We start from the raw sequence: 71093 nt of genomic DNA, 5'->3' as shown, positions 1-71093 counted from the left end.
TCTAAGCAGTTTCCAAAAATAAAAAATAAAGTTTTCAGGATGAAGACTTGGGGTGTTCAGCTGCTGCCTTATCTCCCTGCATTCCGTTTCTCCATCTGTCTGGCCCGTGGCCAAGGGCTCCGTGTGAGGAGTGAAGGATGTGTCTGGTTTGGCATCTGCTGCCCCTCGTGAAGTGTGTGTGTGGGGGGGGGGGGGGGGGGGGGGGGGGGGGGGGGGGGGGGGGGGGGGGGGGGGGGGGGGGGGGGGGGGGGGGGGGGAAGTCATGCTGATAAACGAGTTACAGAGAGGAGGAAAAGGGGCAGAGAGAGGGAAAAATCCCTCTCCAGAGGATGAGTCAGTGCATCCCAAGATAGATGCCTGCAGAGGAGGCACCAACTTTGACTGGCTCTCTCCAAGCTCAGCTGAGCTGTGCTGATTCCCTGCTGCAGTGTGGAGGTGGGATGCCTTCTTGGCTGCTGGAAAGCTGGAAGGAACGGTGGTGTGTTGAATTTATGATGTTTTTCTCCCGTTTTATCTCAGGAGCAACCCCCTTTTCGTGATGAGGGTGAGTTGGAAGAGAGCTGGGCTGTGGGAGGAGAGCACAGCACCCCTAAAGAGAACAAAAGAGAAAAAAAAAAAAAATCTGTCCTGCTTCAGTCACTCAGAGCTCAACCTCAAGGAGCCAGGGCTGATTTCCCAGCAGCCAGATCTGCTGCAAAGTGGAATCAGAGGAGAAAAACAAATCCTCTGAGCACATGAGGCTGCGACCCAGGAAAAAAACAAGGAGATGCTTTCTCTCTTTAGTGAAGAAATTCAGGAAGAACTTCTGCACTGAAAGGGTGGTCAGGCATTGGAAGGGGCTGCCCAGGGGAGCTGGTGGAATCACTGTCCCTGGAGGTGTTTAAGGGGAAGCCTGGACGTGGCACTGAGTGCTCTGGGCTGGGTGACAAGGTGGGTGTCGGTCACAGGTTGGACTCGATGTTCTTGGAGGCCTTTTCCAACCTGAATGATTCTGTAATTCTGTGACTCCTGTGGCTTCTTAATCATGGGAGATCCAAGAAAAGCTGCTGTGCTGGTGGATCAGGGTTTCAAAGCTCCCTCTCCTGCTCTGTGCAGACGGTGTGACGACGGCGTCCGGTTTTGCCAAGCAGGGGATCCGTGTCAGGGCAATCCTGCCTCGCCCCTTCGCTCCTCTGCTTCCATCAGTCACCAGCAATCCAGCCTTTAAAATGAGGCTCATGTTCCAAAGACTCTAAATTTAGTGGTTGTTTACTAAGAGGTGCTTAAAATTAGCACCGAAGGCCACCCTGAACATGTGACAAGGGGAGGTGGTGTCACCACAAGGTTCTCTGACCGCCCCCACCTGCTCCCTCTTCTCCAAGATTCACTCCAGCCGTGTCCACCAAGAGCTCAGCAGCAGGATGAAGGTGGGTGGAAAGCAGGTGTGGGAAGGTTAAGAGGCATCTAATTGCTCAGGATTAATTAGAGAGAGCTCCCCTGCTTGGCTGGGTGGGGAAGGTGGTAGGTGGGTCTCTGAAGCTTCATGGGTGGTGGTGCCGCCGCCACAGGAGGGATGGGCACATCTCTCCCTGGCTGCCCCTTCCCTGAGAGGTCCAGGAAAAATGGGTAGGAAAGTTTTATTAGGAGAATTATTGGAAAAAAATTTCTTCGTGGAAAGGGCTGCCCAGCCCTGGCACAGCTGGCCAGGGCATTGGTGAAGTTGCCTTCCCTGGAGGGATTTAAAAGCCCTGTGGATGTGGCACTTGGGGACATGGGTTGGCAGTGCTGGGGGAACGGTTGGACTGGGTGATCTCAGGGTTTTCCAGCCTAAATTCTGTGATTCTGTGATCCCTGAACTCAGCAACAAGAAATGCTTTATAAGGAGGTTCTTTGAAAAGCTGATGTGAGAGCTCAAAGCTTCTCTTGCTCAAGGAGGGTGGTGGGACTGTGGGCCAGCTCCTGGCTTCTGCCTTTATCCCTCCTTGGCACAAATCGTGACCAACCTGGGGGGAGCAGAGAACCCTTCAGGGTAACACTGTGGTTAATCACAGAATCACGGAATTCAGGTTGGAAAAGAGCTCTGAGCTCATCCAGTCCAAGCAGTTAAGCCCGAGCTGGTGGCACTGAGTGGCCTGAAGATGTCTGTGCTGCCCCACGCAGCGAGTACCATACAGATTCATGTTCACCAGCATGTTTAAGCCTCCCAGCATGATCTTCTGTGATGTTTGCAGTGTTAATCCCTTCCCCCTTGCCCTGCAGGAGCTGTCCAGGGCCAATGCTGGGCTCCAAGCTGTGCAAATGGGCACAAGCCAGGCTGCACCAGGGGGTGCTGATTGTACAGCAGTGTACAGGATGGAGCTTGGTGCCCAGGAAATTTCCCTGGTGCTGATTTATTTGCTAGTAGGAAACATATACCCAAAGCAGAAAAGGAGACTGGGACCCCCTGGGAGATTCTGAGACACGTAGGAATGGCAGCAGGTTATGATGTGCCTCTGTGCCAGACATACCATTACCTTGACTTGTGCATATTCCTCTGATTTTGCTGCTGCTGAGGGCTCCCTGCAGCCTTCATCTCCTCTTTCTCAGCCCAAACATCCCCTTTTGTGAGGTGTTTTTTTTTTTTTTTTTCCCTCAGAGTCACCTTGGGGTTATTACACAAGTGCCTGAAAGATGGACAAGCTCAGGGAAAGAAAAGTGCCTGCAGTGAGTGGATGCTGAAGTTGCAGGTGGTTCAGTGATGAAAAACGAGGGTCCTGGCTCTGCACTTGGTGGGGTTGGATATTTCCTCCTGCTGGGGCCATCCCCGGGGTGAGACCGCAGGGTCTGGGGGACCTTGTGCAACCGGAACGCGCAGAGGGGAAAGGTGATTTTGTGCTGCCACCTCGTGGCATTAAAAACATTCCCTGGAACTATTAAAATAGGCACTGCGAGAAAGAAACGCGTGCCAACTCACACACGTGGATGTGAGTGAAGTAAGAGCAGTGGGAGCCCGGGGGGGGGTGACACAGACAGGCTGTTCATCACTGAGCTGTGTTTCCATTCCTGGGATGCCCTGGAATGTCTGAGGGGCTGGCAGGAGCTGTGGGAGGTGGAGGGAAGAAGCTGGCTGCTCTCCCATCTGTCAGAGCCCACGTGTGTGAGGTTTTGGCCGTGCTACAGACTCCCTTAGAGACCGAGTGCCCATTGCTTGGTGTCCAGGGGCGTTTGGGTGTCCCCTTGGAGAGATAACAGTGATTAATCAGGACCCGTGTGAGGGTCCAAGGGTGATGTGCTGGATGCAGAGGATTTCCACGAGTTGCAGGGACATAAAATCATGGGATGTTTTGGGTTGGAAAAGACCTTAAAGATCATCCAGTTCCAACGCCCTGGTGTGGGCAGGGACACTTTCCACTATCTCAGGTTGCTCCAAGCCCTGTCCAACCTGGCCTTGGACACTTCCAGGGATGGGGCAGCCACATGTGAGAGCTCAGCACCTTCCAGGACCTCTCTGCTCCCCTGCTCTTCCCTACTGCAGTCCCTCGCTGGTCTGCAAGGACAGTTGGTCACACGTGTCCGTGTGGACCATCCTCCCTTTCACAGACAAATACTGGTGACATCTCATGAGGGGGACAAACCACAGGGGACGAGCCACTGGTGTGGAGCAGCTCCAAGCCCAGGACTCTGATCCCAGCAACCTCAGCTTGATCCAGTGCAAAAGAAAAATCCCCAAATCCTTTAAGAAGCACGGGGAGAGATTTCCTAACCCTGGCTGGCCCAGCGGCTTCACAGCAGGAGTTTTGCTGTGGGTGTCTGTAAGACGAGGGACACGAGTGGGAGAGCAGCAATAAAACGAGGAATTATGTTGGGAGCAGCAGGAATTATGTTGGGAGGAGGAGGAACAGCGTCACTTTTCTCACGGGCAGTGTGGCCCCGGGCGAGGTGGCTGCCAGAGGGCAATTTGTCAGGCATTTGGCAACTGGGCATTGCCAAGTGGAGAGGCAGCAGCGCAGGCAGGGATTCAGGGCTTGGGGAAGTTGATTTATAAGGGGAGGGATTAAAAAAAAATAAATAATAAAAATAGCAGAGCTAAATATGTCACGTTTGGCTGGGCAGCAGGTGAGGGCGGAGCTAGTGGGATGCCAGGAACCAGGAGGAGTTTTGGGATGCCCAGGGGAGGATTTGTGGCTGCCATGGGTGGTGTGGGTGGGTGCAGATGACAGATTAGCCGGGAGAGAGGGCACACACCCATCCTGAGATGGGAATGTGGATGTGCCGATGTCTGCAGCAGGGCTGTGCCGAGAGTCACCAGCTGAGGGCTGTAAATCTCCAGGAAACTTCGGCACAGGGACATGAGAACAAACCTCTCCCTCCCTGCACTGCCTGCCTTCATTTACAACACAACTGGAAGCCCTAAATGTACCTGCTTACAGGTAAGAGGGCCTCAAAGTACAAATGGATGCTTTTTTCCTTACCTGGGGATGTTCAAACCATCTTGACAACAGCTGGATGTGCTTGTGCCCATAAACACAGGCACCAGTTTTGGCTTGTCATGCTGCTGCTTCCTCTGTGAATGGGTTGAATTTTTACCTGCTTTGTGATGACAATCCCTGTGCTCCTGCGTGGTAGGAAAAAAAGAGACTTGCACAAGGCAGGAATTACTGAATCATGGACTATCCTGAGCTGGAAGGGACCCACAAAGATCATCCAGTCCAACTCCTGGACCTGCACAGACACCCCAACAATCCCACCCTGTCCCTGAGAGTGTTGTCCAAACCCTCCTGGACCTCTGGCAACCTCAGGGCCGTGACCATTCCCTGGGGAGCCTGTTCAGTGCCAACCACCCTCTAGGGGAAGAACCTTTTTCTGAGATCCAACCTAAACCTCCCCTGGCACAGCTCCAGCTGTTCCCTGGCTCCTGTCACCGGTCACAGAGACTGGAGCTGCCTCTCCACTGCCCCTTGTGAGGAAGCTGCAATGAGATCTCCCCTCAGTGTCCTCTTCTCCAGGCTCCCGTCCTGTCCCACTCTGCCAGACTCTGTCATCTGGACCATACCTGTCACTTCCCTGTTTACCTGAGCCTATATGACCCTCCATCTCTCACAGTGGGACCTTGTGCCACCTTGCTCGTGTTCCTGGACACCGCAGGATTTGTCGATGTGCCCCAAGATGGTCCATGGACCAAGCAGAACCAGAGCCCAGACTGGACGTTTTAGGATAAGGGTAGGCTCCTGTTTTGAGTAAGTTCTGAGGTGGCCACCCCACCTTCATGCATATTAGTCCCTGTGCTTGGGGCTGGTGGCACTTGTCCTGCTCCTGCCTCAGACAGGGGGGTCTCAGTCAGACCCCGATACCTTCCTTCTATCCCCAGGCTTGGGGACAACCCAAGAGGTTTGATCCTCTAATTTCTGCTCCCCTTTCAAACAAAACACCAGTTTAATTCCCATGACGTTCTGGCAGGATGGCTGGGAAGGACTGGGGGATTCTCCATGTCCTTCTTTTGTGATGCTGAGCCCAAGGATCTGACATCACTTTTAAAGGACATAAAAACTTCCCTGTCCCTGAAGAACAGGAATATAAAGCTGCCTGCTGGCACAGTTGGCCCTAACCTGGCCAGGTTTTCAGGACAATCAGGGCAGAGCAATGACAGCTTTTTCCCCTAAAACCTTTTCAGGTGAGGATTAATTTTAGGCTGTCTCTGTTTCCTGAATCCTGTCTGGAGATGATGCAGTCGGTGTTCTGTGCATGGCTTAGCAAAAGATGGCCCTTCTGGCCAAACCCTCTTCTATCTCACCTCTTTGAACCACATTTTTAGGTGGAAAAGCTGTACTTGAAATACTCCATGAAAAAATGTGCTAAGACACCCCTACTTTCAGATAATGGGTTAGGTAGAGAGCCAGAGTAGATAATAAAATGTCAGAGGTGGGTGGGAAAGGGTGGATTTGGGATAAAATGCCCCTCAAATTACCTGGACTCAGTTGTTATTGCAGCTGGGTCATGTTTTATTTCCTTGAACTGAAAACATCTGGTAAATATATCTATATATCTACATAAACATACAGATATATAAACTCATATATTCTTCTTTGTATATTTATATAGAAATATTTTTTGATCTAAATATATATATATAAATATATTAATACCCACTAGAAGGATTACAAATAGAATTTAATGTAAAATTTATATATATAATTTAATGTTACTATAAAAATATTTAAAAAATATTTAAAAAATACATATTTATTGCTCTCCTAAGCAGGAGCTGCCCATGCAGTGGACTTTGTAAAGTGTCTACATGACCTTGAATTCCCAGATAAGCTCCGAAGTCGTTCTCCAGCAGGATCCCTTCCCACAGCTTGCTCCAGCCCTGCACTCTCCACCCTCCTTCCCCTTCCCCTCGGCCTGAGCACAGTGTCATGCCCTTGCTATGCAGCAGCGTCACTGCAGCCACGCCCGCTGCTCCAGGACAAATATTTCCACTGGGAAATGCAAGAGTGGGAGAGAAGGAGCTTTGCTGCACCAGGCAAGGCCCAGTGCCACACTCATCCCTGCTCTGAGGACCTCAGCTCAGCCTGGGAAGGGGTAGATCCCCTTTTCCTGGAGGATTTGGGTCAGGATGGATGTGCCAATCCACTGACTGGTCCTTCCAGGGAACACAGACAGGAGTTGTCCTGTGGGTAAGGAGGAAGAGAGAGCAAATAACGAGGTAATGCAGAGGAACGCTGTGATTTGGGAAGAGAGGTGTCCAGGCAGGTGCTCTGAGGACAATGCCCAGCGTGTGAGCTGCTGGATGGAAACAACATCAAGAAGAAACACAGTTTTTCATTGGGCAGATGTTTTTGCACCACATTTCAGTGAGAAATTTTCATGGAGTCGTGGAACGGTTTGGGTTGGGAGGGACCTTAAAGACCATCCAGTTCCACCCCCTGCCATGGGCAGGGACACCTTCCACTAGCACAGGTTGCTCCAAGCTCTGTCCAGCCTGGCCTTGGACACTTCCAGGGATCCAGGGGCAGCCACAGCTTCTCTGGGCAACCTGTGCCAGGGGCTCCCCACCTTCACAGGGAAGAATTTCTCCCCAATATCCCATCTATCCCTGCCCTCTGGCACTGGGAAGCCATTCCCCCTTGTCCTGTCCCTCCAGGCCCTTGTCCAAAGTCCCTATACAACTTTTTTGGAGCCCCTTTAGGGGCTGGAAGGGGCTCTAAGTTCTCCCCAGAGCCTTCTCTTCTCCAGAAGGAACAACCCCAGCTCTTTCCTGGGGCTTCAAACTGGGTGAGCATTTCTGAGCAATTCAGGTAGGATTTGATGGGAAGCAAGGACTGGGATTTTGGGAAGGTTCCATTTACATTCAAAAACCCTTCAAGTGAGATTGGGAGAATGACAGGCCATCCCTCCTTACACGTGTCCTGGGGAAATCAGTTCGAAATGATCTTTAAAACCAGGATAACGAAGTTTCAGGGAGGTAGCTCAGGACAGGAGCACATGGACCCAGCAGCTTGTGGAGGAGAAAGGTCCCACAGAGGGACTGCAACTCAATGGCTGCACCAGGAAAAGGGTGGATGAGGGAGACTTGGTGGACACGGTGCATTTGGATACCCAGAAGGTCTTTGACAAGGTCTAAAGAGCCTCCTGAGGGAGATAAGGGGTCTCAGGGTGAGCAGGAGAAAGCAAATGGAGAATTAAATGGTCAGTTGTGGCAGAAGGTCACGGTGCAGGGGTTAGCCCCAGGCGTGCTGTGCTGGTTAATGGGCTGATACATGGCTTGGAAATAGAGGCCAGTGAGGCTGCTGATGTCACAGGACTAATTTAGGTAGTCAAAAGCAAGGAGGGACTTCAGAGACACCTAAACAAGCCCAGGGAATCAGCACCACCACAGCAGAGAACATTAAGCACTGACAAAACACAAACTAACGCAGAAGAGGGAAAACCAAGCAAATCTCAAGCTGGACAGGGTTCCCTGATAACCTGTGCCTGGTGGAGAGTGACACCTCTGCATCAGGGCAGGCAGCTCAATACAAACCTCTCTTCACTCTGTAATTGCAGTCACGAAAACAAACAAACCAGAGTGGTTTATAAATCCTGGGGAGCTGACTAATGATGGTAGCACCTTCACGGAAAAAAATCAGTCTGTTGTCCTCAAAAAAGTAACAGCAAAGTCAGCCAGATTGTCGTCACTGGGGCCCAGGGCTCGAGGCAACTGAGTCACTGGGAGAGACTAAAAAAACACTTGCATTGTTTACAACACAAATAAGGGGGTTATTTTGGAGAAGCACATGAAATAATACAGGCTCTTTGATGACACAGGATGCAGCAGACCACAGGTGTGCTGGGACTTGCTGTCTTACAGATTCCAAAGGAAAACAGACTCTGGGATTAGGTTATCTGGCCAGCTCTCCTTCCAGAGGAGGCCAACAAGTGCAGGGGTGAGTCTGTGTTTCCTTCCTGCAGCACCATCAAAACAGGATCATTTAGGTTGGAAAGGCCCTCTAAGATCATCAAGTCCAGCCATCAACCCAGCCCTGCCAAATCTACCAGTAAACCACAGAATCACAGTCAAAGAATGGTTTGAAAGGGACCTTAAAGCCACCTTGTTCCACCCCCCTGCCCTGGGCAGGGACACCTTCCACTAGCCCAGGGTGCTCCAACCTGGCCTTGGACACTTCCAGGGATCCAGGGGCAGCCACATCTTCCCTGGGCAACCTGTGCCAGGGCCTCCCCATCCTCACAGGGAAGAATCTCTTCCCAACATCTACTCTAAACTTCTCCTCTTTTAGTTTGAGACTGTGCCCCTTGTCCTTTGAGGCTCTGCCTGTTGAAAAAGTCTCTCTCTTATTTTATAAGACTCTCATTAAGCACTTGCAGTAACACGGCAGCTCCCAGGTCGTGGAGTGGCAGGTTCTGTTCCCACTGTCAAAAGGTGGTGTGGTTTTTTTGTCTTACATCCCTTCCTCCCAGTGCCTGTCATGCAAAAATTCCAGATGGACATGGGAGGTGGCAGCTCCTCTGGAGCCCCCAGGTCTGCCTGGTACAGGCTGTTTTCCTTCCCAGAGCCACAAAACCGTGCAAGCGCTGCTGCTCTGACCAAACACAATTTTTAGATGCTTGATCATAAGCACTGGCCCTTTTCCAGAAAGCCAAAACCCCTGGTAGCATCAGCCATATGAAAAATCTGGCAGCTTCTCTGCACATTTTGAGTCGTTCACGGAGGGGCAAAGATACACTTTGCTGGATTTTTTGTGGTTTTTTTGTTTGTTTGTTTTGTTTTTGGGTTTTTGGTTTTTGGGCGCTTTTTTGTTTGTTTGTTTGTGGTTTTTTTGGTTTTGTTTTTGTTTTTCCCCTCATATAAGCAATTTCTGGTGGATCTGCTCTCAATTTTGTCCCATCAGATGTGATTATTGGACTTTTCTCACTGATGAGTTTGGGCAGGGAGTTGGACTCGATGATCCTGATGGATCCCTTCCAGATTGAGATATTCTGCGATTCCATGTGGATGCAATCAAAACATTGACCTCCCTCTCATGTACCTGGCAGGACACTCGACCCACTGGGGTGTTTCTGGTTTAATCTGATGAGATTTTGTGAAGGTCCCTGAACGCTCTGACCAACCCTGAAACATCTTCAGGTCTTGGCAGTGCTGTATCCTTGGGCATCATCCCACCTCCGTTCCAGGGCAAGAGTACAGGTTCTGGTGGATTTCTTGAGCTGTGCTGCAAGAAGAGCATAAATCATTCAAAGAATAATGATTTCCAGGTCATTAGTGTGGGTGTGGAGGAGGGAGGGTGGCCTGGAGCAGATGTCCTTGCCGTGGTGGAGGTGGGAGTTAAATTGCGTGCTGAGGAAAAGGGAGCAGGGAAGGTTTTCCCAATCCCTGCATGAATGGAGGATACTGACCACCATCAAGGTTTTGAAAGGAGCTAGAGGGAGGAGAAAAGATGCTGGTGTGGTTCATAACGCTCCTGTTTAGAGAGAGATCTGAGCCAGCCAGAACAAAGAGATGGAAAACACCGGGAGAGATCATCTACGGGATCAGTGGACTCTGATATGGGAATGCTCACAGGCAACAAACCCTTCCAGAGACAAGAACAACTGTCAGAGTTGTATTTATTTCCTTTGGAGCTGATTTCACCACCCCACATCAAGGTGCATTTTGGGCCTTTATTGAACTGCAACTCGTTTAGATCGGAGCAAGAGCCTTCCAGTAATTGCAACGATTTTCTTCTTAGCTCAGAGTCATTAAGGAGGAGAAAAAAGGGCAGGAGAAGGGCACGAAAAATGAAGTTGTGCACCTCAGCAGAGAGAGGCAATCGGTGTCAGAGCAGCCCCAGTGATCAGGGACAAGGGTGGTGGTGATGAGGTACCTACCTGAGCCAACCTCTGCTTTCACACCTCTGAGCAAGTATTGCTGCCTCACTTGAAAACCACACTTTCCAAAGAGAGAGAGAGAAAAAAAAGGTAGAAATTATGGAGAACAAAAAAGGGAGAGAAAAAATAAGGTTTGTGTTTTTTTCTTGAATAGATGTGTGTGTACACAGAGAATATGAAAGTGCTTTTATCATGAACTTCAATTACAGTAAATAGGACCATTTTTTTGTATCCACTGGGGAGGTCTGATGAGGGCACATTAGCATAAAAGTGACTCAGTCTCTGTGTCTAGATTCTTCTGAGTACACCCCATTTATTTTCCACTTCTAACGAAAAATTTTACTTCCAGCCATCAGCAGTTTTTTTTTTCACAGCTGATGATATTTACACACATTTTGTTTTGGAGTGAGTGAAGAAAAATCCAAATGACACTGGGATTTTTGGTCAACTTTCTCCACTATCTGGGTAAATGCTGTTTGTGCCCCCAGATGACTCCTGGGGTTGGAAACACGAGCTCTGGGAGATGCTGTCAGGCATGTGGAGTGTCCTGGAGGGATGGGTCACAACCAGCTCCTAAATCCTCTCCTCTCTTCTTGGTGAGACTCAAACAGTAAGTCCTGGGGTGTCAGGGCAAGAGGATCTTTCTTTTGGAAACACATCCCTTGACCTTGGAGCCCTTTCAGTTGCTGACCCTTTTGGTGATGGGGGAGATGCAATGAAGAGCTCCAGCCAGGCAGAACGAATTTGGATGGTGAAAACTGAGCTCACTCCTGATTTATGAGCGCTGTCGGGGTGCAGGGTGTGCCGACCTTCGGAGCACATCTGAAACGGAACAACGAGGGACTGTGGTTTCCCCTTGGTGCAAACAAATCAAAACCAGCAGGGAAGAAGAGCAGTTTTAATTTTTTTTTTTTTTTTAATTATCATTTTAGTATTCTGGATGGCAGCCAATGTTCCTGAATGAAGTGTCTTTGAAAAATGTGGCTGCTTAAAGGGCTGCTCTGTGGCCTGGTAGGAACTGTTGCTCCTGAGACTCTTTAGAGCCTCTAATCTGGCTGTTCCTCTCCAGAAAAAAAAAAAAAAATGTAAAGCTCCACACTCTGCCTGTCATGGAAAGAGGGATGATATTTCTCACTGGAGCCTCGGAGGAATTTAACCCCACACAAATGGTAGCCTACAAAAAAATGCACCTCCTAAAGGGCAGAGCTGGAACTCTTGCACAGATGTGATCTGTTTTCCAAAGGATCTTAGTTTTGAGGAATAAAGGAGGTTGGAAGTCTCTAATTCAGTCCTTTGCTGGAACATGGGGCCAACATCAAGGTTGTTATGGGTCTTGTTCCATCCAGTTTTGGGTTTCCCCAAGGTGAAGGCTGCACAACCTTCCGGACCCCCTGGTCAGGAAATACGGAAAAGTGGGAATTTCTCTTGTTGGATGTTGAGCCCATTGCCTCGAGGGGAGCCTGGCTCTGTCTCCTCTGCAGTCCCACTGGAGCAGTGCAACCAGATGCCCACCTCAGACCTTGTTTTCTCTGGAATGGGTGAGCCCAGCTGCCTTGGCATCTCCTTGTGTGCAGCCTCCAAACTCCTGAGCACTTCTGTGGCCTCTGGACTCACTTGCCCACCCTTGCAGGGCAGCCTGGCCTTCCAGCAAACTGACAACCCTTCCCAAACCTGTGGATCCCAGGGACATCTCCTGGAGATGCCCAGATGTCTCCCCTGGAGGGGGAAGCATAACACTGCTTTAACTTTTCTTTTCCTTGATTAATTAATTTTTTACGGCTTATGCAAATGATAAAGTTCCTTTCTTTTCCTTTTTCCTCTTTTATTTTTTCCCCCTTTTCAACTCATGATTATATTCTCTCTGCTCTGTTTGATCTGAGACTCTCAAAGCAAGAGGTTCATCCAGCTCCTCTTTCAACCTCCCTCATACTGAGCTGCAGAGCTGGAAGCCTTTTCCTCCTTTTGTTCTGCACTCTGCTGAGAGATTCCAATTTCATTTGAAGACATTTCCAAATCCTTCTTCAGTTATTTTGGTCCCTTATGCCTCCATTAGGTATTACCTCTTGAAGACACCTAGGATTTGGAACGGTTTTTTTTGGAATATTTTAATGCAATTCTGGATTATTTTTTTTCCTATTTACTTAAATTACTAAAATGAATAAACTAATTCATGTAAAGCCTGAGCTGTGTCTGTTCACTGCCCATGAGCTCTTTCTTTCTGTGTTGCTAACAGTATTTTTAGGAATACATTGGCAGAAGCACCATTTTCTTGTTTATTTTAAACACATGGCCCTTTTACTTTGCAGTTACCTGTCACATGGACTCTGCTGTTTGACTGCCCACTACCCCCATGGAAAAAAAGTGTTGGATCTAGTGCAGTTGGCATGTGAGAAATTCCTCTCCAGTGGTATCATCCATCCCTCTTCCCCTTTTCTTTCCCATATGGTCAACACTGTCTGCTTTTATAAAGGTTTCATGGTGATTACAGTCTTGTTTCTACATTCAGCAGTTTATCCTGAAAAAGTTCCAGTCTCTTTAAGCTGTCATGGGATAAGGTAAAAGGTCCTCTGGCTTAATAACAGAAGGAATAAACAAGAGAAGAAGCAAAAAAAAAAAAAGACCCAATCAAAATGATGAAGCAGTCATTTCTGACACTGGAAAAAGTTTATTAGGTCCCAAAAAGATCTGGGAAAAGGTGTAAATAGGTTGGTGAGAGTTTGGTGACAATTCCTCATTATTCAGGGCAGTCAAAGCGAATGCTAAATGTGAATATTCGTGCAAGAGATGTCTTGGTATCAGATTAGCAGGTGGTGAATTTAATGCTGATGAATGCAAAATCATGCAGATGAGGGAAAAGCTATGCAGAGGTGGCCATGCGCTCAGGAAGCAGGGAATTAGCGTTCAGGGAAGGGCTGCTGGATCATTGGGAATAGCTGAAACGGGAACCTCAGCTCTGCGGTCAGAAAGGCAAAAATACGGCAGGAATTGCTGGGGAAAGAATTGAGGATAAAGATAAATATCATTATTCTGTGTGCATGATGATGTTATGGCATGTGATGTTATTCCAGGTGAAACTGCAACCAGAATAGTCAGGTTAACTTTGGCCACAAGCCCTTAAAAAGGATGTAATAAACCTAGAAAAGGTCAAGGTTGGGATCCACAACCCTGAAAAGTGTTCAAGGTCAGGTGGGATGGGGCTTGGAGAAACCTGGGCTAGTTAAAGGTGTCCCTGCCCATGCCAGGGGGTGGAAGGAGATGGGCTTTAAGGTCCCTTCCAACCCAAACCATTCCATGATTCTGTGATAGGAATCCTCCCTCAGAAAAGGGATGGTGAGGATGGACACGGTGGTCTATAATTTGTGAATAAATTACACCCATTTATGCAGAACAGATGGGCAGAAGTTATTGCCACGGGGTAACTTGGAGGCTGAAAGCAGAGGGGGGCTGAAAAAGGAATTAGAAAAATCCAGTGATTTGAGGCCCATTGGTGACAACTTCTTTGCAGGCCCTGAGTGTCAAAATCCAATTCCTTGGCTTGCAGAGGGGATGGAGAGAGAGAGAGTCAGGTTCTTTCCTCTGCTAATAAATCCCTCCAACATAAATACCTAAATGAAAAGGGTGGTAAAATAAAAATAAAAATAAAAATAAAAATAAAAATAAAAATAAAAATAAAAATAAAAATAAAAATAAAAATAAAAATAAATAACTTGTCCGGTCAATTTCCAGCAGCAAAAATAGCTGAAGGGGCCCTCGGTAGAAAAATGTAATTCAAAGAAAATGGGTGCTAAAAATGAAGTTAGAAATAAATAAATTACAGGAGAGGAGAGGAGACTTTACCTTTCCATGCGTGTTCCTTTAGGTCAGCAGCAGATGCCTCAGCACAGGGTATTTTTTTCCTTTCAGCAGAGCAGGTACAATCTTGGGCCAATACTTTAAGCTCAGCAGGACTTGCCAAACCAGAGAGAAAACAGTTTATTTTTAGGGGCAGCCAGCATATTTTGGTAATTGAGCCTGACCTCCTGCATAAGCAGGGCAGGAGAGCAAACTTTCGCATCAAGCCCGTTCCTTTTCTCTCCTGTATTGCAAAACAATTCCCTCCTTTCTCCCAAGTTTTGCATTTCAAGAACTCCTCAAGTATTTAAGAAAAAATTGTTCCATTTGTTAATTACTCCCTGTGGCCACTTGGATTTAATTTTGATTTCCCTGACCTCATCTTCCTGCCAGTGGATTTACTGATCCTTTGCCTGTGGAATGACAGAGTCCTGCTTCCCAGATCCCAAGAGGTCAGTGCAGAGACAGGGGCTCAGCTAAAGCCTGTGTGACCCTCAGGAACAGCACCATGCCAGGGGAAAGACGATCATTTAGGGGCTGACAGGAGAAAGTGGAGACTGCACAAAATCATGTCTATATTAAATTAATCAGCAGGGGTGTGTTTAATTACATTTTACAGGCAGCTTGTTGGCACAGCCATTCGTCTTTGCTCAGTTTGAAAAGCTGGAGGTGGGATAAAAACCCACAGTGCAACCAGGAGTAGATGGGCAAGTCACAAAAAATTGAAAAAAACAGTTTTTAATTCCTCAGGGGTAGGTTGGGGAGAAGAATAATAAGAGCATGGAATGGTTTGGGTTGGAAGGGACCTTAAAGACAATCCTGTTCCACGGGAAGGGACACTTTCCACCAGCCCAGGTTGCTCCAAGCCCCATCCAGCCTGGCCTTGGACACTTCCAGGGATCCAGGGACAGCCACAGCTTCTCTGGGAAACCTGTGCCAGGGCCTGCCCACCCTCACAGGGAAGGATTTCTTCCTAATTAGTAGCTCTGATAAAGATTTAAATCAGATCTTTAGTCAAGTGCGCAGACAGGGGTGGGGCCAGAGAAGCTGAACACTTAAATGCCATTTAGACAATCAGATCAAACTGGTCATATGCAGCAGGACCCATCCTGTCGAAAATGCTACCCAAGGTAAATATTTACCTGGACTCCCGGTGAGGGAGAATCCACATCCTTCCTGGGCAGCTGATTCCAGTCACGGAATGTTAGAAAATATTGATCTCTGCGTCACCCACGTGATGATGCAGCAGCTGCACTCGACACGTGGACTTTTGGGCAGTCTGAGGAGGACGTGAGACACAGTCTGGGTATGATGGTGACCACAGACAGAAGAGCAAAGAGAGCACCAAAAAGTGATAGAAGGATAAATTCTATCTATATTTATGCCTGTATCTGTGTAGATACATCTATTAACACATATTCATATATATGTAGGTATACACAAATATATTTATGCTCTGTCATTCCCCCTCCCACATACCCTGAAGCTTTGAGAAGCATCATTTAAGCTTGCAAGCCTGAAACAGGTTAGAAATGGAAGTGCCACAGCAATCAGAGTTAAATTGGATTTGCACTGTGAATCATCTGCTGAGCACTGGGGTGATAAACAATGGCAATTTACTCACAGATTAACAACTGTGCTGTCGAGGTGGCAAACCTTTTTAAACCCATAAAACTACTACCCTGCTGTGAGGAAAAACAGAGTTACCCAAGGGCATTCCCTTTTTCCAAGAAAGCGCCAAGGGTTTTTGGGATAACTCAATGCAAATTTGGTTCTAGTTGGTTAATGCTGAGTTTGGGGCTTTTGGGGTCTTCTTTTCTCATGTTCCTGTCAGTTTTCTGCATTTCAAACACCTTCTGCAAACTCTGGCAATGGAAAGTCCCCACTGACAAGGAGAAAGACAGTGGTGTTGCTCTCCTAATGATGCCACCTGGAACCTCCTGGCCACGGAGGGGACAGAGATTTGGGACCTTCTCTTCCCAAAAAAACACCCTCCTGCCACGACTGAACTCAAGTATCTGATCCATGAGTTATTCTGTGAGGCTTTAAGGCAGCCACAGATCAGTCAGGAGAGAGCAGAGGGATTTGGACAGGCTGTGTCTCAGAGCAATGGTGCTGCTACTTAATTATGGTCACATTTCAGTGAGATTTATGAATCATCTACAGCCCTTAGGGAATTACTTATTTATTTTTTTTTTCCATCCAGAAAGAAGCAGCTGGGAAGGAAAGAAAAGTAAATACTCAGCACAGGAGCTGGATTGGGCCTGGATTTTTTTTTTTTTGGTGAGAATCCAAATGCCCTCTCTGAGGTTTCAGTGAGACTTTTAGCCATGGTCAGCTGGGTTATTATGGGCATAAATATAAAAATGCATAAAGCCTGTTTTTGATGCCCACACCCTCCCCTCAAACCCCAAGGCACCCGTTATCCACCAGCACTGCACGCAGAAATGCTGGGTAAGTTTGGTTTGCTGAACTGAAGGGAACTGAACATTTTGCTATAAACCTTTCCTTTTCCTGGTCTCGTGGGACTTCAAGTGTCATTTTCTATCTCTGATTTGTCCTTTTCCACCTCCTTGGCAGGACTGCAAGGACCTCTCCAGGATGCCACAGGGACTGGGTGGTTTGGTCCACCCTGCAAGTCAAGCGTTGATCTGACTTTTGATGATGAGTTCAACCTCAGCAAATACCCCGTGTCCTCTTTTCCCAAGGGAAAAGAAAGGAGCAGACCTTCATATTCTGTCTGTTCTTTGCCCAGCATTTACTTCTGCTCCCAGCTCCCAAGTCAGGTCCTTCTGCTGTGATCCTCAGTTTTGCACAACAGGGTTTTCCATCCTATTTCCATGTGCAGATGTCTTGGATAGCCTGAGATGGCTCAAATGCAATGAAACACCTATATTCAGGCAAAAATTATTTTTTCTTTTTTTTCCTCTAGTGAGATTTAAACATGACTCACACACAGACCTTATTGGAATGGAGATGTTTTAACCCGTGAGCTGAATCCCACAGACGGGACTGAGAAAAGGCAAACCTAATTATCAGGGACCTTTATGTCACTCTCCATGATGTGTGTCTCCACAGAGGGACATTCAGATGTCTGAAAGTGGGAGGGGAAAAAAAAAAAGAGGTGGAAGCCTTTGCACAGGATGGATGAAGTTTCTTGGGAAAACTCTGGGCAAATCCCAGCCCCAGCTACAATCTCTGTTCCTGTGGAAAGATTGTAAAAGTCAGTTTATTGAGGGGATGGTTTCCAAATTCTGAATGGTAACAGAAACTCCCCAGCAGGAACTGGCACATGGTGAGGGCAAAATCATATGACCTTGATGGTTTAATGTGCACTGGAGACCGATCTTGAATTTTGTTTATTTTCTCATTTCAGCCTATGAGCAGGAAAATGAATGATGTAACTGGGGCATGGATGGGCCCAGTTCAGATGGAGGGGACACACAGAGCCTGGGTCCTTCCAGCTGAATCCCCTCTCTGATGATGGAAACTGGGAGGAACAGAAGGAAAGAGAAAGCCAACAGTGAAATATCCCCTGAAATACTCTCCCAGCTGACAGCAATTGCTGCCTCAGGGCTTTCTCAGCTCAGAGATTATATAAATGTTTCCAACAGCCCTTGATGGACTTACCTGTCACCAAGGCCCCCAATTGCTGTTCTAACCCCTGCAGACTCCTGGCAGAAGCAACATCTCGTGGTGATGAGCTCCACTGCTCAAAAATGTACCTTGTTCTGTTCATTTTGATAATTGGGTTTCATGTCGTTTTATGGGAAACAGGGAACAGTCATCCCCTATTCATCCTGTCCCCAACACTCCTGGTTTTATAGAGCCCCACTGTGTTCTTCCTCAGTCATCTCTGTTTCCCAGGAAAGTGCCCTTTGATTTAATTGTCCTTTAGACGGAAACTATCCCGTATCTTTGATCCATTCCGGGTCCATTCAATCCTTTTAGAGCTGGGCTGATCAAAAGCAAACAGTGGTCAAATTACATGTACATCACTGATGTATTCAGAGATGCAAAGGTATTTTTCAAGGTCATTCTCGATCCCTTCCATTCCGTGTCCCCAAATTCCCTGACGTATTTTTCAGCTCTGACTGCCATCAAATGTTGATCCAGTGTGTTTCTCCTTTTGGTTTTTCCTTTTGCCTTTCCCTTTCCTGTCTCAGATATGTATCACATATATATTTATAGAGATGTGTCTCATCTCTCTCTCTCTCTCTATGTATATATATACACACACACACATATATATATACATATATATAGATATATCTACACATACATGTAAGAATGGTTTGGGTGGGAAGGGACCTTAAAGACCATCTTGTTCCAACCTCCCTGGGACACCTTCCACTATCCCAGGTTACTCCAAGCCCCATCCAACCTGGCCTTGAACACTTCCAGGGAAGGGAAATCCACATCTTCTCTGGGCAACCTGTGCCAGGGCCCCCATCACCCTCACAGGGAAGAATTTCTTCCTAATATCTAATCATCTCTCTAGATGTGGCAGGTGCAACCATTTCATCCCTGAGATTGTCCTCTCCTGACTTGCTTTTATCACAAATTCATTTGTGTGGGAAAGACTATCCTTGTGAAAATGCAAAAAAAGTCTTTGAGAAATAGCCATGAGTGGATAATTTTCAGGTGTTTCTCCCTCCCTCCCTCCCTCCCTTCCTCATCCCCTACTGACCTTGTTTTAAAAATCAGACACAGCAACGCTTCACAGCAACATTTTAGACAGTTTTGTGCATGTATTTGGTACAAACAAACAAAAATATGTGCATTCTGTTCCATAGAGCTTACACTGATCTGACAGAACTCGGAACACAAAACAGAAATACTCTGGCTAATAAATACATCTGGGGATGAAAAATAAAAATCTATACATAAAAAAATTCCAACGTCTGCTAAAGAAAATGTACACTTATATACACGCTGTAAACAATAGTAATGCAACCCAACTGCAGTCCAGCTCAGGCTGACAGGGACCGTCCTTCCCCCGTGGACTTGGGAGAGTCCAGTGACATCAAAACTCATCAACACTTGGTTCCTTGAAGCAGCAAGGTCTGGCAATGCAACAGTGACATGGACCAAGTGCAGTGAGGTGAGATCTGCTGGAAAAACCAAGGTGCAGGTGCTTTGGGGAACGGCCTGTGGGGGCAAACTTGGAGAAACAGGGCCATTCCCTCAGCTGGTCACACCCTTGTGGGTCCAGAGATATCCGTGGGATCAGACCGAATTTACCTCCTGAAGGTCTGAGCCCGTGTTCTCAAACTTGGGAGAGTTTGGAAAAGTAAGGGATTCAAAGAGAAATGCTCAATTTTACAGACTTGGGTCATGTTTTGTATAAAATTGTTCCCCCACCCCGTGCCAGCAAAGACAGCGCTGTCTGCTCCCAGCACATCCCTACAGGAGCAGTCCCAGAGTCCAGTCCTGGCATTGCTTCTGCTGCAAGAGGCCAAATGAAATGGAGGCTCTGGGTTAGGTGAGAAACAAGTATTTTGCCTAAATGCAGCACAGCAGAGCTCAAGGCTTCCCTACAGCACCTTCTGGGGCATCTCTTGGGGCCAGATCAAGCTCAGTAAGTAAGTGAGATAGAGTTTGGGCATTTATGTTGTGTGTGTGTATGTGCACTTAAATATTTATCCTTGTTTTCTCCCTTGCAGGCGCGTAAAGAATTGGGATGGAGAGGCAGCAAACCTCCAGACTAATCTTTCTTTCCCTTCTGGGTGCTTTCAAGGGGCTGGAGGCTGTAAATGTAAATATTTCAATAGTGGAAGAAAAAATATATTAAAAAAAAAAAAAATCAGGGAGAAGTGTAAGCAATAATACCAACTCATTTATGGGAATGAACTGCTTGCCAGCATTTGCTGAATCTTCATTTATAGGAGGATGTTGGGCCATTTGTAGGAGAATGCCTCGTATTTTGGAGATGACCCATGTATATAATTACAGTAAAGTGTGTCTTTGTATCTCTCTGGTCATGGATGAACTGCCCCTTCCCTGGTCCCTTCTCTGCTACATCTCCAGTGCCTCCCATCAGGATCCCAAAAGCTCCCAGGAAACCAGTGGCACCTGCAGTCTTTACACTGCAAAATGACTTTCTGTGTCACCCCACCATCACTGCAGGGTCTCACTTCCCTGAAAAGCCAAAGATATAGGGGGAAAAAAGAGATGTCTTTCCCTAGAGAAATTCCCATGGGGTGTTGGGTCCCTGCTTTTTTGGGGTTGAATCTCTGGGTGGTTTTGCAGATGCTGGAGAACGTGATGAGTCTGGGTTCAGTGTAAATGCAGTGCTGCCCGTGTGCCTTGGTGGGATTTGCTGCTGGGAGGAAAATATTTGGACAAAATCTCCTGGTATTTGTGCAACAATTGGTCCAGTTTGGAGTCCTGCATCAAGTAAAGGGTGTTAAAGGGTGTTGAGATGGGGCCAACCCCAGATATCTTGTCTTGATATGCACTGCTCAAAAGACTAAAAAAATTAAAAGTCCAACTTTCTCTCTGTTTTGTTTAACTTCAAAGCGAGTGAACAGCAGAAAGAAAGGTGACATTCCCTCTAATGTGCCGAGGAGCCTTTCATCTTCCTTTGGCAGCCACCCTTGATTAGCTGCATGTGCTGTAGGCACTTTCATGAAAGACTCCTCATAGGTTTGGGGGACAGTGCTGATGTGGATGAGCTCCCACCCAGGACACATTCAGTGCCACGTTTCCACCTTTTGACTTCATGTTCCTGTTCTTTTAGTCACCTGGCCTGAGGTGCTGCACCTCAGACCCAGAATTCACCTCCATCACCTGCGTGTCTCCTGCTCACGGCTTAACCTCATGATCATTATCTGAAGCTTGACAAAACCAGCCTGGATTTTGAAACCAGTGCTTGCAACACAGGGCCAAGTAGAGTATGGGTGACCACCTTCTGAGTTGCCTGGTCGAGGTGGGCCTGTCATGGCCCCAACTCCCTGAGTGTCCCAGAGGAGACCACGGTGCCCTCCTGAGGGGTGCTCACACTCCAGGGCTGTGAGCAGGGAAAAAAACCCCAACCCTTACTGGAAAAAAAAAAAAAACCAACTTCCAGCACTCCCCTGTTCCAATGCCTGACCACCCTCTCAGTGAAGGCATTTTTCCCAATATCCAACCTAGACCTCCCCTGGCGCAACCTGAGGCCATTTCCTCTCGTCCTGAGTGAAGCTCCCGGGGTGCATTTTTATCCTGTGTTTTTTGAGAGAAACAACTAGAGCAAGAGGGGGACAGACGAGGTTGGGGATGACTGACACCAAAAGGAGCCAGTTTCACTCTGTATCACAGACGGATGAGCACTAAAGCAAGGGGGATTGCAAGTGTTTCACTGGAAGGTGAAATGGGAAATGCTTCACAGGCTGGAATTAGAGGAGAGAGACCTGCACACCCTGTGTACGCATCTGGGCTCCTCCTCTGGCCTAAAACCAGGTTATGTGGAAGGGGCAAAGCTGTGGTCACTGCAGAGGTGATGACTGAGAGCCAGGATCCCCCCGCTCTGCTTGGAAATACCCCGTCTGCTCATCCTCCAGAGCCAAGGGCTCGGCTGGAGGTCCTGTCCAGCCCTGCAGACCTACAAGCTCCCAACCCACCATCCAAAGGATCTGCTGCCAGCTGCTGCTCGGCAGTGTCCCTCCTGGATGCTGCCTCTGGGTGGAAACGTGACCACGTGGGCTAAGGCAGGGTTGGCATCTTTTGGGGTTTCATCTTTCCATTAGATTTCACAACGATGTTTTTAAGGCAAAGGAGACATCCTGGTTTCCCTTAATTGCACAGCTTCTTCCAAAGTCAAAGACAACCATCCCCTGGAGGGAGACAGCTCTTCTCCTAAGGCCATATCCACTCCACATCTTCCCCTCGTTAAAATGGGACATGCCACTGGCTCTTATTTGAGGAACCCATAATCCCACAGAAGGGGCTGAGCTCCACATGGGGGATTTTTGGATAACCTTTGGGCAACTGCGTTTTATACCTGATTGCTGCTTCCAGTCTGCCTGACAGACCCACAGGTGGTATCCCTCCACATTTCTGCTGGATACCTCTAAAGAAACCATCGACAGCTGTCCCAGAGGGTTCAAATATCTGTTTCTCTCAGCCCACAGCAGTCTGTTAAGTCATGGGTTTGATAGTCGATGGTTTCCGTGAAATCGTGAGGGATCCCAATAGAGACAGACTCCACCTCTGTTTTGTAGGTGGCTGTCACCCCCCCTTTGCTGGAGCCACCCCGGATTTTGTTAGAAAGGCTGTTCATCTTCTCCTTCAGCTGGGTGGACGCCGGCTTCTGGAAAGGAGTGAGCATCTTCCAGCCCTTGAAGCTGAGCGTTCGCCTCTTGCTGGCTCTCTCCTGGAAGGAGGAGTTAAATATGAAGGAGCTGTTCAGGGTGTTAATCCTGGGCCTCAGGTCTGTCTCAGAGTCCTGCACCGAGCTGTTGACAGAGGCCCCTCTCCAGTGGTGGTCGTAGACGCGCCAGATGGGCCGTCTCCTGCGGTGGCACTGGCACTTGAGCAGCCGGATGAACGCGCGCTTGAACTCCTTGCTGGAGCAGGGGTAGATGATGGGGTTCACACAGCTGTTGAAGTACCCCAGCCAGAAGATGATCTTGAAGACAATTTCGGAGGGCTTCAGAGACGGGAAGAAAGAGCCTTGGGAGAGATTAAAAGAAATACGGTTAGAGGAAGGGGAAGGGGGGCGGGAGCATGGGGGAGCGAGGGTGGTGGTGAATCCAACCTGGGAGAGGTGGAGGCGTGTGGAAGAGACTGGAGGTGTGATGGGTGGAGAGACACTGGAACGTGTTTCTCAGAGAAGCTGTGGCTGCCTCATCCCTGGGAAGTGTTCAAGGATAGGTTGGATGGGGCTTGGAGCAAACTGGGCTAGCGGAAAGTGTCCCTGCCCATGGCAGGGAATTGGAACTGGATGACCTTTAAGGTTTCTTCCAACCCCAGCTGCTCTGTGATTCTATGATTCCACTGTTAGGTCCTTGACTTGGAATGCCATTGTCACCAGAGGGAAGATCTGGCCTCTGCAGGATTGGAAGGCATCGACCCTGCAGTGATAATGATCCCAGAATCCCAGATTATGCTGAGTTGGAAGAGACCCACAAAGATTATCGAGTCCAGCTCTTAGCCTTGCACAGGACCATCCCCAAGAGTCACACCCTGTGCCTGAGAGTGTGATGGGTAATACTGTATTTTTGGCAGGACTCTCTTAGCCCCCACTGCAAGAAAAGTTGTTTGCTTTGCATGGATCAGTTCTTAGTGCCTGCCTCTTCCTACATATTGCCCTTCCACTGCAGCCTGAAAGTTTGGACACAGCCTGCCACCTGCACTGAGAGTAGAGCAACACCCCTTCAACTCCTCCACTTGTTCATTTTGGATCATCAGTGTCACGCACCCTCCCTTCAAATTCTCAGTCATGCTAAGGTGGGCTGTTAGCGTGGGCTCAGATAATATCCACTGCCACAAAGCACTGTCCCTCCCACTTGAAAACCCTTTTGCCCACCCAACCCGTATTTAGGTTTTTGTGGAGTTTCCCAGCAATTTTCTTGGCGGAAAAGCTGGAGATTTTTCATGGGGCCAGAAGATGTCAGTGTTGCTCCCACATGGCCTCAACACTCAGTATTCCCCACTCAGATCTGAAATAACTTTCTGAGTCAGCCTTAATTTCTTTTAATTTTAGCTCTGGATGACAAATCTTGCCATGTGACTGAGCGTTAATTTGTATTTTAGTAAATAACATTAACTCTGGATATCATTATTATTTTCCCTGAGCTAAGAAGCCTGGTGTCAAAACAGTAAAACAGGTGCCAGGAGCCAGAAATTCGTGACTGACACTGCATAAAAGCTCCCCAGGCTGTTTTCTGGAGGAAAACCATCATCCAGGAAACTCAGAGTGCTGGTTCCAGTAAAACTTCCTTCCACCCATCCCTAAGAAGTGGAGAAATTACAGCCAGAACTCAACATTAGGTATGTGGGCTGTTCCATCATGGGGACATGAGAGGAGACAGACAGATCCCAGCATTTTATGATGGTTGGGCAGGGAAAGCACAGAGGTGGCCATGAAGCTTAAACATCTGCTGAAGGCCAACCCCAGCCAGGCTGGAGTCCATGCTGGCCGCCAATATGTGCTGGAGGAGGCACTGGACAAGGGCAGGAAGCAGGAATGACATCTCTGTGCTGGGAATGCCACGGACTTCATGGAAATCAATGGCATTTGCAGCTTAATGAGCAGCTGCTGGTGGTGTAGTCAGTGGCTTTGAAGGGAGCAATAATCACAGAACCACAGAATGGTTTGGGTTGGAGGGGACCTTGAAGATCATCTCATTCCAAACCCCAGCCAGGTTGGATGGGGCTTGGAGCTGCCTGGGATGGTGAAAGGTGTCCCTGCCCATGGCAGGGGGGTGGTACCAGGTGATCTTTAAATCCCTTCCAACCCAAACAGTCCTATAATTCTGTGATGTTTTGATTCCACCTGGGGACCAGCCTTTACCCAGAGCCCTGAGCTCTCTGCAAGGCAATCCCTGGCTCTCAGCCCTTCAACATCGCATTGTCCCAGCTTGATCCTGCCGTAACTCCATGTGCTGGGGAGCAAGGCAGGTGAAGGACTTCACTAAACATGTAACCCTGCTCATTCCCTTGTCATGGTGACGTTTCATGCCTCAGTTTCCCCACTGCAGAAAGGGGCTAATTACCATGAACTCCTTCACAGTGCTGTTGTGAACCCTGTTCGAAGCACACTGGGTTCTCAGAGGAGCTTTTTTTTTAGCTTCAAGAGTGAGGAAAAGAAAACAAAAAGCTATGGTAACAAAGCAAATAAAAGAAGGGTCTCTTTTGAAATTCAGCTAGTAATTACTGCTTGAGCCAGGCTACTTAAGAGATTGGTGCTTGCTTAAACGGCCTGATGGTTGTTCAAATAATAACTTACACCCAGAGTTTAGCGGTCCATTGCACAGTTCAGCCTCTGTACTACCTGCTTTGTCTTTTGCATCCAGATACAAAACACAAATTGAATGGAAAGAGAAGCCGCGAATCGTCTGAATTTCAACTCTGGCCTGGTTTTCACCCGCCAGAACCCCGTGTACATCTGAAGACAAGGGGCTCATTACCATCCTCATTGCCATGCAAATCAGCGTGCCCCCTGCAAGGGACAGTGCCCTGAGTGCAGCCACAGTTTCCCCATCTCTGGGAGGGACAGAACCAGGCAGGGAGTCCTCAGAACAGCTCCTGGGCTGGTAAATTTGTACGGGCTCTTCTGATGTGCCCTGGGAGGCTGCACCCAAGGAGGGGCTGGGAGGTCTTATTTAGGGAGTGAGTAAAGAATGGAGGAAGCTGGCTCTTGCTTTCATGTACGTGAATATGCGACGACACTTTGAGGGAGGGAGTGTTTTTGGGCTGAGGTTTGTAAGAATTACTGTATAGGAGCATAAATGTTAGAATGTGTGGAAGGAAGTATTGAGTGGTGGACACTTGAAGAGCTCAGGAATCACAGAAAGATGTGTCCAAGGCCCAGAAATAGAAAACAAGAGTAAAAGATCAGGAACAGCAACACAGAGTGATGCACCAGCACTTTAACCTGATATCTCAGTGTAAGAGCACTTTCTGATGATCTGGCCCCGAAAGCATCAAAGCCAGAATAGGACAATATCAAAAAGACCAAGAAGAACAATTACTGTAGGACCTGTGGCACAGCAAAAGAGTGAAACCTGGTCTTGTTTCAAAGAGGAGCTCCTCCTACTCACTCAAAATCAGCCCTCTGGGCACCTCTCCTGGGCATCCAGCTCCACACTTCCTGGCAAAGCCTGGTGTCCTTTCCAAAGGAGGAGGCTGTGACACCCACCTTGGGGACATCCAGCCTCTGAGTGCTGTTGGTTTAGTGGGCACTGACACTCCCCACAGCATTTGTGCTGGGATCCAGCAACCTCCTGCCATGCTGGAGCACCTGAGATCCCAGAGCCCTCACAGGGAGAGGACAATGGAGACCTGGCTTGTTCCTGAACAGCACTGCTGTTTTGGAGGGTAGTGCTCTCAGCAGGGAAGCCTCCATCCAACCTAACCAAATCCAATACAGAGACAAGCTGGGGAGTAGGGACAGACCTCTGAGGTGCCCTTTCTCCACCCTGGCAGCCTGCCCAGTGATTCTCCCTCTCCTGGTGGATGGAGGATCCTGGTTGTGCTTCAGTGCAGGATGCTCCCAGGTAGGGTGGGATGCAGAGCCTCATCCTCTCTATTTTCCACTGCCTTGTGGGGAAGGCTCCATGTTGGCTTGTGGAGATCCTGCTGAGGACTTTGTCTTCTTCTCATAAATAAAAACTACAAATAACAATGCTGAGTGTTATTAAGTCCATTTGGGGACTTTATCCCTTTCATCATTTTATAAGGATCGTTTCACAACTTGGCAGAATCTGAATCCTAGTGATAGAGCTGGGTCTGAGCAAGGGTTGAAGATCCTGTTGTAACCCTGAATAATTATCATCAGGACCATTAAGAAATTAGGAAAGCTGCAGGTGAGCTCAGGGAAAGCCTGTTTGCACCGTGCAAAGTGACTGAAGTCACAGGTTTAACATGATCTGATGATTAAACTTTCTTTTTTTTGGTGGCTCAAAAGTTGAGGCAATGAAGGATGTGTTCATACTTTTTTCCCCTAGTTATTCCTGGTCACCCTGCTCATATCTGGGAAAGAAGCAGCCAGGTATAAATGTCTGGAGCCATGGGCATGCTCCCCAATGCTGTGACGTTGTGTAATGGGTGACTAGTGAATGCAATCTCTCCTCCACATATCCAAATACATATCCCATTTTTTTTTGGGCTGTTTGAGCTAGCACAATCTCATGATCTTTCCTTGCCTGCACTTCTCCACCCTGCCCTCCCCATGACTCACTAGAAGGTGATATCACCGGATTGTTTGGAGAGTTGCTGGTCCCAGTGTTCAGTGCTTAAAAAATAAAGCAAAACAAGAAAAAAAGACAAATTCACTAACGAAAATGGAGCCAGTCCAATCTAAATTCTGGCCCTGGCTCCCAGTGCACAGCCAGAATCCGTGAGCAGGCTTGCTCTCTGCTGCAGTTGGCAAGGGCATCTTTGTTTTAAAAGGTCCCTGCTTTACAGCACGTCCTGAAGGGTCCATGGCACAGAAACGCTGCAAACGTGAGAGCAGGTGGGAAAAACACAGTGGCAAAGTCGTGCCCCAGTGCTGTCCCACCGTGAACTTGGAACTGCGAGGACCAGCAGGGAAGTTCACGCTGGCAAGGGTGTTGCTGTTGCTCGGTGTGGACTTTGTATGAGAGATGGGCTTGGAAAGAAACAGCTTGTGGAGAGCTGGACCTTACAGGAGACAGTACCTTACATCTCACAGCACGTTGCTCAGCTGCAGCTGGAGGCTGTGGATCCTTAAAGCTGGTTGGCTGAACTCATGGAAAATAAAATCTGCCAAGTTGCCAATCAGTGTGTTCTTGAGTTAGGAAGCTCCAGAAACCCGTGTATAGGATTAGCACTGTGGTGGGGACAGGTGTCTCGTTGCTCGAGCTTCTCCTGAATGTGGCCTCAAAGACTCCGGAGGGGTTTAAAGACTCCCTCGGGATGTATCAGGAGCAAGCCGAGAGGATTGCAGTTGGTATAGGAAAAGCCCTGACACAGGAGGTACTGTAGCTGCTGAAGCTCACTCTGGGCTCTCCTGGCCAAAGAACAGAGTCATAAAATCACAGAATCACAGATTTGTAGAATGGTTTGGGTTGGAAGGGACCTTCAGGATCATGTGGTCCAACCCATCTGCCATGGGCAGGGATACCTTGCACTAGGCCAGGATGCTCCAAGCCTCATTCAACCTGGCCTTGAACACTTCCAGGGATGGGGCACCTACCACCTTCCTGGGTAACCTGTGCCAGTGTTTTACCACCCTCATTGTAATAAACTTCTTCCTTACATCTGATCCAAACCGAACCTCTGTCTCTTCCTTCTTTTTCTCTCACAAAGTAAACTAATTAAATCTATTCCAAAGTAATCATGAACTGCCCCTTTCTGCTCACTACCCAGGCGGCCTCTCTCCCTGCCAGCTCCTTCCCAGCCCTCTATGATGGATAATCCCTCTGATGCAGCTCTGAGCTATGGGGGAGTGGGCTGGATATCCGCAAGGATTTCTGCCTGTGTGTGTGTGACTGGGAGCCTCAGATTCCCACCAGTCTCTCCCAGCCTTCTCCCCCGCCCTCTGCTGACCACCTCTACTGGGTATTTGCAGGGCCCTTAGAGGGTTAACACCTCCCTGCAGCTGGTGGTGTGTCTTGGAGGGATGAGGGAGTTCACTGCCCTCCCAGGATGGATCCAAGAGCTGCTTGGCGCAGGGAGGGGGACAGCGTGTCCACAGCGGCTCCGGCGTTCTCCCTGGAGGACGATGGCGTTGGGATATCGGGTGGAATTCCTCAGGCCTGTGAGCCTTCCAGCCCACCCCACAAACAGTGTCACAGATAAGCAGCAGCCTTGCAGTGAAAGCCCAGATGAGCTGCCTGAGTGTCTCCCTGCGCGCAGGCATCGCCTGCCTGCTCCAATCCTGCACCCTGAGAAGAAAGGCAGGGAGAAGCCACCACTGCCCTGATCATTGCTGGCACTCTAGACTGTCCCAGTGTTGTCCCAGGCCATGCCAGAGCTCATGGTGGGGTGTGATACCTGGAGTGTGGGGTCCCCAGGGGGTGGGTGATAAGCCTGTGGTGTTCTGGGGACCAGGTTTAATCTGGGGTGGTTGAAAAGGCAGGAGGGATCATCCTGGGGGGTGTCAAGGGCTCTGAAAAACATCATCCCTCTCAAGCAGAATCTCAAAGTTGGGGTCTGAGCATGTTTTGCCTGTCTACAAGAGAAGGATAATGCAGCAGAGCCTTGTTCTCATCATTTGCTGGTCTAATCCGTGGCCCCCAAACCCGTCCCCCCACCTCCAGGAGTATGGTCCTAGTGATGTCTCCAAAGCTTTCCCCTAAGCTGCAGCACATCAGTAGGACTTTGAGTGAAATCTCCCTCCACTCCCCTCAAATCTCACACTGGAGCTTGTCTCAAGGCAATCCTGGGAATCTGGACCACTGGTGGGATCCATTGCCAGGAGGATGTTTCTGAGGCATCAAATTTCCTGAAAACTGTGGGGTCTCTCATGTGAATCACCCAACTAAATTCAGATACCTGAGCAGGTCCTTGGGCTCAGTGGTTTAGATGATGGATCTTGTGGTGAGAATGGAGTGATCCATCTCATCCTAAGTGAAAGCCTGCAGATGGATCACACCAGGCTTCAGATGATCCTGGCTCATGGGCAACCACATCATGGCAACCCAAGGTTACACCTGAACACCTGATGGATTTCACCCTTAGGGTATCTGGTTGTCTGATCCTCTCTCAGGAGCTTCCAAAGCTTCCCAATCATTTGTTTCTCTCCTGTGCAGGACAGGAGTTTCACCACTTGGGAGAATTTCACCAGTGAAGGGTGACAGTGAAGGGCCTCACAGATACATCTACACTATTACCTGTCAGAAACCTCGCAGGTAATTTCGAGTCTTGGACTGTGCACGGTGCTAATTCCTTTAGCATGATCCAGACAGACCCCTCCAGATAAATGTGGGCCAGGGAACACTTCACTCCAGAGACCACCCTCAAAAGAACATAAAGACTCCAATGTGCTGCCCCCCAACACTGCCCCAGCAGGCTCTGCACCCTTAACTACCTCCATATGCCCTTGTGCCACATCACAGGGCATGAAATGCAAAGCATCTGCTTCAGACTGCAGATCCACCCTGGTGGGCTCCCACACAACACCCCCTGCTCTTCCAGAGATTCACAACTCCACAGGAGAGTAATTATGTGGTAGGACCACGGGGGCACTGCATGGGGCACAAGACAGGCTTTGGGCAAGGTCCTACAAAGTACTTAGTCTGCTCTGGTCTGCTCTACAGTCCTTGTTCTGGGGGGTTGTGACCATAAACTGGCTTTTTTTCCCTTTTTTTTTTTTTTTTTTAACAGCATAGCTGACATCTAAGTAGTTAGCTTGATTCCTGAGCCAAGCGTAGCTAGACTTGCTGGATAGCACCGGGAATGTGCTTATGTGACATGATTATGGACAGGTGAGGGAGCTCAAAGAAGGTTCAGTCACAGAATCCTAGAATGGTTTCCTTTGGAAGGGAATATCATCTAAATATCATTCAGTTCCACTCCCTGACATGGGCAACTAGACCAGGCTGCCCTAAGCCCTGTTCAACCTGGCCTTGAACACTTCCAGGGATCCAGGGGCAGCCACAGCTTCTCTGGGCAGCCTGTGCCAGGGTCTCCCCACCCTCACAGGGAAGAATTTTTTTCTAATATCTAATCTAAATCTACTTCCTGTCAGTTTGAAGCCATTTCCCCCTGCCCTGTCACTTCATGCTCTGGTAAATAGTCTCTCTCCATCTTCCTTATCAGCTCCATTCAGGTACTGGAAGGCCAAAATTAGGTCACCCCAAAGCCTTCTCTTCTCCAGGCTGAACAATCCCAAATCTATTACATGCCATCTTTCCTGGGAAGGCACTGACCCCCCATTTGGGGACTCACAGCTGAAAGAAGCAGCAGTAAATCCCCAGAAGGTAATTTTATTCACTGCATCCTCCTTCCGAGGACCTGGATGTCCCACGCACTAAACTTTCCTTGCCCTGAATGGAATACACCATCTTCCATCTTTCATGAGAGACCTCTAAAGAAGAAAGCCATGCTTAAAACAGAGGAATAACTAAGAAATTGTGGCCTGATACTGCAAAGGGGTTGATACCACGGTCTGCAAGGGGATAAAGAGTCATAGTCACACTCTACTGAGGCCACACCTGGAACACTGTGTTCAGTCTTGGCCCCCACTATGCAAAAAAAAAAAGATGTGGAAAGGCTGGAGAGGGTCCAGACTGTGGATGATCCAAGCATTGGGAAGCTGCCATGTGAGGAAAGGCTAAGAACTGAGTTTACTAAGCCTTGAGAAGAGAAGGCCGAGGGGAGGCTGTATCACCGTGCAGCTACAGAGAGGTTGTGACTCCCTTTTCACAACAAGTCACATGGAAAAGATGAGGGGCAATGGGCACAACTCACCCCTGGGGATATTCCTACTGCACACAATTTTTCAGCATGACAGCAATCAGCCATTGGAATGATCTCCCCAGGGAAGTGGTGGATTCCCCAGTGTTTGGCACTGTTAAGATTCAGCTGGACAGGGTGCTGGAACATCTTGTCTGGACTGTGCTGTTGCCAAGAAAGGTTGGACCAGATGATCCCTGAGGTCCATTCCAAGCTGTGATTCTATGAGGAGTTTTTTCTGCTTCTTGACTTTTATCAGGAGCTCTGTGGACTCTGCTCAGGCAGGACAAGGAAGAGGAAAGGGAAAGAGATTTTGAAACCAGATCTAGACTTGGATATTGCAAACCGAGCTCACTCTATAATAAATCTTTTAATTGGTTAAGGCAATGCTTTCAGGAGAGAATCACAGAATGGTTTGGGTTGGAAGGGACTTTGAAGACCATCTAATTCCAACTGCCTGCCATGGGCAGGGACACCTTCCACTAGACTGCACAGAGGGCCTGATGGCCCCAAGCTTGGTGTTAGACATTGTCCTCTCAATGCCCTCAAACCAAGCTGTCCTTTAACTCACCTCAGCACTCCCCTGCCCTGGAATAGCCTTTTTAGCTGCTCGGTTCATCCTCCAAGAAGGGCTGGGAAGCAGATTCAGGGCATTCAGGCAGTGCTGAATAGAGCAGGGTCAGCAGGAAGATGGCCTTTGAAATTAGTCACAAAATTAAAGAGAAGACAAAGATGTAGGATTTTTACATCTGACTTTTAGTACAGACTCCCTTAGAGGTAATTTTTTTTTTTTTTTTTAGTGTTTCTTACGCTTGGGAAAGATAAATGTGCATCCAACTGCCTGTTCCTTAATGATTCACAAATAATAGCCTGACTGCAGCCCCCAAGGGGACTTGAAAACAAATCGTAGAATCATGAGACTCAGCAAAAGGACATAAATAAAACTAGGAAAAAAGGAGAAAAAAAAAAAAAAAAAAAAAAAAAAAAAAAAAAAAAAAAAAAAAAAAAAAAAAAAGGCAAGGATTGACATCTCCAAAGGGAGATATCAGGAAGGTCCTTATTTACCAGAAGCAAATGAAGAAAAAAAAAAAAATCTCCTGAGAGAAGGAAAAAAGTCAGGGTAACCAATTCACATGTCAAGAGCTCTTGTGTTGCTGTCTGAGCAGAAAGGAGACTGGAATCCATGTGCTGATGTGAGAGACCACAGCGAGATTCCTGCCCGGATGGTTCAGCAGAGGAAACACGCTCGGGGCAGCCTCTAAAAAGAAAATTTCCATCTGGCTCGGGATGTGAATGGACACAGTGGCCTTGTGGGGTTGCTAGGTTCCCTCCAGGGCAATGCTAAGCTTGCCATTGGAGACACTCAGAGAGGAGCATTCCCGTGGCTCTCCGATCCCCCAAGCGGGAGCATCCCGAGCGCGACGCTCGCGCTGCGTCCGAGGTTGGGGGGTCTCTACTCTGCACGAGGCGCCTCTGGGTACCACAGCCAGGATGATCAGCCCTCAGGGAAAGGGAAGCATTCATGGGAGAGCTGAATGACGCCGTCTCTGCCGGTGTAAGACGCGAGTAGAACGTCTCCTGGGCAAAAACACAGCCACAGGCATTGATTTTACACAGGCAGATAGTGGTAGGACAAGGGGAAATGTTTTTGATCTAAAAAAGGAGAGATTTAGATCAGTTGTTGGGAGGAAGTTCTTTCCTCAGAGGGTGGTGAGGCTCTGGAACCAGTCGCCCAGAGGAGCTTTGGATGCCCCATCCCTGGAAGTGTTCAAGGCCAGGTTGGATAAGGAACAACCTGGTCTAGTGGAAGATGTCCCTGCCATGGGCAGGGGATTAGACTAGATGGTTTTTAAGGTCCCTTCCAACATAAACCATTCTGTCATTCTCTGAAAAACTGTTAATCCTCATTTTTTTTTTGCTGCCTGGCTGCCTTGCACTCTGGCTGTCCATGAATCATTTACCAGGCCCTCATGGACTATCAAGATCTGGCAACCACTACTGTTCTAGACTACTTCTTGCATTTGTTGACAGTGACCTTTTGTGGTGAGCCCTCCAACCACCTTCTGCCTTTAACAGCTTCCCTAAACCTCCTTTTGCAAGGAACTGCTGTTCCTCAGTGACTGCTGCAAACAGAAGCCTGGCTTCCACTCACCTCCAAGATAAAATGTCCCTTTTCTATCAAGCTGCCTCTTCCACTCTGGTTAGAAACACTGGGAATGAGCGTTTTTTTCCCCCAAACAAAAGAGTAAGCTTGAGGAATCCTGTCGGAAAGGAATGGTGGGGAATGGTTCTCAAGCAATCCATCCAAGTCTTGGAAAAACCACTGTGTTTGCTGGGTCGGACCCAAGACTTCTCTTTGTTTTTCCAACTCAGAAGTTCTTTTCTCTGCACTTGGTTTTCTAAGAATGTGAACTCACCCGCCCTGTCCTGTTTACAAGCTCGTAAATATGTAGATCAGATCTGGCTGCAGGGTAGGCCTTGGAAGGGCTGAATCCTGCTGGGAACACATGGCATTCCATGTACAGCGAGGCCAGATCTGAGCAGCGCAGAGGAAAAAGGCAATTTTTCATTGGGCCCAACTCAACTCAGGAGAAAAATCCTTACCCAGAACGTGACCCCAGACCTTAATTTACAGCTCAGGGTGAGCAGAACTCACCTTGGACGGGTGAGTGTTGCCAGGACCTGAACACAGGCGACACCACTGAGCTGGGAAAAATGACACAGTGGAAGGTTTACTGATTGCTGGGAATTCTTGGTGGCTCCCAGCCTGGAGAACCTTCCAGTGGCGGGATTGTCAGCGCTTGGAAAGCACGCTATCGAGGGGAAGTGTGGGAGCTTCCTCAGCACATTTCCACCGTGCCAGCCCCGAGGACATTCTGTTTCTCTCAGAACTGGGCAGACAGCACGTCACTGGCCACGGAGCCTGGCACTGCAGCCCGTGCCCCCCCTGCCAGCCCTGCTGGCTCTGAGGGATCCTGACCAGCACCCTCCAGAGAGCCGAACCGCCGGACACGGGCGCTGTGGCGTCACGGAGGAAAGGGTGGGGGAGAAAGGATTGGGGGGGGGGTAGGGGTGAGGTTGATATTTCTAGCTCTGATGAAAAATTGTGACCGGTTTCACAGGCTCAGGAGAGGCTGTTTGAGACCAGCCAGGCAGCCAACTTCTGGTTTCTTTTCAGGCTCGGAGGGGAAAATCCTCCTCCGACGCCTGCCCTGTTTCCGCGCTCGGCTCCAAGGCACAGCCCTTTTGGCTTCAGCTTGCATGGAAAAATCCACAGTTTCTCATCGCTCGCTTTCTCTTTCTTTATGGTTTTTTTTTTTTTTCTGCATCAAGACGAAAACTTTAAAAAAAAAAAAAAAAAAATCGCATTTCCGTCTTCTCCCCCAACCTGGAAATATTCAGGGGAGATAGCAGAGAGTTGGTCTGTGTCGCCCCAGGCACTTTTCAGCTGATATGAAGCTCTGAAAACACGGCACTTCAAAAAGAGACATTTTCCCCCCTCTCAGAAAACAATGGGTCAGTGGAACAGGGCTCCAAAAATATAACAGGAGTGGTGAGATAACAACATCCTCATCACTCCCAACAGTTCCTGAAGCCCTTAACTTGAAGGGATAAGGCCTCCTGTTTAATGCTGCACTGGTTGCCCGTGCAGGATCCCAATTACTCAGTCCTTTCCACCATCTCCACAGGGAGGGTGATGTCATCTGTCTGATGTGAGCAGCAGTGCACAGAATCACAGAATTGTGGAATGGTTTGGGTTGGAAGGGGCCTTAAAGACCATCTAGTTCCAGTCCCCCTGCCATGGGCAGGGATGCCACCCACTAGATCAGGTTGCTCTTGATGCACTTAAGCCACGACTCTTTGGGTACAGCAAACAGGGACAGCACAAGGGACCAGATTTCACCTGAGGGGCACCCAGGCCCTTAGCACAGACCCTGGGGTGGCTTTGGCCGGCACATGGTGCAGCGGGCAGCAGAGCTGAGGGATGTACCTGCATGCAGATCCCTCTTTGGGAGGGTCTGGCTGTGGCAATTCCAAGCACATGGCTAAAAACCTGGCCCTGATCCCTTTTGGTCAAAGCTTGGAGCTGATGATCTTGGAGGTCTTTTCCAACCTATGAACGATGATGGGGTGACGTGCAGGACTTGACAGTGGGAAGGGATGACAAGCCCAGAAAACCCAGATTACCAACATTTTCTGTTACCTGAGAAATCCCCTGGGATGCCATGGCTGAACAGAAAGTAAAACAATGCAAGAGGCAAAAATTTGCTTCCTGGTTGTCTATCCAGGCATGGGACAAGCTCAAAGACAATGCTGGAAGGACCAAGAAACGCAGCAGCAGACCAACAATCGTATCAGGGTGGTTTTGTTTAAGCTTTACAGCCACGTGGAGTTATAAGGAGACATTTCAGGAGAGAGAATGCAAAAACCATGCTGCACTGCCTGGTTTAGATGCCTGCACAGGGCAATGGGGTCTCTGCTGAGGAGAGATGAGTGTCTCAAAGTGCCTCATTATGGTGATGAGGCTCATTCTCCACTGACATGCTTCCTACTCCATCTCAACCCTATCTCTAGTTCTTTTTTTAATCTCTGCTCCTGAAGGGAAAAGATGAAGATTTGCATTCCATTTTCATGGCAATTTGAGTATCTCCCAGGAGATATCTGTCTGCCTTGCACCTTTTCCTGAGATAAACAAGTCTCTTTGCCTCCTGTGCTCTTCACTCACTGCTCAGAACTAATAGACATGGGGTGCACTCCCTGCCTTGATATGGGTTTGACTCTTAATTAGCTTTTGGATATGCTAATTTTGCATATTTAGTTCTCATTGCGGGCAAGTGACCTTAGGAGGCCTTTCCACTGCTGCTTTTGTGGACAGCCCCTATCAAGAAAGGAATCACCCCAGGAAATTACTATCTTCTCTTCTTCCATCATCACCAAGTAGTTTCTGATTTTCCACCTCCCTCTTGGGGCACTTTGATGGCTTCTCACGTCAAGGGGACAAAAATCCATGCCATGTACAACTTGGTTTGCCTGTGCCCTTCCACCAGCAGTGCTGTCTAAAGGGAGGGAGTGTGGGGGTCCAACAAGGGGCTTACAGGGGATCCCCAGGATGTCTTGGCCAGCAGGTCTTCAAGCAGAGTTGTTCAGTCATACCTTTGTGCCGTGAATTTATGGCTGGGTAAGGAGGCTCCACACTTGCTGTGCTTGCTGTGAGGCAGGACTGAGCTTGCCTTCAGTGCAGATCCCCCTACAAATTGCCTGCAGATATTCAAAACACCAAAAGGAGCAATTTCCCTGGCAACTCAAACCATCTGTTTAAGAAAACACCAGTGATATGCTTCTTCAGTACCATCAACTTGCTTGTAATTAAAGATAAGTATCTTCTACTGCTGGGTGAAGTTAAGTCATGTGATCATCCCTGACACAAAGGCCATGGCACAGATTTTAAAGGTAGTTACACACTGAACTCTCATTAAAGTCATGGGCATTAAGCATGAAAATATCTCCTGAACACAAGGGCTGCCACTATAAATCCCAGTATTGCACATATTAGCAACAATGTCAGTTCTGGATCAGTATTTTTGTGCTCACCCTGAACAGTAGCACGTGGGAACATTTTGGTGAATTAGTTCCTTGGAGGAATATTTTTCCTTCCAGGAACAAGTTGATGACTTGCTCTTACAGTCACCCACCTCTCTGAATGACTGTCAAGGCTGCTGGCAAAAAGACACGTGTAATCCACCTAGGAGCAACATGTCATGGAGAATTAACAGTAATAACTCATGATCAGTTCATTAAAAAGCCAAGAACAGGAACAGATGAACCAGACCAAGAAGACTGAAAAATGGAGGTTGCTCATATGGAAAAATCATGTCCCTTTTGGGTGCCCACAGTGCAGAAAAGAAGTCAAGGAGACAGAAAGTGCTCTGAGAACAACACAAAGGTCTGGAAAACTCAGCTTAGACATGTGATTAAAGGGTCTTGATCTATTTGTATTATCCAGAAGAAACTGAAGCAACTTGCTCATGCATTGTAGTGAAATACAGGGGAAGCTGTTTCTGACAGCAAACACATCTTTAGTCTAGCCAAGAATGGGGGAAAATTTAAAGGCTTGGAGTTACAGCAGGATAAAATTTACTCTGGAAAGAAAGAAGTAATCTGTGATAGCAAGGATATAAAACAACTGGGAAAAAACATCACTAGAAGCATGGGCTCTCCGTTATTTCCAGTCCTGAGTTAATGCTGAGTGTCTCTCTAAGGGAAAAAAACCGGTTTTGAGTAATGGGGGAGTTCAAGAAATCCTTAAGGAGGCCCTTGGGGTTGCAGGTGTCTGTAAATCACAGTGGATCCTCGGAGAAGTCCCTTCTAGCCTTGCAAACTCCTCTCCAAAATGCGGTAGGTCTTGAATGTAGAAGAGGTGTAAAAGTTATCCCGGGTCTTAAAGCACAATAAGGGCAAGAACTATTTAAAAATCACTTCGTCTGCTCCAGAAACTGCTTTAATTAGGAATGGCAGTGACCTTTATTCCCTGCTGTAAGTTCTTTCCCCGGGTTCAACACAAGTGTGTCTACACTTCTGTGCACTTGATCGCAATTAGAGGGGACCGACAACGATTCAAACATCTGTGTCAAGGGGTTTAATTTGGGCATAATGAAGGTTTTGCTTGTTGGGGATCATGTCAACATTTAATTAATTACAGTGAACTGCAGTGTTGATATTTGAGAGCGCTCGGTCTCTCTGCACCCTCACATGCAGAGCTAATATCCTTCGGTGCGTCAGTAATTACCCAGAGCAAACAAAGCTGGGAAGAAATAAGCACCACTGAGGGTTTCCTGGGCCCTTCCTCCCAAAGCAAGCTGACACACATGCCAAGGTCTTCAAGGACCTTGTGGATGCCACGAGCAGAGCCCGGAGCCAGCTGTGAAGAGTCATTCAGGTCCCAGCAGCATTAAAGCTGCTTTTTTTTTTTTTTTTTTGTGCTGCTGAGGAAATCAGTCCATGACTTTGAGTGCAGATTAGATAGCAGGAAGAAATTCTTCCCTGTGAGGGTGGTAAGTCACAGGCTCAGGTTGCCCAGAGAAGCTGTGGCTGCCCCATCCCTGGAAGTGTCCAAGACCAGGTTGGACAGGGCTTGGAGCAACCTGGGTTAGTGGAAGGTGTCCCTGCCCATGGCAGGGGGTGGGAACAGGATGATCTTTAAGGTCCCTTCCTACACAAACCACTGTGTGATGATTCTGCGACTTGCTAAAGCTGCTTTGCAGCTCTGGGCACAGCTGGTGGGGGCAGCCTGGGGGGTCCTTGTGCTGTTTGGTCTCTGACTGCTAATACTGCCTTGTATTTGTGGGACACACACCTGGGAGTGGTTCTAAGGACCCCTGAAGGAACTGGAACAGCAGATGTATTGATGCAAGACCCCATGAAAACGAGCTTTTATAATAACATGCCTTTTTTCCTGATCTGTGAGCCTTCCCTGTCAGTCCAGCAGAATATGTACAACCAAGATCAAGAGAAGTAAAAACCCTCGAAAAACCAAAAATGGCTTGTTATAAATAAGTATCTCGCTCCTCCTTCTAACACCCAATGCTTTCTCTGGGAAGACTGTCTGAAGATCCCCATCAAAAAATTCCCTGTTCCCTGTCGGGCCAAGCAAACAGCATCTGCTGCCAGTGCCTCTCTCCTGCGCTTTCATCCCTGCGGCGATGCCTCACTCTCGCAGGGACAGGTGCCAAAGGACACACACTTGTCCCTGGCCATGCCCAAATGAGGAAAATCAAACCCAGGGCAGCCCTGCCTGCAAGCACTTGGCAAACTCTGCTGGTTGTTCAGTGGCACTGGAGTCCCACAAGCAGCAGGGAGGTTTTTCATCCCAGTGCTCCCATCACCTGGCATTGCTCCTTCTCGTGCTGGTGGGTAGGTGACTCCCTTGTTTCTCCATTCCATCCACAAAACTCCTCTCCAGAAGGTGTTTCCACCTTTTTCCTTTTTGCTGAGCTTTCATGTTGTCCCCCAAGGAGGTTCTCTCAGCCCCATGAAGATAAGCCACAGACAAAGCAAGGCAACTGCCCTCAAATGTCTCTCAGGGTGAGTGCACCTGACCCTTCCATGCCTAGATATGTAGATCCATGTAAAGGGACATTGTTACTGTGGCCTTTTTCACCTTTAGCCAAATCCTTTGACTCCAGGTGTCAGATACCTCATGGGTTATATGGGCTTTCTCATGAAGAAGTTCTCAAATCCCAAGACTGTAGCACAGAAGCAGCTGGGATATTATTTTATCCCACCTGCGGGTGATTTCAGTGCTTACTCCCTTGTTTCTGTCTTTGAGGGGTTCCCTTCCCTCCTGCTGGCTCAGAGGGGATGGGCTGCCCTCCTCTGTGACTTGGTTGGGGTGAATGTCACCTGGACCTCTCCCTGCAAGGTGCTGGGGGAAATCCTTGAGGGATGATCCTTTCAAAACCTGACTGCTCTCCTCAGTCAGACTGGGGAGTTAGAGCTGGTCCACTCTCCAAAATAAAATGAATATTAATAAAATCTAAAAAAAAAAAAAAAAAAATCTGGTGAACTGGCCAGAACACTTTATGGGATATAAAAGAGAGGGGCTGAAAGCCTGAGTGTGAGTGTGCAAGAGCAGTGCCTGGAACCTGAGACTTTCATCCTTGTGCACAAGAAGACTGTGAGAGAAAAGAGATGGCTCTTTTTCAGCAAATATCTTGAAAAACACTGCAGGCCAACAAACACATATTCCTCAGTGCCAGCTCTCCAGCTGGAGCTGCAGCGCTGGATTCATCCTGGATGGCTGGAAAGGGGACACGTGAAGCTGTGAAAAATCACACACAGACTGTTAGGCTGAGGATGCAGTGGCAGCTCCGAGAGGCTTTGCAGAGACTGGCCTGGCCACGTGTCTCCACTGCCTCCAAGCCACCCCTGCTGGGGAGTGTCTTAATCAGTGTAATTTACTCCCAGTGCACCTTGGATGACGAGCTCTCTGCTGGAATAAGCCTGATGACACCCAGAGCGACCTCCTGGCATTTGTCTCCAGAGGAAAGCAGATTAGTCCCCTGATCCCAGCTGTTCCAAGTGTACATGCCAATGGATGCTGCCTCCCAGTTATTCATCAGGCCTCACTGAATCACTGGGATACTCTGGTCTGAATTTCAGAGGGCATGACCCAAGGTAACAATTACTGTTTGCAGCCAGACAACTCCTTTGGTGTTTAAAAAAACCCCTTGCTTTTCTAACTGAACCAAGCTCTTAAAATCTGGTGTGGGGTGAAGAAAAAGGTGTTTGGGCTGCTGTTCCTGCACGTGGAGGTCAAACCACAGGGAGTACATGAAGCTGAAAACTTCTGCCTTTATCCTTGGATATCTGCAGGTGATACTTTCCCTACCATCCCTGCGTGTTTTTGTGTCCTCCTGTTACACTCAGAAAGCCCAAATCATTCCACTCCACAGACAAATTTTCCATGAAAGTAAGGCTTATTTAGTTCCAAACTGCTCACAACCATGTGGCTGCCCAATGACTGATTTTTAGGCATGAGTTTTTACAGGTGTATATTTTTTTTGTAATGTTATCCAAGCTTGAAAGCTCAGATTAGCTCAGTTGTGTTTGCCCTGGTCTGATAACCTCTTTAATACCACTTACAAGTAGCTATAAACCATCAACACCCTGCCTAATACCATTAAATCCACGTCTGAGCAGAAAAGGAGGAACTCCTTGCCGGGCTTGGAGTTGAGCCTGGACTGATCCTGGATCCAAGTAAACTCTCTTCTGGAAAGCAAAGCTGCAAACTGTTCAGCAGATGTGTCCTTTTCCATCCATGGCGAAAAACACGGACAAATGAAAAGACTGAAAATTCTGAGCCCTGCTTTGGTGAAGAAATGGGAGTGTCAGCTCAGAGTCCTCCCTTGATAATTAATAAATATCCATTTTAAAACAAGGATAGGATCCCAGTTACCTCCTACAGCAAAGAACAGGACGAGCAAGGGACTTTGGAACACACATGAAGTCAAGGCTCACTTGAAGGTGGAGTTGTTGGAATAAATACAGGCAATGATATGCAGAGTGTGGAGAAAGTATTTGCACAACACTAGACTTCGTTAATCTTCATGGTTGGACTGGAACAAAACCTTCTTAAAAAGGAGGAAATCCACTGAATGACAGAGAAGAAGCATAAGAGAGATGATTTCAATGAGCCAGAACAGCTGGGACCCAGACTACTGGGGCCTCCAAGGGTAGGATTCATCTCACAAATTGACACCTACATTTAGTTACCTGCTTGTGAGTGAAAGGCTCGATTCCAGTGCCCACGCAGAAGTGCCTTGTGCTCCTTGGCAGGAGACAGGACATCCAAAACTTTCCCATGGGGCTGGAAACTGTGACACAGGGCCTGCCCCTTCCTGGAGTGTAAAATGGATCTAACTGGGACACCTTGAATGAAAACAGCAGGGAATGACTTTGGCCTGTGCAACCAGCACAAGGCGTGGTGTGGGAGAGGAACCTCCCAAGGTCCACTCCCAACTGGTGGCTTGCACACAGCCACACCTGTTTTGAAGGCTGTCATCTGCCAGCTGGTTTCACCAGCTGGGGACTTCCCAGGCATTTAATGTACTGGTATAGACCCTTCTCTGCAATTTTGGGGTGTAGGTGGGAGTCAGCTATCGAATGATATGGACATAACATGCTGGAAGAAAAGGCTGAGAGTGGAATAATGAAGTGTAACAAGCTGTATCAATTATAGCTTTACTGATTTATATGGTTTTCCACTTGGATCTGACTTTAGAGACATGGAATAAGTGAGTTTGGGTATCTCTGGAGGTATCTGGTCCAACCACTACTGAAAACATGGACCAAGCAGGTTTTCTGTGCAAACAGCAGTGCATGGTGATGGTGTCCATCTCTCCCACTGGATTCCAAGTGTCTGGTGAGAATTTTGGAGCTTTTTCTAAGTCACTAAATCAAGCAAGGAACAGCCAAACATGCCATGGTTGAGGGTGGCAAAATTCCAGCATCCCAAGAATGACACCATGCTTTTAAAAAGTGACAATACTCAGCTGCACCACGAAATTAGAATCAAATCAGGCTTTATATTTAACCAGTATTAGAGATAAATAATTACTTCTGAACAACATATACCCTGGCTTCGTGCATTTCACTTACACATAGGATAATCTGTACTCCTTTGAAAGTTGTGCTGCTTGGAAGCATCTGCTAGAATGTTCTCGGACAATTCACATCCTAAAACAATCAGCTCAGCTTCAGGGCAGGGTGAGGATGGGTGTGTTGTGTGTAGGGGAGTTCTAGGATGAAGGAAGTCAGGTACTAGACTGGGACAATGGGGCTGTTGGGAAAGAGGGGGCAGAGAAGGCTGAAGATATTAATTAGGCATTGGACAGAGGGTGAATTTATATCACACAGTTTGTACTTGCACTGCTGTTGGGGGGAACAGTTTTGCCCTGTACAGAACTGACTTGTAGTGATGCAGATTCTGCCTGAATTATATGAAGCAGCAAAAGCTGATTTGCACACTGGAACCAGTTTCATAACGCCAGGACAACCAGACATTCCCATGTAATGGAAATACTCCACTGTGTGCTCATTCTACATGCCAGATCTATTTTCTCTGACCTGGAGTCAAGGGAGGGACAAGATCATCCCTTAAAACAATTCCCATCCTCAATCATCTACAGTTACACAAAGCCAGTGGCTCAACCCCCCCATGATTTTAATGTGAGGAGATGGAATTGTTAAGACTTGGGTTTTGCAGAACATGCCAATCCATACTCAGGAACAGAGTTATCTGGAAATCCAGATGCCTGGTTTGTGGGAAATTTCAGTGTTTGATATTTGTTTTCTTTCAAAAAAAGAAATAAAAATAATAATAAAAAAGGATGCAATAAAAAAATTAATGAAAATTTCCGAGGGACCATAAATTTAAAAAAATGAATTTTAAGAACCTCCAGTGCACACTCTTGTCTAAAAGGGATGTATCCCTGGAAACCTGACAACTACCAGATGATGTGGAAACACTTCCTAATCCATGGAGACAACCATGCCAACAGTCAACCACCCCTAGATGGATCTGCAGTCTCCCCTGTCCCCTTCCTCAAGCTTCCCCAGCCACAGGGTACAGAAGATGAAAAGTCCTTGGCCAGCTACATTCCCTGGGCTCTCCCTGGACAGAGCAACACAGGAGTTCAGGCAATGGGAGCCCTGCAATCCTTGGAATTTATGAATCTGGGAACCTGGAGTGTCTTAAAGTTCCCCAAATTAACATACTCGCGGTGGGAAGCCCTGAAGTACAAGAAAATCCTTTCTGGAGCCAGGATGCTCCAGGGCTTCCAGGTTACTGGCGCTGGATCCAGGAGTCAACCCCGGGTTAGCAGAGAGCTGCCAAGGTTTCACTCTGATGGTTCCACGGCAAGAGAGCCATGGAAACTTGGCGTGGATGGGCTTGCCCTGGAGCCACGAGCGGTGATTGAAGCGGAGCTGCTAAACCTGGGACATTTCCGCTTGGTTTTCCAACTGGCGTTTCCCAACGAAACCCTCCCTCGCTGGACAACATCCAGGCCAGATACTTTGGAACCTCGTAAATTCGGCTTCTGCTCTAAATGTTTCACTCACTTTGGGCCACCACGCCCAGGAGAACGGCAAGTGCTTTGCAGGTGTGCAGGAGCCTGAGTCCAGGCCCCAAATATTACAACCAGAAGGTCAAACGTGACTGATTTGTATTTGTTTCTGGCTCTGGACTGACACTGGGGGAGCACAGGACCTTCTGGCATAACCTTATCCATGAAGGAGACGGGGAGAGGTTGCACAGATGGATTTGTTCTCCATTCCCACTTTAACCTCTGCCTAATGGTTTTCTTTCTTTTTTTTCTCACCTCTTCACATGTGTAACGCGCCGTTTCCCAGCAATTCGACACAAAAAGATGCAATCAATCACCTGCAGGCAGTGAAACTGCCAGTTTTGTATCTGGAATAGCCATTTTTCGGGTTGGAAAATGCAAATACAGGCAGGTCTGCACGACAGTGTTTGTGCTTTGCATAACTGTGGATGCCATCAGGCATTTCAGCCCTCCACTCCTTACTCCCATCGCTTCCAACACTTTCATCTCCAGCTGTGCTGGATGGGGCACCAAGTTCAGCTGATGATTTGAAAAGCACAGAAGTGATGCAAGCTATGGGAAATAGTTTCTTACTCTTAGGATATCTGATAAGAATGGAGGACAAAATGCTTCAGTACTCAGACAATTTCACTTTCTGTTAGAAGAAAGTCCTTCCAGTTACTGGAGAAGATCGAAACATGCCTTGACAAATGGATGCTGATTTTCAGATTACCCTGAGGGAAAAATTCCCATTTGAGCTCTCTAATAAGGCATCTTTTGCTTCTGTGCAAAATCAAAACAGGGAGGAATTCTGCTGAGTTGCAGAAAATCCTTCACTGACCCTGTGGAGGAGACAGTGAGGGATCATGGCTGCTTTTTCTAAGCCACCGTTTCAGGATGATTCCCAGTCACTGGAGTGACACAGCATCACAGAATCATGAAATGGTTTGGGGTGGAAGGGACATTAAAGATCATCTAATTCCAACCCTCTGCCATGGGCAGGGAAACCTTCCACTATCCCAGGATGCTTCAAGCCCCATCCAACCTGGTCTTGGACGCTTTCAGGCATGGGGCAGCCACAGCTTCTCTGAGCAACCTGTGCCAGGGCTTCACCACCCTCATTGTAAAAAAATTTATCCTTATGTCCAACCTCAACCCACTCTCTCTTAGCTTAAAACTGTTGCTCCCTGCCCTATCACTACAGGTTTGGTGAAAGAGCCTCTCTCCATCTTTCTTAAAAGCCCCCATTTGGTACTTAAAAGCTGCAACAAGGTCTCCAAAATCCTTCTCTTCTCCAGGCTGAACAGCCCCCAACTCTCCCATCCTTTTTCCACAGCAGAGGTGCTCCAGTTTTTGGAGCATCTTCATGGCCTCCTCTGGACGTGCCCTAACAGCTCCACATCTTTCTTTTATGCTGGTGCCCCAGACCTGGAGGTAGCACTGCAGGTGGGGTGGAGTGGAGGGGCAGCATCACCCTCTGCCCACTGCCCACAGTGTGGGATGAGCACAGGACGCCGCTGGCTTTCCAGGCTGTGAACACACATTGCTGGGTTGTGTCCAGATGCTCCTCTACCAGGGCCCAAGGGCTGCTCTCCCTTCATCCCCCAGCCTGTACTGACGCCCTGCCCTGTCCTTGCACTGGGCCAGTTAAACAAGATGAAGTCGAGTGAAATGAGATATTCCCCTGGGTGATGGGTGATAAATCAGTCCAGAGCCCACTGACGGACTCTGTCCTCAGGAAAGGAGGAGGGGTTGGACGAGCTGGGACATTGCTCCCTGGAGGAGACCCTGGGGTGAAGGTGGTCTCTGCCCTCCTCACACTCTGGAAAATCCATGATCCTTTGCTCATTCCTGTCGACCTCCCTTGGCTGGGTTCCCTCAAGGACCTCCCTGTGGGATAAAGAGGTCTGCTATCAATTAGCTCCATGAGACAGCTGGTTATAATCTCCTCTTTGATGTCCTGGCACTGAGAAACCCCTGGATGCTCCCACTGAGAGAGAGGGAACAGTGCAGTTTATGGGCTGGCCCTGCAGACTGTCAGGACTCCCCTGGACCTCGGCCTGGGAACCTCCGTGGTCATGAACTTGCCCTTGTTCCTCATCTCCCGTGGCACAGGTGTCCCAGCTGTGGCCAACACAAGGAGCTGTGGGTGATCCCATCCATCCCAGAGCCCCAGGGAGGGATTTTGAGGTACCACTGGGAAGAATTGTTCCCTGTGGCTGAGCCCAACCTGGTGCCTGATCCTCAGTGATGCTCCCACGGCCAAGAGCACTGACAGCTTGCAGACCAACAATGTCCAAGCGACCCCTCCTGCCTGGATTTTGGGATAGCTCAAGGGTGATTAGTTTTTAAGGGCTGGTGACATCCTTCCTTGCCCTCTACCACTGCTAACAGCCCATGGTTTTCCTTGGAAAGAGGCCACTTGCTCACTTAAAATGGCTTTTGGGATATACAGAGCAACAACGGTGCATTTCAACCTGGGACTTGCTCTGCAAAGGAAATCCAAAAAATTGGTACAACCAAGAAATATTGTAGCTGTTAATAGCAATAACAAGTGTCTGCTTCGTTATACAACTTTCTTAATCCCTTTTTACACAGAGATTCCCAAGAGCTTTCCAGCCATGCCAGGCTATCTCTCTTCACACCATTCTCATGCAGCTTGTCAGAAAAAAAGAGACATCCGGTGATAGCAGGGCAAAAATTTATTGTTTGTCTCCTTGATTCACAGATTAGACGAGACAAACACAAATTTTCATGGAGGACCAAACTCACCAAATTATTTTGGCCAAAGCAGACGAGACGGAAAGAGAGAATTTGGAAAACAAAGGCAAAGTTTCAATATTGACACTTTTTTAAGCAAACCTTTTCTTTTGGGGTAGGGAGGAACACGTTCCAAAGTGCTTTGCATTAAAATTTGCTTATATTTTAGTTTACAAAACAAATATAATCAAAACTCAAGAGGAAATAGGACACTATGGGTCAATTTGAAAAAGAGAGTCTAATTTCCTTTTGTTGGCCCAACTCTTCCCTCATTTGATCCTAAACCTGCTGATAAAGGACCATTATCAGCCTTCTGGATCTCCCTTGGGTGATTCAACAACATCATTATCCATCTTTCCAATGAAAACATGCACATCTTAATGTTTGATATTCTTCTGTGCATCTGCTGTGGACCACTTGTGGTAGTTCCACAACCTAATAGGGCCCAGAGGTCAACAATTTGCACAGTTAAGCTCACAAAACCAAAGCAATAAAGTCTTTAGAGTGAGGAATTACCATTTTGTAATGCGAATTCCAGCTCCTACACGCCTGCTCCTGGATGGAACTGCAGTCCAAATAGATTTTATTAGTAGGAATAACAAATAACGAATTGTTCCCAAATGATCACATTTTTGCATTCGCTATTGTTTTGCTGTTTGGTTGTTTGTTTTTTGTTTGCTTGGGGTTTTTTTTCCCCTATTTGTTAATGGCAATAAACAGCTCAGTTTGCTTTTCATTTGTAGGTCTTTTCTGTGTGGTTTTGCAGACATTCCCAAATTTAATGGAAACATCTGTCTAGTGGGATGTTTTTTACTCCTTACCAGTGTTTGGGGTAACAGAGGCACAGCTTAGCACTGTGACTGATTTGTCAGCCTTGGTGGTTTCTGACAAAGCCTGCAGGACCCAAAACTCCAGCCCACCTGTCAAAACCTGCCACTGTGTTTCTGTTTTGTGTAGGGAATGAAATGGAGCAACATGGAATAAGGAAAACCTTGGAGAGGATGAAACCAAGGCAAACTTGCCAGTGATGAAACTTTCTTAAGTGACCAGCCCACCAGCACCAGAATTGGTTAAAAGAGACATTCAGAGTGGGATGGAGACCAACAGCCCCTCAAGGAGGAGGGACAAAACCTTGTGAAGGAAGGAAACAAGCTCTGAGTACAAGGACCTGTACAAGTATCAGGGTGACAACAGTGGTGACCCCAATGCAGACACCTAAATTCAGTGTCTTACTTTGCAGAGACACTAAAAATGCCCAAACCATTGCCTGGGTGCCTGACAGATCCCTCAGGAGGATTTTTACTAACACCAAGAGACAGAGATGTCCATTGGTATGAGAAACGGAGGAGGGAGAAAAGCTGAGCCCCTTGTCCGATGGGTTGGGAGGTGCTTGCAAAGGTCCCAGAGGACATTTTTGGCACTGGAGATGGGAAAGGATAGGACAGCAAGGCTAAGCATAAACTAAGGATTAGCTAAGACAAGAGATTCCCAGCTTTTTCATCCAAGGAAGTCTTCTAACCTTGAGATTCCTTGGTCCTGTGACTGGTACAAAGGTGTTTTCTCCTTCTTGGGTCCTGAGTACAGACAGAGGTATGATCCATGATCACCAGTGTGGAAGAGGTGTAGCCCAGGCTAACTTACAATGCCTGTCCACTTGAAAACTCTACTGATAGACTATTTGATGGAAAAAGAGGAAACCAGGTCCTGGTATCACCTATGGCTGGCTCAGACCCTCTGTCTCTCTCTTCACAAGTAAAGTGATTTTTTCGTGGACTGTGACACCTTTTTCAGATGCATGTGGTAGAACTGAATATCATAAGTATGCTGAGTTGGAAGGGACCCATCAGGATCATGGAGTCCAACTCCTGACTCTACATAGGACCCCCCAAGAATCACACCATGTGCCTAAGAGATGGGATAAAACAGAGTCTCTGTGGTCCCCTGTGAACTTGAAATGCAGTCAGTCCTGAGCTGGAGAAGGAGAAGGGTGAGAGGAAGTCATTTGGAAGTGTCAAGAAATAAACAGGGAGAAAGAAAAATGGACTTTCCCAGACCATTTACTGAGGTGGCTGACACGGTCACCCTGGTGACCTTAAGTTCGAGAGGCAGATGACTCACAACTGGGAGTGGAGCAGCATTTCTTAATCCACATTCCAGCACTGGCTGATGGGGACCTCGAGACTCCAAGGTGTGACCCCTCCAGTGACCTGGGGAGGTGTTTCCAGCGGATTTTGGAAGGAGGGTCCTTTGGAGAGTCAGAACAAAACAGCAGAAAAAGAGATAAGCTTACAAGATGGTACAATCCTAGGCATGAATTTGGGGATGGCAGGGAGCAACCATTTATTTTTTTAGACACTTTGCCTTGGAAATTTCTGTGGCACGACCTGGAAGAGTCCAAACCTAGTGGCAACTTAATAGCCAGAGCAACAAACTGCACAGCTTGTGCCATGGCAGTCACAGGGGATGTCCTTCAACACGGTCCACGTGGTTGCCTTCTCCATCTCTTCCCCGGGTGGGAAGTGTGATCTGTCACAAATATTGTTAACAGGGACATCAGGGTTATTACCACAAACTTGCCCAGACACCCATCTGTCTGGTGTATCTTCAAGAACTTGAATGTTAAAGTACCAGCTTGGTCTCCCAAAGCATCCAAACCACCAGTGATCTAAAGGGAAGTAAATCCAGATGGAGCAGGGGATGATAAAGGCAAAAGGGAATTCATTAGGTTGTTCAATGCAACAGGAAGAAGCTACAGGGGAGGAAGATCCCAGACCAGCTGTTTGCCAGAAGGGTGAAAGCCAAGGAAAAAAACAGAACTTCTTAAGGAGGATGGCACGGACACAAAACGAATTTGCAATGAGACACTGATACGTTCCCACTGCAAACCATAAAGTTTCCAAGAACTGGATGCAATAATGATCCAGAATGGCCTCTCCAAAGGCACAGCAGCAGAGTTTCTGGGACTGGGGCACACCTGAAGCTCAGGTGATTTTGAATGGGATCATGGGTTGAGCCATGGGGATCTGCAGGGGAAGTCAATCCTGTCTCAAGGTGGTGACAGCTCTCTGTGGTATTTGCATTCCAGAGCCACAGGGGGGTACAGACAGGAGGAGAAACAGGAAGAGGAAAGAAGAAGACGAAGAGCTAGGAAGGAGGAAGGCAGTTGAGGGATTGCCACTGCACGGGGTGGGATGGCAGACGTGATCACATTTCTGCAGTGTTGCTCTCCAGTTCTCTCATCTGAATTCTGCTGTGAGTCACCCAGCTCTGCTTTGAGCAGTAAATGTTTGGGTTTGCGGCAAATTATTTTTGTTCCTTACATTAGGCTGTTAATTTAATCACCTGTGGTTTCTTTGAGTGCAGGCTGCTGGCTGTGCAGTGAGAGTACACAGGGAGAAGGAACAGACCTTTTCCAGAGCGTGTGGAATACATCCTGACAGGCTGATGGCCCCATCCAGTGTAAACACTCTCAATTTAGCCCCCTTTCCCTCACTGCCTTTGACTCGAGCAGCCACAGACACTGGGAAAGTTCTGTTTTGAATGTAAATACTTTCCCTTGCCCTGTGGTTGCGGCAGGAAGATGAAACCGCCCACGTCCTCATTCCCCCGACCTTTGGGGGAAGTTCATGGATCCTTCCTGTAGGAGAGCAGGAGCCTCACTGCCTGCTGGGGTCCTTAAGGGATGCTAATGAATCCCAGGAAGAGGCTGAGCATCATGTGTGTCACAGAAGAGTTTGGGTTGAAAAGAGTATTAAAGAACATCGAGTTCCAACCCTCTGCCACGGGCAGGGACACCTTCCACTAGACCAGGTTGCTCCAAGCCCTGCCAAACCTGGCCTTGAATGCTGTGTGTTTCTGAGCTGGTTCTGATGTCTCAGCGTTGGCAAAGACCTAAAGCTGGGACGGGAGAAGCTTTGTGTGCACCACTACCTAATCCAACACCCTCCTGTCACTACAAGTCCTAAATGGAGAGGCCAAGTCCACCACTGATATTCCGTGTTTTCCATCTATTTTGAAAGTCAGTGGAGCCCAAGCTGTCCAGATAAACAGGCCAAGTGATGGAGACTACAAAGGAAACAGACCATTGAAGTCCCTCAGCTGACTTTTCTCCTCTATCTCTGCCCATCAGTAAAGATTCCTTCAAAGACTTTTATATATATTTCCCACTATTCCTACCCTGAAGCATTAGGTGTGCCCTTTAATGCTTGGCAGCGACATCAGGGAAACCAGACTGATTTCTCACAGGCCACCTGAGAAGGCTGTAGCGACCCATTTATTTTCACTTTCAGGACAAAGCTTCGGAATGAGCCTCGGGAAGGTGCATCTGAGGGAAAGGCACTGACATGCCAAGATATCAATCTTTAGGGCACATCCTACACTCCAGTTTGTGGGACAGAGAAAGAAATGTTTGTGTGGGCGTGTTACCAGATGTATCTTACACATTGGGTGTCTGGTTTTCTTTTTAATTTCTTGGGAAAGCAATCCAAGGGTGCAATTCAAGTCATCTTAAAGAAGACACTGTGGTTGCCTACACGTCTTGTGCCACTGGAGATAAATGCCCTGGGATGTCCCTCCTGGTCTCTGGATGTCCCCATAGGAGAGCACAGAGCATCTCGAGGTCTTGCAACAAAAAAAACACCTGATGTGGTTGCTTCATCTACCTTAGGGGACCTTGGGCATGTTCTAGGGAAGTAAACTGCAATCCAAACCTGGTTAACAATCGAGCTCTGGTCAGTAATGGGAGCTGAGACATCCACCTACCCACAGACAGCTACGCACAGAAATCTTCACCTGTGAGTCTGGTCCTAATTTCTTTGTTTACCTGCACACCAGAAAAAAATTACATTCCTTGTTTGTCAGAGCCATGGATGAGAAAGGAAGCTCTGGTAAGGGGATATTCGGGAAAGGGGACCCAGGGAGAGGGGGTGGTGGCCAAGGAGGTGATCAGATGCAATGAAAATTGGTCCCTTCTCTTTACTGGCATTTCCAGAAGCTACCTGCCAATATTCCTGTCAATACACCACTGTTCACCACTCCTTTGCCCAAATGCTGGCAAAACTGCAATCTGCCTGCACTCAGATACAACTGGGTGCTCTCCTGCCTCCCACATCCATCTGGATCCACTAGTTTGAGCTCCTCTGGCCTAGAAATAACACTCCTGTTTGTACATTCCCTGACACAAAAGAGGCTGAAGCACGTGACTGATGAGCTTGTGCATCATGAAGGATCTCGGGTAGATCCGTCTGCACAGAGCCCTGAAGTGCTGTAACTGTGTGGGGTCACTGGAAGGGAAGCACCTCAGGATTTAATCCCAAACAATTCGGCTTTTGCGAGGCAGAAGAAAGGGAGAGATACAATATTTGCAGAGCTCTCTGCTTTGCTCCTTCTTCTTCTTCTACCTCTCTACTGGGAAGGTTGTGAGGCCCTGGCACAGGTTGGGCAGAGAAGCTGTGGCTGCCCCTGGATCCCTGGAAGTGTCCAAGGCCAGGTTGGATGGGGCTTGGAGCAACCTGGGCTAGTGGAAGGTGTCCCTGCCCGTGGCAGGGGTGGAACGAGATGGTCTTTAAGGTCCCTCTTCACCCAAACCATTCCATGAGTCTACGCTCTTCTCTGAGTGAGGAATACACAGAAAGCAAACCCTGTGATGTGAAGTCACTCTGTTTTGTTTCCCCAAATCCCCACAAGCCCATGGCTGGATGCCAGCTGGAACTCCACACTTGCACCCTCACAGCTTTCCAGACAATTCCAATGAAGGGACCCCGGGAACTGAAAGAGCCCGTGGCTGAAAAACCTTTCTGGTGACCTCTGACAAGTGTCTCTGCGAGAACTTGGCTTCAAAGGCTGAGATTCAAGAGCTGGAACCTCCTCTGAACCCAAATCCTCTGCTCTCTGCACTCAAACCAGGACAGTGAGCAGTGATGGTGCCCCCAATGCTGTGCCCCATGCCCTTCCAAACTGCATTTCTGAGAACACATCTGGGATGGGAATACAGGTGTCAGGTGCCCTGCCTGGGACTCAGGTGAGAGGGCAAGAAATAACACTATTGCCAGCTTCATCTGGTGACTTGGGGGATCAAAAGTGGGTCTGAGTCCCTGGACTTTGGGGTCACTGCCCTCCGTGGTTCCTAGGATTACCCATGGGCTGTTCCTCAGTGATTTGTGAAGCTGGTCTGAGGAAATTTGCAGCTGGAAAACTGACAGGGATAAGGTGGAGGTTCCTGTCCCTTTCCTTGGTCAAGTTGCCCTAACCTCCTCTGGCCTCACTGGCACAAGGAAAGAGCATCATGCCATGAAGATATTCCCATTCCTCACTGTCTTTATGCTACAAATCATCAGTTTCATGCTTAGGATATGAATTTCCCTCTAAAGAAGTTTATTTTTTCTCTTTTCCCTACCTAAATGCTTTCACAAAGGTCTTGCCCACATCTCCTGGGCTCAGCTATGGCACAGTCCTTCCAGCAAAGTCTGGGGCAGGATTCTTTTGCAGTGGGGGCTGTTTGCTGCTCATTGTTTGCACAACGGATCCTTTAATTGGAGATCTTTTCGGCTTCCTTTTTTTTTTCTTTTTTTTTTTTTTCCCCCATCGTGCACCTCTTTTGCAGCCTGGCCCTTGGGTTTCTCAACACTTGCAACAGCCTTGCAGGGCAATGCAGCCAGGAGTTCTGCAATTCAGGAGATCAGGCAGGATAACCCCTGTGATTTGTTCCAGCCTTTGACTCACGGGGGGAAATACAGATCCCATTAAACGTGATAAATAAACAAACTCCTGAACACAAGAGGGGAAGGCCTGGTTCCAGGTCCTGAACCCTCGTGGCACCAACAACCTCATGCTCCTGCAGCTCCAGGCACATTTCTCAGGCAGATTTGTGTTGGAGAGAGCTGGTTGGAGCCAGTCCTGTATTCCCTGTACCCTGCTGATCTTCCTTAGCTGAATGTCATCAATGTGACAACCCACTGTGAGCAACAGGAAAGGCAGCTTGGACTTGTCTGGGGCAGGGATTTCTCCCAGCAGGAATCCCTTGTAAATGGTGCTTTTTTTAATTTTTTTTTTTTTTTTTCACCCAACTACTGGAGGGGGGTAAAAATAAAAGCTGCATTTCAGGGGCCTTAATGACTGAGTTGTGAACTCCCTCAGGCTGGAAACTTCCCAGGAGCAGGAAATGCCCTCTCTTGATCGAGCTGGCGGTTGGTTTTCTGCCACCAGACCTGGTGGTTCTCGGGCTTGGCTCCAAATGCATCAGCTACGGGACCTCTCAGAGAAAGGCTATTCATCAGGAGCAGCTAAAAGACCATATCCTGTTCCTGCCACTCCAGTAAATCCCTCCTTGGGCTAATCTCACCCCTAAATTATGGTGCAGGGAGCAGTACACTCTTCTGTTTCCATGGCACAGTTTCATACAGCAGCAAAACGGAGACAGCAGGGCAGGCAGAAGCATAATCATGGAATCACAGAATCAAGGAATCATTAGGGTTGGAAAAGACCTCCAAGATCCACAAGTCCAACTGTTCCTCCAGCACTACCAAGGCCATCATTGAACCATGTCCCCAGGTGCCACAGGGGACTGCAGGGCGGCAGAAATGCCCATCAGACACCATCGGGTCATTGCTCTTAAAAGCCTTTCCTCAGCAAACTCCACTCTTGCTAAACTTCCCAGCCTTGACAGCTCCTCAGAAATGTTCCTTCTTTACAGAATTTGGCCATATTGAATCAGCTTTGTCCAATTCCTGCCCTGTCCTGACAGAAAGAATCCCTAAACCCCACCCCAGTGAGATGTTTTTGCTCTGACACAGGGCCCTGCCAGAGCTTTTTACACTCCAGCCTGTCCCCATAAGACTCATGAGAGGAACCAAGGGCTGTGTTTTTCCTGTCATCTTTCTCAGCTGTGGCCATCTCATGCTCTCTCACATTTGGCAGAACAAACTCAGCTTGTTACAAAGGCACAGGATGGAAAACTGAACCTAATAGTTGATGTTTGGCACCAAAAACTGGGACTTGACTCCAGAAGGATCCCATAATGACAAAAGGTACCATCAGCCCTACCTAGAATAGAGCACAGTAATCACAGCAAAGAAAACTCCTGACTGATCAATCAGAAGATAATTCAGGTTGCTCTCCCAAGGAAATACACTCATTTTCTGAAGTGCCTTGGCCAAAAATGCTGCATGTAATCACTAAAGTGAGCACTTGTAATTAAAACCCTGCAGGGATCATGAAGCCTTGACACTGTTACTTGCTAACATGACATACCTTATTCATTCTGTTGTTTTGTTTTGGTTTTTTTTTGTGGCAAAACCAACTAAAAGCAAGCTGGCGATGAGAGATCAGCCAACCACCTGGCATGACCATACAAAAGAGCAGCCCACTCTTCTGCTCATTTTTTGTTACATCACGTTAACCAGATTACAAGAACTAACAAGCAAATATTTACCCAAATATAAACTAACGAGGATAGATCAGACTAATTAAAAACTCCTCCTCAGAATATTCAGGGTGAAGTTTTGTCAAATGTAATAAAACCACCAGACCCAGCTTAACACAGATGATTTCAAGGTTACGTGCTGTATTTTTGTGTTGGTTCCAAAACCCCTGTTGAGAGATTTTATAACATTTTGCCCAACAGAATCCCAGTAGTTTTAAGTTTTTCAAGATCTATTTTTTTCCTGTTTGTGGTACATCCCTTTAGCAACTGCCTCCAGATGCGTCAAGACTCTGCCATATAAAAAGACATTTGGCTTTAAATAGTTTTGTTTGGTGGTGCAGTGGATAGACTGGAAGCAGAGTAATCCCACACACAGGTCGTGGGAGATTTGGGTCCCAATTCCAATCCCTGCATTCCCTTGGCCAGGCAGGGGCAAAGCAGATTTTCAAATCTGGGCGCTCAAATCATTACCTGAGGTCCAGAATGAGGCATCTCCTATAGCAGCAATAGTTGGACTGAGCCCCTCTGTCCATCTCTGGCCTTCCACGCAGATAATGGGCAGGAAAGGAACCCAATGCACTCAGCTGGCCTCCAAATAATTGTCCTTGGCTGGCTGTTTCCAAACAAACATAGACTGTTTCCCTGCTGTTCTGCACTCTGGGGGCTTCTGCACTGGGGCACCTGGAGGGAATCAGCACTGCCTGATGCTTTAGCTACATAACTTACAGTTATCCATGTGCCTACTCATAAATTCTCCCCTGTGCCCTTCTACAGGGTGTCAACAGGTTTTTTTAGGGGGAGAAGCCCAGCTCCCAGGTTGCTTTTCCACAGAGTTTCTCCAGACAGACAACAATCACTGCAGGTGACTCCCAGCCAGGTGCCCTCTGCCTGGACTGTTCCTCCAGTGCTATCCCAGTGGGATGAACACCCCCACACGTCCCTGTGCTGGGCTCACTGCAGGATCCCTGCTGCCATGCCCTAGGAATGACACCCTGGAAGGCTTCAACACAGCCCTGGTGTTATTGCAGGTGCTCTGAGTGGCAGAAATCACACCTGAGGGCTGCTGAAGCAACAGTGAAATTCGTCTGGGAAAAGCAATGGATTCCCCCTCACTTCAGAGCTTTAAGAATAGCCTTGAAATGGCTCAGGAATCGTTTGGGGCCGAGTGGTCTTTTCCTGAGAAAGGAGCTGGGCTAGAAGATCCATCCATCCATCCATCCATCCATCCATCCATCCATCCATCCATCCATCCATTTCCTATAATTTAATGAATTTATGCTAATCTGGCATGAGCTCATTTCATGGAAATGTCCTGTGGTGCCTCTTGTTTGGATGATGTCCAATAAACCCAGCCAGAGCTTTTGTGTCTCCATCCATCTCTTTGGTGGAGTTTTTAATCAATGTAAGGTTCCCATGAACCAGGGTCAATGGGGGACATGTGGCAGATGGAATAGTTCATCCCAGTTGCTCTTGCTCCAGGTTGATCTGATGTTCTGAGCCATAAATAATTATTTGAAAGCAATCGGCATTCCTTTTTCACTGTCAATTTTGCCACTTTCACCATAACTCAGGAAACTTCTGGAGATACAAGGAACTGCCACAACAATCAAAGTGATTAAATGTTCTATCTTTCAGCCTCCTACTTTCAAATCACCTTTCCTATCAGGTCCCCCTGTGTAAAACCACATTAAAGTTGTTTTTTTTTTTTTTCTGGGATTGTGTCTCGTGGTAGATTTTTAGTGAGTATTTTCTGATGTCTAAGCAGGGGCTGAGCTTGCTCTGCAACATTCCTTCTGTGAGGTAGAGTATAGAACTTTCCTTTACTCCTTTACATATCTCTCCATTTTTACAGGAATTTGGTATATTGAGAACTTTTATAATTTTCTCAAATGTGATTGAAGTTGATGATGGGTTGCACCAAAACCAGGGTGACCAGCAAGTCAAGAGAGGGGAATCTCTCCCTCTGCCCCCTCAGGGGAGACCCCCCTGCAGAGCTGTCCCAGCCCTGGCAACAACAGCACAAGGACGTGGAGCTGCTGCAGAGTCCAGAGGAGGCCCCGGAGATGCTGCCAGGGCTGGAGCCCCTCTGCTCTGGAGCCAGGCTGGGAGAGCTGGGGGGGTTCCCCTGGAGAAGAGAAGGCTCCAGGGAGAGCTGAGAGCCCCTGGCAGGGCCTAAAGGGGCTCCAGGAGAGCTGGAAATGGACTGGGGACAAGGACATGGAGTGACAGGACAAAGGGAAATGATTTTAAACTGCCAGAGGGCAGGATTAAATTAGATATTAGGAAGAAATTCTTCTCTGTGAGGCTGGTGTGGCCCTGGCACAGGTTGCTCAGAGAAGCTGTGGCTGCCTCTGGATCCCTGGAAGTGTCCAAGGCCAGGTTGGATGGGGCTTGGAACAATCTGGGACAGTGGAAGGTGTCCCTGCCCATGGCAGGAATTTGGAACTGGATGGTGTTTAAGGTCCCTTCCAACCCAAACCATTCTATGATTCTATCATGAAAGAGCTCATCAAAATGAGCTCTTGAAACTTGAAAACTTCCATGCTCTTAGGCACAGAGTGATGACATAAGCCCTTTTTTTTCTTTTTTTTCTACAGGAAACCATGCTAAATACTCTTATATCAGAGTAGAGTTAATTCTCCATGTCTACCAGAACAGACTTGGTCTCATCTGAAATCCGACCAGAGAAGGTCTCTAACTCCACTCCTGAGATGCCCCATTTGGTGACCCCCGTTGCCTCTGCATGCTCCCCAGCTGAAGAGTGGATGGGGATCAGGGCTCCATCCCTCCTCCTGTTCCTAATTAATTCCCCCTGGATCAGGCTTCAGATAGCACGTGACTATCCATCTGTAGGTGTTGTGTAGGGGGTTCTGGTTCCTTGACCACCTTGCAAAGGTGTCCCCACTGCAAGGGCAAAGCCAGCACCCAACTTTTAGCAGTTTTCCATTAGCAGAGGAGCCAGTGAAGACTCTCTAGAATCATGGAATTGTTAAATTTGAAAAAGCCCTCCAGGGATCATCAAGTCCAACAGTTCCCCCAGCACTGCCAAGGCCACCACTAAACCATGTCCCCAGGTGCCACATCCACACAGCTTTTAAATCCCTCCAGGGATGGGGATTCCAGCACTGCCCTGGGCAGCCTGTTCCAATGCTCCATCTGACCTGGCTGTGAACACTTCCAGGGATGGGGCATCCACAACATCTCTGGGCAGCCTCTGCCACTTACTCACCAACCTCTGAGTGAAGAATTTCTTCCTAACATTCAACCTTGCTGTCAGTTTAAATACATTACCACTTGTCCTATCACTATCTACCCATACAGAAAGTTGCTCTGCCTCCTTTTTGTAAGTGGAAGATGCTCTCATGTCTCCCTGGAGCTTTCCCTTCTCCAGGGGAACCCCCCCAGCTCTCCCAGCCTGGCTCCAGAGCACAGGGGCTCCAGCCCTTGGATCATCTTCGTGGTCTGACACAACCAAAGGGAGATGAATCCTGTCCTATAAACCAGCCTTAAACTCCCTGCCCACACCTCTGAAAAGTCCCCAGTTATGCTCTGTTGACAGGTGTTTGCCAAGGGAAGAGGAATCCTGCCTCAAACCCCACCACCACCACCCAGGATCCCGAGACAGAGCAGTTTTTAGAGCCCCACTGCACACCCACAAAAGACACCACTCTCACACGGGGAATTAGGATTTCATCTTGGGTCGAACAACCCGCTGCTTGAAGAGTCTCATTACCCACAAAACTGTTAATTTTGTTTAAACTCCTGGTGATGGCATCCCATGTGTCACACACCCAAGAGCGGGCTAAATTATTCAGCTGATAAATAGACCCACAGAGGTGTTGGGGGGGTTTGAGCTGATTTAAAGAAAGATCGCCGCAGGTTGCTCAAGCACGGAGAAACAGCTGAGAGCACTTAACACACACACACACACAGAGATTGTGTTATTCAAAATTGCTGGGTTTTTTTTCAGCCCTGATGTGATAAATACTGCTCCCGTGCAACTAATGTGGAAACTATTCTGCAGAGGGCTGCAAAGATCCGTGCAGACTCACTGACACCGACCACGGAGCCAGCGCGGAAGTTTCTGAGCGCTCGGGGAATGCTAAGGAGGGCTGAGACGAGTCTCTTTTCACTTGGCAAATTTTCTTATCCCTAAAAAGTATAATCAGGTGACAGCGAACAGCGCGAGCCGAGGACGGCTCCTTGCGATTTCGTGTCGAAGAGGAGAAAAAAAAGTCAAAACATTTGGATACTTTTGGAAGAAAATAGATCCCTCATTCACTTCATTTTAAGGCAACAGCTCGCTTTGAAATGTCTCTGAGCACTCATTTTTTAATAAACTCCCATTTACTCAAATTGAAACAGCACATTTCACTTCAGTGGAAAGTTATTCAGTTTCTCACGAGAATTTTGATTTTCACTTAAAATGTGTATAAATGCACTTTCCACTTGGTCCCAAATTATTTCACCTATTTTTGTCTAACAGACAAATAAAACCCATTCTACTTCACCATTTACAACCTTCTTTCCAAGGAGAATTGGCTCCAGCATGTTTCAAGTTGTGAATTTACGGTGGACTTTGCTGATTTCTGTGAGTTTCAGACCCATCTCCTGAGCTGTAAAACACAAGATTAGAAGTTTCTGTTCTCCTCCCAGATAGCCCTGAATGATACTGAGATTTGAACAGGAAAACTGCAATTAATAAAGGGTGGGGAAACGAGAAGCAGAATATTTTGTAGTCATAAAATAAATGAAGTTTTGCTGTGTTTATGTTATGCACATAATACAGCAGGAAGTAAAGATCAAAGCCCTGTTTATAAAGGACTTGGCAAGTTGGGTGCTCGGAGGGTTCATGGGAGGTACTTCAGGAATGAAGTTTGGATTTTTAGCTGGTGGAAATCACCCTGTCTCCTTCGACTTCTGCACAGGGGTAGTTTGATGAACACCAGCAGAAGAGCTGGCTCAAGGGTTTCAAGGGAGAACAGATACGGCAAAGCAAAATATTTTTTTATTTCTACTGAGAAGTATATTTGCCTGATTGTTTGTTCTCTATTTCCGAGTACTGGGAGTAACTCAGAGGAACGGGATCCCAGTTCCCAGCTTCATTAGCTGCAAGGTTGACAGGGGCTTGGAACTAGATGATCTTTAATGTCCCTTCCAAGCCAAACCATTCTGTGATTCTGTGATTTTAAAGTCTCAAGGTGTAAATGAGGTTTGGAGGTGGTTCTTGCTAGTTCTGGCTAAGGAGGGGAGTATCAGACTGGGGCTGCCCAGAGAGCTCAACCTTTGGGTACTGGCATCTACCTGAACCCCATAACTCCCAAACTATTTATCTGCTGGATACAACCCCCTCCCATGTACCTGTTCAATGAAAGAGGCATGGTCTGACAAGGTAATTAATCTCAGGTCTTGCAGAGGGAGCAGCTCAGTGCAGCCCTACACTCCCTGCCTAAGTTTTACCACGAACTGCAATGCTCACACAGGATGAAAACTCCCCACAGCAGCGATTTCACCCCCGTGGAGAGCTGGGATAAACTCCCCAAATACACACCCTCACCCAGACAGAGAAACTGGAGCAAAGAAGTACGAGACAGCAGCATGGTGACAGCAGACATGCACAGCCCTGATCCACCACTCCAGGGGCACCTCAGCTCCCAAGACACCATCAGTCCTGGTGATCTATTCCACTGGAGGGTGTCTCACAGCCCTGGGCTCCAGCTGTCCCAGGGGGACAGCCCCGGTGCTGGAGGGAGCTCAAAACCTCAGCAGGTGGTCCCGCGGTCACGATGCTGTTTCCACTGACTTGAGAAGGAAGCCTCGGGCAAGAGGATTTGAAAAACCCTGAGAAAAAAGTGCAGAACCAGCTGTAATGTTTCCCTGGCCACAGGGTTGGTGGGACACAAGTCCCCAGTGGGCTGTGGGACACGTGGGTCCCTGCTGGCAGATGGAGTGACAGACCTCTCTGCTTTGCTGAGCTCTGTGCAAAAGGCTGCTGCTGACATCCAAAAGATATTTTAAACCTCTACTTCCTCCCCTCCGGGTTTAGTTACAGCATTCCAGAGGGCTCATCAGGTCCCCCGAGCTGGGTGCTCGTTCAGTGAGGTGGTGAGGAAGAGCACCGGCATCCCTGCACTGGTGCTGGAAGGGGATGTTGCTTTGGACATCACAATGTCCCCAGCACGTTCTGTGCCTGCTCAGCCTCTTCTGCATGCAGGGGGCTGCGTCCTTTTCACAAACAACTTGCCAGAACTTTAGAGCACAACTTGTCAGACAACCCTAAAGGAGCACCCAGTGTCCTGGGAAATCACACAGGATCTTCTCCCACCACCTTTAGACAATACCTGGTCCTGCTCCAGGTCCCTGCACAGCAACGACATCCTGCAAAGTCAGTAAGACTCATGCTCTGACACTCCCTGGGGAGATCAAACCTCACTCATCTCCAACAGAGGTGGGAGCCCTGGACCCACGGGGGAGACATCCAATTACCTTTCCCAAACTGGGAGGAAGGGAGGACAGCAAAACTCTTTGGAGACCACTGTGCCATAATGACAGCCTGTTTGAAACAGAGCTGCTTCCTCCACAGCCTGAACTTCATTATTTAAAATGCTGAATGAATTAATTAAAACAATTAGTATGCCACTATTTTATTCATTTGCTATTTACTTTGACTGTGAGTTCGGTTAATAAATATTGAATAAGTGTTAATTAATTGAATAAATTCATTGCTGGCTTATTCACTTATCAGTTACCTATCCCTCACCTCCGTGTGTGAGTTGTGTCCTGGAAGTTTGTCCCAAGGAGCAGGTCCCCAGGGCTCCAGTCACAGGGCTGGGAGGGGGGACGGGGTCACTTACCAAAAGGCAGGATGAAGAAAAAAGGGAACCAGCAGAGGATGAAAACACCCACGACGATGGCGAGAGTCTTGGCTGCTTTTTTCTCGCGGGAGAACTTGAGGAGCCGCACGGAGAGGGAGCTCCTGAAGTTGTGCCCCTTGCTCCGGGTGCTGGAGAGGGGCTCCTCCAGGACGCTGCGGCAGTGGATGCGCAGAACCACCTCCATGGATTTATTCCTCTCCTTCTTGACCCCCGCCTCCAAGCTCCGGGTGGTCCGCCTGGCCACCACGTAGATCCTGAAGTACATCACCAGGATGACCATGAGGGGCAAGTAGAAGGAGAAGAGGGAGGAGAACAGGGCATAGCCTGGCTCCTCCGTGATGCTGCAGATGCTCTCGTCCTGCGGCGGCGGCTCCTTCCACCCCAGCAGGGGCCCGATGGAGATGACCATGGAGGAGAGCCAGACCACCACGAGGATGACCCCCGCCTTCCTCTCGGTCATGATCGTGGGGTACTTGAGGGAGTACTTGACGCCGATGTACCTGTCCACGGAGATGATGCACAGGCTCATGATGGAGGCAGAGCAGCACAGCACGTCCACCGCCGCCCAGATGTTGCAGAAGATGCGCCCGAACACCCAGAAGCCCAGCACCTCCAGGGTGGCCGAGAAGGGCAGCACGGTGGTGCTGAGCAGCAGGTCGGCGATGGCCAGGTTGACGATGAAGTAGTTGGTGACCGTCTGCAGGTGCCGGTTGCAAGCCACCGACAGGATGACCAGAATGTTCCCCACGATGGCCGAGAGGATGAACACGGCCAGGAAGACCCCGACGCCCACCGCCTGCACGTCCAAGGCGAAAGTCAGCGTGGTGCCGTTGCCGTCGGGGCCCTCCTCACCCTGCAGCCCCCAGGACCGGTTGGCACCGCTCTGGCTGCCCTGTCCCGTCCGGTTCCCACTCAAGCTGCCATTGCTCAGCTCGGGGAAAGTCATTGTAGAGAAAGTCCGGGCTCCATGGAGGGCGAGGAGAAAGCGGTGCCGAGGCGCAGCTCCCCCGGCATGATCCCCGGCCGGCAGCCCCCGCCTAGACCCGCTCCGCACCCCGCTCCCCCGGCTGGGATGGAGGGATGGAGGGAGGGATGGAGAGAGGGAGGAGAGAGGGATGGAGAGAGAGATGAGAGAGAGGGGGATAAGAGAGAGAGAGGGATGAGAGAGAGGGGGATAAGAGAGAGATAGAGGGATGAGAGAGGGCTTCACGCCGTGCGGCCGCGCTGCCCCCCGCCCCGCCGCGGGCTCTCCCCGCCGCTCAGCCCGGGGGGGCAGCGCGGTCGGAGCCCCCCCGCCGCCCTCTCATGCTCCGGGGGCTGCGCTGGGCTCGGGCGGCAGCGCCGGCGGCTCCGCTCCCTGCTCGGACCGGGAGCGGCGGGAGGGGCGGGACGGGACCGGGGCGGGGGCGGGCGGGAGCCCCGCGCGTCAGGTGCTGCCGGGGGAGGAGGAGGAGGAGGAGGAAGGGAAAGAGGAGGAGGAGGAGGCGGCGGGGGCGGCAGCAGCGCTGCTGTGCAGGACTGGGCGAGCACGGGGCAGGACGAGCCGGGAGCAGAGCCAGGGCGGAGAGGGGAGATGATGGAGGGAGCGGGGGTGGTTTCAGACACGCACGGGGCAGGGAGGGAACCCACTCGCGGAGGGGTCGCGCAGCGGTGGGTGCAGACCCCCGGGGTGGGTGGGGGTACCCGGGTGCAGCCGTCCCGGCCGTCACCGCCGGGCGGCAGCAGAGCAAAGGGTTTACCCGGCGGGTCCGTGTGTCCCCCCGCCGGGTCCGTGTGTCCCCCCGGCGAGGGGGTCCTGCGGCTGGCGGGGAGCTGCGCCTTCCCGCCGGAGACCTCCCAGGCTGCACCTTCCCCCCTGGAGACCGCCCGTGCCGTGGCCCCCGGCACAGGTGTCCCACCGAGAGGATGCTCTGACAGTCCGGCGTGCCCCCCTAAGCCCCAGAGTCCCAGCAGGCAGATGCCCTGCCAGGCATGTCCCCTCTAGCCCTAGAATCCCACCAGGAGGATGTCCTGCATGACTGGCATAACTCTCCTCCTCCCCTCTCCGTCCCCGACCCCGAGTCCCAGCATCCCACCTGGAGGATGCATCCCACCAGGAGGAGGAGGATGCCCTGCACAGCTAACAGGACCCCCAGGCCCAGCATCCCACTAGAAGGATGCCCTGTGCAGCTGGCATGTCCCCCCAGCACCCACCAGGGGAGATGCCCTTCCTATCTGGCACATCTCCCCAATCCCAGCATCCCACCAGGAGGATGTCCTGCCAGGCTGGCAGGTTTCCTTTCTTGCCCCACATCCAGGGCTTCCAGCAAACATCTTAGCCAAAACATCTTAGCTAAACACTGGTCCTGACACCCCAGCCCAGGCATCCTGCTGGGGGTGCAGGCATGGGCTGCCCCTCACTAACTCCTTCCCAAAGCAGAGGGGACAGGCAGGGACGGTGTGTGATCATCAGCTCTGTGCCTCTGACTTAACCCTGCAGCAAGACTTGGACACAGCAGCCTGTGGCTACAACACGTATTTCTGACCAATTTAAACGGGGCTGGGTTTTTTTCCCACCGATAAAAGCAGATCCTGTTTACACTGGTTTCCTCCCCGTGACCTGCCTCCATACATTGCAATGGGGACTGACCCCAGCGTGGAGCAGGGGCTCTCCCTCAGCTTCTTTCTGCTGTACACAGGAAATATTTCCTTGGAGTGTGTTTATCCACGATTTTTCAACTTTTCTTTCTTAAAAAAAAAAAAAAAAAGTTATTTTAAAGGGCAGTCCAAGTGGACAGTGGGGTGATTTAACTGCTGCTGTCAGAGCATGGGAGATCTGTGGATACACTGGGTATGAGAGCGGACAAAAAAATATTACAGCATATTTATTCCTTTATTTTTCTTGACAATAATTTCAGGAAATGACACATTTTCGATCTTCCTTATTTCTCTCATGCACTCTCTTCTTCCTTAAGATTTCATCCTCCTTCCTTGAGCTGGGTTTTCGACCCTGCTGGGAACAAGCAAACTGGAAAATACAAGGAAACAGGAACAAATACTGCACCAGGACAACGTTCATAGGGATGGTTTTGCTTAAAATAACGCACCCCACAAACCGCTTTTTGAATGTGAATTAAAAAAAAAAATAAAATAAAATAAAAAAAAAGAAGCTCAAACACTTATCACTTGAGTCCAAATTACTCATTTTCCCCATGTTTTGGTGACAACATGTCAACCACCAAAATGAAGGATCGTTTTTCACCCGGGTGCTAAACTCAGCATGGGATGATCTCAACCCATGGAATTCTGTAGCCATATCTTTGCAGCAACACAGATCGTTGTCTAGATAAATATATCTCGTCTAATCTACCCAGTGACATCCAGAGATAAAGAAAACATGTGCCTTTCTCCAGAGCTAAGGCTGGGCTGAAGCTTCTCACGTACGGCAGGATTTGAACCACGTAGGGTTGGGATGGGTGTTTAAATCAGGGCCATTATGGTTAATTTAAACTAATGAGGAACAGGTTTACACTGATGCACTTAAACCCAAATAAAAGTGTTGGGGGTGGGTCTTTGTGGAGGAACTGAAGGGTCTGAAGTAAAAAAAGCACACAGAGGTCTCTGAGTGCCTAGGACCTTGACAATCTGCTGGGCTTGAGGTGGAAAGAGATACAGCTCCTTCCCTCTTGATGTTTTACATTTCTTTCCTCCCTCTTTTTTTACACTTTATCCTTTTGGGACAGAGTTTATCCTAGGACTTAGGCAGATCAACATTTGCATGCACTCCAGGGTTTATAACAAGGAGAGGGGTTCCCTCTGTGTGTCTCTGCCCGCGGCAAGGGGTTGGAACTGGATGATCTTCAAGGTCCCTTCCAATCCAAACCATTCCACGATTCTGTGATTCTTCCCTTGCTCTGCAAAGGAAGATTGGCCATAGTGCATCTTCCTGCAGCATTTCCCAGGGCCAGAGGTGGGCAAAATGGATCCTGCTCACAGTCCATGCAGAACAGTGGCAAAATGATAATATTTAGGTGTTTATAAAGGTGGGTTTGCCTTGCCTTGGTCAGAACATCCAAAAATCCTCTGGGAAGCCAGGATCAGTCTACACTGCTTGTCCTTCTGAGGTCAAGTCCAGCTCTGCTGGCTCCTGTGTCCTGCTGACCCCAGGTCTTCAAGCACATCGAAAAACAGGCTAAAAGTGATTGCAAGGGATGACTCAAACCTGTCCTGCTGTATCTTTTGTTCCCAAACATGGAACTCCTCAGAAACTGGGGATCAGGTCAGTAACTGGGAGAGGCAGTGGGCAGAACCTGGACTGGACATTGCTACAGAGCATTAGAATTATGTGGGATTGTGATTTTAATTGTGAGTGAGGGGTGGGTGGAGTGTGTGAAAATTGCCCACCTTTCTTGAATTGTGGTGATATTCTTTTTCAACCTGAATGATTCTACAATGTTATTTTTGACTTTGCTGGGGTGAGTTATTTTTGTTGCTGTAAGTGAGGTTTGTGAAGGTTGTGTGATGATGGATGCATGTTTTGATGGTGGTTTTGTATTGTGGCAATTTTATTTGAAATCTAGGAAAAGTCAGGCTACACTCTGAGTGTTCATGTCTTAATCAGTGAGGCAAAAAGAATAAGGAAATAGCTTATTTTGACTGAGTGATAAAGGGGGGGGGAGGGGAAGAAAATTCAAGCATCCTCTTATGGTATCTACCTGAAATTACCCAGCCATGTATTACCTTCCTGCTCCCCCAAACCATCCCAGCCACTATCACATCAATGCCATAGCTCCATGTACTGTTTCTCCCAGTTTTCTCCTTTTCATGTGAATGTGGCTGCTTTGGGTATGGTTTGGTTTTGAACTGTTTGCTCCCCTCCTGCAGCTCTGTCCCCAAAACAGATGGGACAAGGACAGTGGGGATCTGGTCCAAGCCCCTTTCCTGCAAATGGATTTCTCTGTTCCAAAACCACCTTTCATGGTGGCTTTCCCCTCCTGCAGTGGAATCCCTGCCCTCTTGGTTAGATCTTGTATGGTCTAGTCTAAACTTTCTTTGCTTGTTGCCAGCTGATGCAGAGATCAATTTATTACCTTCCTCATACAGGTTTTAATTTGATTTTGGGAGCAACTGAATAGAAAAAAACCCCCAAAATATTTGGAAAAAGAATCCCAGAATCCCAGATTTGTTTGATTGGGAAGGGACTTTAAAGACCATCTTATTCTACCTCCTGCCATGGGCAGGGACACCTTCCACTGTCCCAGGTTGCTCCAAGCCCCATCCAAACTGGCCTTGGACACTTCCAAGGATCCAGGGGCAGCCACAGCTTCTCTGGACAACCTGTGCCAGGGCCTGCCCACCCTCACAGGGAAGAACTTCTTCCCATTATTCCATCTAACCCTGCCCTCTGGCAGTGGGAAGCCATCTCTCCTCATCCTGTCCCTCCATGTCCTTGTCCCCAGTCCCTCTCCAGCTCTCCTGGAGCCCCTTTAGGCCCTGCCAGGGGCTCTCAGCTCTCCCTGGAGCTTTTTCTTCTCCAGGGGAACCCCCCCAGCTCTCCCAGCCTGGCTCCAGAGCAGAGGGGCTCCAGCCCTGGCAGCATCTCCACGGTCTCTAACAAGCCCACATCTTCCTTGTGCTGAGGTCCCCAGAGCTGGATGCAGCTCTGCAGGTGGGATCTCAATCCCCTCTCTTGGGAAAAGGATTAGAAAGCTCATTAACTCCTTTCTGCCCACACTCTTGGTGCAGGGCAGGTGCTTTCACAGAGCCCAGCTGTGATTTACAGTGAAGACACCGAGGAGCAGAAGTTATTTTGGCTTTCTGGATGCAAGAGCTGACACAGCAAGAGGAGGAACGAGGCTGATCCTAAATGCAGCCCCTCCAAACTCAGCCCAAAAAGGGGCATTAAAGCAAGGTGGCAAAGCATCTTCCAGGCCATCAGCAATCAGTGCCTATCGACACACATGAGCTGTGGGCATTTCAGGAGGAGCAAACCTCCACCCCACATCTCAGACACAGCCTAATCCAGCGGGCAGGAGCCAAGGAGAGAGGCCAGGTGCTTTTGTGAACAGCTCTGAGAGCCACGCTGCTTTCTGGGAGGCCAAGGCAGGTGGGATGGGTAGATAGAACAAGCAGATAAATGTGGTTTATAGGGCTGGTGGGACATGTTTGTTATTTTAGTGGGAATGTTGATGTGTTCAAAATGAAGCATTCCTCAGGGATGTTCTTTTTTTGCCTTTTGCTCTCTTAAAAGCCATATAATAAAACACTCCAATACTGAGCAGAACATTTTAGATCAGCATTTCCAAACACTTTTTTTTTTTTTTCCCAGGGAGGAATGAGCAAAACATAAGGCCAATTACTTCAGAAATAACCAACAGAATTAGCAATTAGCAGAACAATTGCTAATGATGATGTAAAAAGAACAGTCCCTGATGTATAGAATAAAATAAATAACAGCATGAAAGATAAATCACAGCACAACCAAATATATAAATAAAAATGCTACAAAAGGTCAAAATTGCAACAAAGAATTGCTCTGTTATCGCAGAAAAATATTTCTGTTGGCAGTTTTGTTTCTGTGCAAAATTTCTCTTCACCCAAATGTCAGCCTTTATTTGCCATTACTGTATTTTTTCCTACCAGTTTAAAGTCCAGACCATCAGCTGCCTCAAATGGCAGGTGTGGTTGGAGCCCTGAACCAAAGCCCCTCTGATCTGTGAGGGTCTGCCTCTCACGGCTGACTCTTTTGCTCATAAATAAAAGCCTGAGGAGCAGATTTTTGGAAAAGGATACTAAACTAGGACTTCATGGAATCACAGAGTATCCTGAGCTGGAAAGGACCCATAGAGACCATCCAGTCCAACTCCTGGCCCTTCACAGACACCCCAACAATCCCACCCTGTCCCTCAGAGAGTCCAGACCCTCCTGCAGCTCTGGCAGCCTTGGGGCTGTGCCCACTGCCCTGGGGAGCCTGGGCAGTGCCCAACCAACCTCTGGGGGAAGAATTTCTTTCTAATATCCAAGCTAAATCTCCCCTGACACAACTTCAGGCCATTCCCTGGGGTCCTGTCACTGATCCCCACAGAGAAGAGATCAGTGCCTGCCCTTCCTCCTCCCCCACAAGAAAGTTATGACTGCAAGGAGGTCTCCCCTCGGTCTCCTTCATCACATAGTTCAGCCTGGCTTCTGCAAATCCCCCTGTTAAACCACCCAGGAGTGTCCCCAGGAGTGATGCTCACAGTTTCCTAGCCTGGGAATGTTATTTCCAATAAAGAGGTTTCACCTGTGTAAATATCCAAATTTGATAAGTATTTGAATAACGTCTCTAGCTGCTGGTCCTAATATTGAACCTGATGCAACCTACAGAGCTAAAAGGGTAATGAATTTAGCAATAGGTGTAGCAGTGGCCATGTGAAGGCATTAGCCAGATGTTTGCTTTTAGCAGGACACATGTCGGTGACGTTTTTCTGGTCCTGAAGTGACTGCATGGATGCATTCTGATTTAGAGGCCAGAAGGGAACAACAGAGTTGCCTTGGCTGATAAAAGCAAAACAACACTGCTGATAGCTCTCTAGTTTGGAGGTGAACTGGGCCAGAGAAGCCTCACTAAGACACATTTTGCTAAAGGAATGACCTTACTGTGATGGTTCCATTATTTGGGTGGCAGCATCAGTTTCTTATTAGCTGTTCCCAAGTGACTCTGTGCTTCTTTGTCATTGCAGTGACAAGTGAACTTGGCCTTCCAGGGCAGGGATTTCTGTTGGCAAGCAGAGCCAGGGAGGAGAATGGGCAGTGATAGACAAAAGCGTGCCTGGGGCTCCAGAGCAGCTGCTCCAGGAGCCACGGGCCACATGCAGATGTATTCTCCAGGTGAATGCCCATCCTGGGATGTAACAGGGATGCCCTTGCAAAGCTTCAGTGAGATGCCTTGAATCAGACTTCCCAGATCTCCACTCCAAGGATGTCTCTCCAGATGGGAAATGTCGTAGAGCTGCAGCTCCCAAACTTCTTCACTTCACGCTCTGCTACAAACCCATGTGGTTCCCAAACCCCGTGGAGGTTCAGCAGCCCTACCAACGGCTGAGACACCTGGCTGCTGAGGAGAGGGGGAGACAGTCACCTCCTCTTCTTCTGTGCTGCTCCAGGGGGCTTTGGACAACACTGTTGGGTGAACTTTCAACCATGGTACTTCTGAAGCTGAAACTTTTCGAACGACCACCTGGTAATTGTAGCATATACGGTTTCCTGACCTTCCAGGGAAGAAGGTGGTAGATCCAAACCCCAAAAAGTGGGATCAGATCTCCCTTCCCACTGGTGAAGAGGTAGCCTTATTTATTGAGTGTGCATAATTACACACCCCCAGTGGAAGGAAGGGGGTGGAGAGAAATTTCAGATGTATTTTATATCTTGCTGTTAAAGGCAAAGAAACAAAGGTACGAACCAAGATCCTTCAGGGAAAGGAGCCAAATGTGCTGTCTCCCCTGTTGGACTCCCTGGATCACCACGGCCCCAGAAGATACCATCCAAACCAATCTTTCTGTACCTGGCTATTAGGGATCTTGAAATCTAGTGGGTCAATTAAACAAGAGAGATGACCCCCAAAGAGTCATGGAAGCTACTTTGGAGAAGACAGTGAGTAATCTGCTTGCGTCAGCTGCGTAAAGAGCTAAATCATGTCCAGGAATCAGTCATTATTAAAACTATCGTCACCATTTTTAGTGGGAACTGGAATAAAAATATACAGAGAGGAAAAGAAGAAAAGTACATTTCCAGAAAAGTGTGTGTTATCAACAATTTCTCCAGTCAGCTGGAGAAAATGGTAAGGGGACAGCAACCTGGAAAGGGAGGCAGAGACAAATGAGTTAAGGCCACATTAAAGAACAGTAGGAACCCAACGCAGATATTTTTTTTTTACAGCTTCTGGGTTGGAGCAGTGGCTGATTGCAGGCCACGATGCAGGAGTGAAAAGGGAAGTGCAGTAATCTGATACTGATGCTTCAGCAGTGAGTGAATCCTTGGTTTTGACAGCAGTTCTCTGGCATTCAGGAAATTACTGTGGTTGGAGATTAATGCTTTCTCCTGCCCTGCTTTCCTTCCAGGATGAGGGAAAATAAAGCATGAGAAATGAACACAGGAGCTATGGAAAGCTGAGAGGTTTGTTTTTCCCTCCCCTCGTTTGAAGCCGGGTTTGCTGGAGAAAGTGTGAGAAGCAAATGTTTGCCTTAGGTTATGTTT

At 48.4% G+C, this 71093-nt stretch overlaps 1 protein-coding gene and 1 long non-coding RNA gene across 2 annotated transcripts; one reads left to right on the top strand and one right to left on the bottom strand.

Moving 5' to 3' along the window:
* The first annotated feature begins 16523 nt into the window (after positions 1 to 16523).
* LOC114069489 lies at positions 16524 to 17172 on the top strand. Its single transcript, XR_003573787.1, has 2 exons — positions 16524 to 16608; positions 16735 to 17172. It is a non-coding gene; the product is annotated as an uncharacterized LOC114069489 (long non-coding RNA).
* Positions 17173 to 21286: 4114 nt separating this feature from the next.
* Positions 21287 to 63184, bottom strand: ADRA1D (adrenoceptor alpha 1D). Its single transcript, XM_027906298.1, has 2 exons — positions 61860 to 63184; positions 21287 to 22809 (listed from the first exon to the last, which is right to left on the bottom strand). The coding sequence occupies exons 1-2, from the start codon at positions 62824 to 62826 to the stop codon at positions 22241 to 22243; spliced, it is 1536 nt and encodes a 511-aa protein (XP_027762099.1). The 5' UTR covers positions 62827 to 63184; the 3' UTR covers positions 21287 to 22240.
* Between the last annotated feature and the right edge of the window lie 7909 nt (positions 63185 to 71093).

This window comes from Empidonax traillii, unplaced genomic scaffold, assembly GCF_003031625.1.
Source record: "Empidonax traillii isolate 1590-97213 ecotype Southwest subspecies unplaced genomic scaffold, ASM303162v1 scaffold1273:size490713, whole genome shotgun sequence".
NCBI classification, from domain to species: Eukaryota; Metazoa; Chordata; class Aves; order Passeriformes; family Tyrannidae; genus Empidonax; species Empidonax traillii.
Note: the sequence above shows the minus strand (reverse complement) of the source record. Positions and strands in the feature narration are given on the sequence as shown.

What these genes read in the sequence shown, in the direction of transcription:
- ADRA1D (XM_027906298.1), bottom strand. Translation starts at nt 62,826, where the DNA reads ATGACTTTCCCCGAGCTGAGCAATGGCAGCTTGAGTGGGAACCGGACG. An exon ending in TTTCTTCATCCTGCCTTTTG is followed by an intron (nt 22,810 to 61,859) that starts GTAAGTGACCCC and finishes ATCTCTCCCAAG; the next exon opens with GCTCTTTCTTCCCGTCTCTG.